The following is a 72,089-nucleotide window of genomic DNA, read 5'->3' on the forward strand; positions in this document are numbered from 1 at the left end:
CCGATGACAGATGACAGATGACAGATGACAGATGACAGATGATAGATGACAGATGACAGATGACAGTTGGCAAATGACAGATGACAAATGACAGATGACAGATGACAGATGATAGATGACATATGAAAGATGACAGATGACATATGACAGATGACAGATGACACATGACAGATTACAGATGACAGATGATAGATGACATATGAAAGATGACATATGACATATGACAGATGACAGATGACAGATGACAGATGACAGATGACAGATGACAGATGACAGATGACAGATGATAGCTGACAGATGACAAATGACAAATGGCAAATGACAGATGACAAATGACAGATGATAGATGGCCAATGGCAGATGACAGCTGACAGATGACAGATGACAGATAACAGATGACAGAAGACGAATGACAGAAGACAGATGACAGATGACAGATGACAAATGACAAATGACAGATGACAGATGACAGATGACAGATGACAAATGACAGATAACAGATGACAGATGACAGATGACAGATGATAGATGACAGATGACAGATGACATATGACATATGACAGATGACCGATTGCAAATGACAGATGACAGGTGACAGATGACAGATGACAAATGACAGATGACAGATGATAGATGACAGATGACAGATGACAGATGACAGATGACAGATGACAGATGACAGATGACAGATGACAGATGACAGATGACAGATGGCAGATGATAGATGACCGATTACATAAGACAGATGCAGATGCAGATGACAGATGACAGAAGACACGTGATAAATTACAGATGACGTATAAGATATGACATATGACAGTTGACAGATGACATATAACAGATGACAGGTGACAGATGACAAATGACAGATAACAGATGACAGATGACAGATGATAGATGATAGATGACAGATGACAGATGACAGATGAAAGACGACAAATGACAGTTGACATATTTCATATGGCAGATGCAGATGACAGATAACAAATGACAGATGACAGAAGACACGTGATAAATTACAGATGACCGGTGACAAATGACAGATGACATATGACACATGACAGATGACAGATGACAAATGACAGCTGAAAGATGACAGATGACAGATGACACATGACAGATTACAGATGACAGATGATACATGACATATGAAAGATGACAGATGACATATGACAGATGACAGATAACACATGACAGATTACAGATGACAGATGACAGATGACAGATGACAGATGATAGCTGACAGATGACAAATGACAAATGGCAAATGACAGATGACAAATGACAGATGACAGATGGCCAATTGCAGATGACAGCTGACAGATGACAGATGACAGATGACAGATAACAGATGACAGATGACAAATGACAGAAGACAGATGACAGATGACAGATGACAGATGACAGATGACAGATGACAGATGACAGATGACAGATGACAGATGATAGCTGACAGATGACAAATGACAAATGGCAAATGACAGATGACAAATGACAGATGACAGATGGCCAATTGCAGATGACAGCTGACAGATGACAGATGACAGATGACAGATAACAGATGACAGATGACAAATGACAGAAGACAGATGACAGATGACAGATGACAGATGACAGATGACAGATGACAGATGACAGATGATAGATGACAGATAACAGATGACAGATGACAAAAAACAGAAGACAGATGACAGATGACAAATGACAGAAGACAGATGACAGATGACAGATGACAGATGACAGATGACAGATGACAGATGACAGATGACAAATGACAGATGACAGATGATAGATGACAGATGACAGATGACAGATGACAGATAACAGATGACAGATGACAAATGACAGAAGACAGATGACAGATGACAGATGACAGATGACAGATGACAGATGACAGATGACAGATGATAGATGACAGATAACAGATGACAGATGACAAAAAACAGAAGACAGATGACAGATGACAAATGACAGATGACAGATGACAGATAACAGATGACAGATGACAAATGACAGAAGACAGATGACAGATGACAGATGACAGATGATAGATGACAGATAACAGATGACAGATGACAAAAAACAGAAGACAGAGGACAGATGACAAATGACAGAAGACAGATGACAGATGACAGATGACAGATGACAGATGACAGATGACAGATGACAGATGACAAATGACAGATGACAGATGATAGATGACAGATGACAGATGACAGATGACAGATGACAGATGACAGATGACAGATGACAGATGACAGATGACAGATGGCCAACGGCAGATGATAGATGACCGATTACATAAGACAGATGCAGATGCAGATGACAGATGACAGAAGACACGTGATAAATTACAGATGACGTATAAGATATGACATATGACAGTTGACAGATGACATATAACAGATGACAGGTGGCAGATGACAAATGACAGATAACAGATGACAGATGACAGATGACAGATGATAGATGACAGATGACAGATGACAGATGAAAGACGACAAATGACAGTTGACATATTTCATATGGCAGATGCAGATGACAGATAACAAATGACAGATGACAGAAGACACGTGATAAATTACAGATGACCGGTGACAAATGACAGATGACATATGACACATGACACATGACAGATGACACATGACAGATGACAGATGACAGATGACAAATGACAGATGACAGATGATAGATGACAGATGACAGATGACAGACGACAGATGACAGATGACAGATGACAGATGGCCAATGGCAGATGATAGATGACCGATTACATAAGACAGATGCAGATGCAGATGACAGATGACAGAAGACACGTGATAAATTACAGATGACGTATAAGTTATGACATATGAAAGTTGACAGATGACATATAACAGATGACAGGTGACAGATGACAAATGACAGATAACAGATGACAGATGACAGATGATAGATAACAGATGACAGATGACAGATGACAGATGACAGATGACAGATGACAGATGACAGATGACAGATGACAGATGACCGATGACAGATGACAGATGACAGATGACAGATGGCCAATGGCAGATGATAGATGACCGATTACATAAGACAGATGCAGATGCAGATGACAGATGACAGAAGACACGTGATAAATTACATATGACATATAAGATATGACATATGACAGTTGACAGATGACATATGACAGATGACAGGTGACAAATGACAAATGTTATATAACAGATGACAGATGACAGATGACAGATGATAGATGACAGATGACAGATGACAGATGACAGATGACAGATGACAGATGACAGATGACAAATGACAGATGACAGATGACAGATGACAGATGACAGATGACAGATGACAGATGGCCAATGGCAGATGATAGATGACCGATTACATAAGACAGATGCAGATGCAGATGACAGATGACAGAAGACACGTGATAAATTACAGATGACATATAAGATATGACATATGACAGTTGACAGATGACATATGACAGATGACACGTGACAAATGACAAATGACAGATGACAGATGACAGATGACAGATGACAGATGACAGATGACAGATGACAGATGACAGATGACAGATGACAGATGACAGATGACAGATGACAGATGACAGATGACAGATGACAGATGACAGATGACAGATGACAGATGACAGATGACAGATGACAGATGACAGATGACAGATGACAGATGACAGATGACAGATGACAGATGACAGGTGACAGATGACAGATGACAGATGACAGATAACAGATGACAGATGACAAAAGACAGAAGACAGATGACGGAAGACAGATGACAGATGACAGATGACAAATGACATATGACAGATGACAGATGATAGATGACAAATGACAGATGAAAGATGATAGATGACAGATGACACATGACAGATTACAGATGATAGAGGACATATGAAAGATGACAGATGAATATGACATATGACAGATGACCGATTTCAGATGACAGATGACAGATGACAGATGACAGATGACAGATGACAGATGACAGATCACAGATGACAGATGACAGATAACAGATGACAGATGACAGATGACAAAAAACAGAAGACAGATGACAGATGACAAATGACAGAAGACACATGACAGATGACAGATGACAGACCACAGATGACAGATGACAGATGACAGATAACAGATGACAGATGCCAGATGACAGATGACATTTGACAGATGACAGATGACAGATGATAGATGACAGATGACAGATGGCAAATGACAGATAACAAATGACAAATGAAAGATGACAGATGACACATGACATATTACAGATGACAGATGGTAGATGACATATGAAAGCTGACAGATGACATATGACAGATGACACATGACAGATTACAGATGACAGATGATAGATGACATATGAAATATGACCGATTACAGATGACAGATGACAGGCGTCAGATGACAGATGACAGATGACAGATGACAAATTACAGATGACAGATCACAGATGACAGATGACAGATGACAGATGACAGATGACAGATGACAGATACCAGATGACAAATGGCAAAAGACAGATGACAGATGACAAATGACAGATGATAGATGACAGATGACAGATGACACATGACAGATTACAGATGAGAGATGACAGACGACAGATGACAGACGACAGATGACACATGACAGATTACAGATGACAGATGATAGAGGACATATGAAAGATGACAGATGAATATGACATATGACAGATGACCGATTGCAGATGACAGATGACGGATGACAGATGACAGATGACAGATGACAGATGACAGATGACAGATGACAGATGACAGATGACAGATGACAGATGACAAAAAACAGAAGACAGATGACAGATGACAAATGACAGAAGACAGATGACAGATGACAGATGACAGATGACAGATTATAGCTGACAAATGACAAATGACAAATGGCAAATGACAGATGACAAATGACAGATGACAGATGGCCAATGGCAGATGACAGCTGACAGATGACAGATGACAGATAACAGATGACAGATGACAAATGACAGAAGACAGATGACAGATGGCAGATGACAGATGACAGATGACAAATGACAGATGACAGATCACAGATGACAGATGACAGATGACAGATGCCAGATGACAGATGACAGATGACATATGACAGATGACAGATGATAGATGACAGATGACAGATGGCAAATGACAGATGACAAATGACAGATGATAGATGACAGATGACACATGACAGATTACAGATGACAGATGATAGATAGCATATGAAATATGACCGATTACAGATGACAGATGACAGGCGGCAGATGACAGATGACACATGACAGATGACAGATGACAGATCACAGATGACAGATTACAGATTACAGATTACAGATGACAGATGACAGATGACAGATAACAGATGACAGATGACAGATGACAAATGACAGAAGACAGATGACAGATGACAGATGACAGATGACAGGTGACAGATGACAGGTAACAGATGACAGATGACAGATAACAGATCACAGATGACAGATGACAAAAGGCAGAAGACAGATGACGGATGACAGATGACAGATGACATATGACAGATGACAGATGACAGATGACAGATGCCAGATGACAGATGACAGATGACATATGACAGATGACAGATGATAGATGACAGATGACAGATGGCAAATGACAGATGACAAATGACAGATGATAGATGACAGATGACACATGACAGATTACAGATGACAGATGATAGATAGCATATGAAATATGACCGATTACAGATGACAGATGACAGGCGGCAGATGACAGATGACAGTTGACAGATGACAGATGACAGATGACAAATGACAGATGACAGATGACAGATCATAGATGACAGATGACAGATGACAGATGACAGATCACAGATGACAGATAACAGATGACAAATGACAGATGACACATGACAGATGACAGATGACAGATCACAGATGACAGATTACAGATTACAGATTACAGATGACAGATGACAGATGACAGATAACAGATGACAGATGACAGATGACAAATGACAGAAGACAGATGACAGATGACAGATGACAGATGACAGATGACAGGTGACAGATGACAGATAACAGATCACAGATGACAGATGACAAAAGGCAGAAGACAGATGACGGATGACAGATGACAGATGACATATGACAGATGACAGATGACAGATGACAGATGCCAGATGACAGATGACAGATGACATATGACAGATGACAGATGATAGATGACAGATGACAGATGGCAAATGACAGATGACAAATGACAGATGATAGATGACAGATGACACATGACAGATTACAGATGACAGATGATAGATAGCATATGAAATATGACCGATTACAGATGACAGATGACAGGCGGCAGATGACAGATGACAGTTGACAGATGACAGATGACAGATGACAAATGACAGATGACAGATGACAGATAAGATAAGACATATGACAGATGACCTATTGCAGATGACAGATGACAGGTGACAGATGATAGATGACAGATGACAGATGACAGATGACAGATGACACATGACAGATGACAGATGACAGATCACAGATGACAGATGACAGATGACAGATGACAGATGACAGGCGGCAGATGACAGATGACAGTTGACAGATGACAGATGACAGATGACAAATGACAGATGACAGATGACAGATCATAGATGACAGATGACAGATGACAGATGACAGATCACAGATGACAGATAACAGATGACAAATGACAAAAGACAGATGACAGATGACAAATGACAGATGACAGATGACAGATGATAGATGACAGATGACAGATGACAAATGACAGATGACAGATGACAGATGACAAATGACAGATGACAGATGACAGATGACACATGACAGATGACAGATGACAGAAGACAGATGACATATGACCGATTGCAGATGACAGATGACAGGCGACAGATGACAAATGACAGATGACAGATGACAGATGACAAATGACAGAAGACAGATGACAGATGACAGATCACAGATGACAGATCACAGATGACAGATAACAGATGACAAATGACAAAAGACAGATGACAAATGACAGATGACAGATGACAGATGACAGATGACAGATGACAGATGACAGATGACAGATGACAGATGACAGATGACAGATGACAGATGACAGATGACAGATGACAGATGACAGATGACAGATGACAGATGACAGATGACAGATGACAGATGACAGATGACAGATGACAGACGGCAGATGACAGATGACAGATTACAAATGACAGGTGGTAGATGACAGATGACAGATGACAGATGCCAGATGACAGATGACAAATGACAGAAGACAGATGACATATGACCGATTGCAGATGACAGATGACAGGCGACAGATGACAAATGACAGATGACAGATGACAGATGACAGATGACAGATGACAGATGACAGATGACAGATGACAGATGACAGATGACAGATGACAGATGACAGATGACAGATGACAGATGACAGATGACAGATGACAGATGATAGATGACAGATGACATATGACAGATGACAGATGACAGATGACAGATGACAGATGACAGATGACTGATGACAGATGACTGATGACTGATGACAGATGACAGATGACAGATGACAGATGACAGATGACAGATGACAGATGACAGATGACAGATGACAGATGACAGATGACAGATGACAGATGTCAGATGACAGATGACAGATGACAGATGACAGATGACAGATGACAGATGACAGATGACAGATGACAGATGACAGATGACAGATGACAGATGACAGATGACAGATGACAGATGACAGATGACAGATGACAGATGACAAATGACAGATGACAGATAACAGATCACAGATGACAGATGACAAAAGGCAGAAGACAGATGACGGATGACAGATGACAGATGACATATGACAGATGACAGATGACAGATGACAGATGACAGATGCCAGATGACAGATGACATATGACAGATGACAGATGACAGATGATAGATGACAGATGACAAAAGGCAGAAGACAGATGACGGATGACAGATGACAGATGACAGATGACAAATGCCAGATGACAGATGACATATGACAGATGACAGATGACAGATGATAGATGACAGATGACAGATGGCAAATGACAGATGACAAATGACAGATGATAGATGACAGATGACATATGACATATTACAGATGACAGATGATAGATGACATATGAAAAATGACAGATGACATATGACAGATGACAGATGACACATGACAGATTACAGATGACAGATGATAGATAACATATGAAATATGACCGATTACAGATGACAGATGACAGGCGGCAGATGACAGATGACAGTTGACAGATGACAGATGACAGATGACAAATGACAGATGACAGATGACAGATCACAGATGACAAATGACAGATGACAGATGACAGATGACAGATCACAGATGACAGATAACAGATGACAAATGACAAAAGACGGATGACAGATGACAAATGACAGATGACAGATGACAGATGATAGATGACAGATGACAGATGACAGATGACAGATGACAGATGACAAAAGACAGATGACAGATGACAAATGACAGATGACAGATGACAGATGACAGATGACAGATGACAGATGACAGATGACAGATGACAGATGACAGATGACAGATGACAGATGACAGATGACAGATGACAGATGACAGATGACAGATGACAGATGACAGATGACAGATGACAGATGACAGATGACAGATGACAGATGACAGATGACAGATGACAGATGACAGACGACAGATGACAGATGACAGATGACAGATGACAGATGACAGATGACAGATGACAGATGACAGATGACAGATGACAGATGACAGATGACAGATGACAGATGACAGATGACAGATGACAGATGACAGATGACAGATGACAGATGACAGATGACAGATGACAGATGACAAATGACAGATGACAGATGACAGATGACAGATGACAGATGACAGATGACAGATGACAGATGACAGATGACAGAAGACAGATGACAGATGACAGATGACAAAAGACAGATGACAGATGACAAATGACAGATGACAGATGACAGATGACAGATGACAGATGACAGATGACAGATGACAGATGACAGATGACAGATGACAGATGACAGATGACAGATGACAGATGACAGATGACAGATGACAGATGACAGATGACAGATGACAGATGACAGATGACAGATGACAGATGACAGATGACAGATGACAGATGACAGATGACAGACGACAGATGACAGATGACAGATGACAGATGACAGATGACAGATGGCAGATGACAGATGACAGATGACAGATGACAGATGACAGATGACAGATGACAGATGACAGATGACAGATGACAGATGACAGATGACAGATGACAGATGACAGATGACAGATGACATATGACAGATGACAGATGACAGATGATAGATGACAGATGACAGATGGCAAATGACAGATGACAAATGACAGATGATAGATGACAGATGACATATGACATATTACAGATGACAGATGATAGATGACATATGAAAAATGACAGATGACATATGACAGATGACAGATGACACATGACAGATTACAGATGACAGATGATAGATAACATATGAAATATGACCGATTACAGATGACAGATGACAGGCGGCAGATGACAGATGACAGTTGACAGATGACAGATGACAGATGACAAATGACAGATGACAGATGACAGATCACAGATGACAAATGACAGATGACAGATGACAGATGACAGATCACAGATGACAGATAACAGATGACAAATGACAAAAGACGGATGACAGATGACAAATGACAGATGACAGATGACAGATGATAGATGACAGATGACAGATGACAGATGACAGATGACAGATGACAAAAGACAGATGACAGATGACAAATGACAGATGACAGATGACAGATGACAGATGACAGATGACAGATGACAGATGACAGATGACAGATGACAGATGACAGATGACAGATGACAGATGACAGATGACAGATGACAGATGACAGATGACAGATGACAGATGACAGATGACAGATGACAGATGACAGATGACAGATGACAGATGACAGATGACAGATGACAGATGACAGACGACAGATGACAGATGACAGATGACAGATGACAGATGACAGATGACAGATGACAGATGACAGATGACAGATGACAGATGACAGATGACAGATGACAGATGACAGATGACAGATGACAGATGACAGATGACAGATGACAGATGACAGATGACAGATGACAAATGACAGATGACAGATGACAGATGACAGATGACAGATGACAGATGACAGATGACAGATGACAGATGACAGAAGACAGATGACAGATGACAGATGACAGATGACAGATGACAGATGACAGATGACAGATGACAGATGACAGATGACAGATGACAAATGACAGATGACAGATGATAGATGACAGATGACAGATGACAGATGACAGATGACAGATGACAGATGACAGATGGCCAATGGCAGATGATAGATGACAAATGACAGATGACAGATGATAGATGACAGATGACAGATGACAGATGACAGATGACAGATGACAGATGACAGATGACAGATGACAGATGACAAATGACAGATGACAGATGACAAATGACAGAAGACAGATGACAGATGACAGATCACAGATGACAGATGACAGATGACAGATCACAGATGACAGATAACAGATGACAAATGACAAAAGACAGATGACAGATGACAAATGACAGATGACAAATGACAGATGACAGATGATAGATGACAGATGACAGATGACAGATGACAGATGACAGATGACAGATGACAGAAGACAGATGACAGATGACAGATGACAGATGACAGATGACAGATGACAGATGACAGATGACAGATGACAGATGACAAATGACAGATGACAGATGATAGATGACAGATGACAGATGACAGATGACAGATGACAGATGACAGATGACAGATGACAAATGACAGATGATAGATGGCAAATGACAGAAGACAGATGACAAATGACAGATGACAGATGATAGATGACAGATGACAGATGACAGATGACAGATGACAGATGACAGATGACAGATGACAGATGGCCAATGGCAGATGATAGATGACAAATGACAGATGACAGATGATAGATGACAGATGACAGATGACAGATGACAGATGACAGATGACAGATGACAGATGACAGATGACAGATGACAGATGACAGATGACAGATGACAGATGACAGATGACAGATGACAGATGACAGATGACAGATGACAAATGACAGATGACAGATAACAGATCACAGATGACAGATGACAAAAGGCAGAAGACAGATGACGGATGACAGATGACAGATGACATATGACAGATGACAGATGACAGATGACAGATGACAGATGCCAGATGACAGATGACATATGACAGATGACAGATGACAGATGATAGATGACAGATGACAAAAGGCAGAAGACAGATGACGGATGACAGATGACAGATGACAGATGACAAATGCCAGATGACAGATGACATATGACAGATGACAGATGACAGATGATAGATGACAGATGACAGATGGCAAATGACAGATGACAAATGACAGATGATAGATGACAGATGACATATGACATATTACAGATGACAGATGATAGATGACATATGAAAAATGACAGATGACATATGACAGATGACAGATGACACATGACAGATTACAGATGACAGATGATAGATAACATATGAAATATGACCGATTACAGATGACAGATGACAGGCGGCAGATGACAGATGACAGTTGACAGATGACAGATGACAGATGACAAATGACAGATGACAGATGACAGATCACAGATGACAAATGACAGATGACAGATGACAGATGACAGATCACAGATGACAGATAACAGATGACAAATGACAAAAGACGGATGACAGATGACAAATGACAGATGACAGATGACAGATGATAGATGACAGATGACAGATGACAGATGACAGATGACAGATGACAAAAGACAGATGACAGATGACAAATGACAGATGACAGATGACAGATGACAGATGACAGATGACAGATGACAGATGACAGATGACAGATGACAGATGACAGATGACAGATGACAGATGACAGATGACAGATGACAGATGACAGATGACAGATGACAGATGACAGATGACAGATGACAGATGACAGATGACAGATGACAGATGACAGATGACAGACGACAGATGACAGATGACAGATGACAGATGACAGATGACAGATGACAGATGACAGATGACAGATGACAGATGACAGATGACAGATGACAGATGACAGATGACAGATGACAGATGACAGATGACAGATGACAGATGACAGATGACAGATGACAAATGACAGATGACAGATGACAGATGACAGATGACAGATGACAGATGACAGATGACAGATGACAGATGACAGAAGACAGATGACAGATGACAGATGACAGATGACAGATGACAGATGACAGATGACAGATGACAGATGACAGATGACAGATGACAAATGACAGATGACAGATGATAGATGACAGATGACAGATGACAGATGACAGATGACAGATGACAGATGACAGATGGCCAATGGCAGATGATAGATGACAAATGACAGATGACAGATGATAGATGACAGATGACAGATGACAGATGACAGATGACAGATGACAGATGACAGATGACAGATGACAGATGACAAATGACAGATGACAAATGACAGAAGACAGATGACAGATGACAGATCACAGATGACAGATGACAGATGACAGATCACAGATGACAGATAACAGATGACAAATGACAAAAGACAGATGACAGATGACAAATGACAGATGACAAATGACAGATGACAGATGATAGATGACAGATGACAGATGACAGATGACAGATGACAGATGACAGATGACAGAAGACAGATGACAGATGACAGATGACAGATGACAGATGACAGATGACAGATGACAGATGACAGATGACAGATGACAAATGACAGATGACAGATGATAGATGACAGATGACAGATGACAGATGACAGATGACAGATGACAGATGACAGATGACAAATGACAGATGATAGATGGCAAATGACAGAAGACAGATGACAAATGACAGATGACAGATGATAGATGACAGATGACAGATGACAGATGACAGATGACAGATGACAGATGACAGATGACAGATGGCCAATGGCAGATGATAGATGACAAATGACAGATGACAGATGATAGATGACAGATGACAGATGACAGATGACAGATGACAGATGACAGATGACAGATGACAGATGACCGATGACAGATGACAGATGACAGATGACAGATGACAGATGGCCAATGGCAGATGATAGATGACCGATTACATAAGACAGATGCAGATGCAGATGACAGATGACAGAAGACACGTGATAAATTACATATGACATATAAGATATGACATATGACAGTTGACAGATGACATATGACAGATGACAGGTGACAAATGACAAATGTTATATAACAGATGACAGATGACAGATGACAGATGATAGATGACAGATGACAGATGACAGATGACAGATGACAGATGACAGATGACAGATGACAAATGACAGATGACAGATGACAGATGACAGATGACAGATGACAGATGACAGATGGCCAATGGCAGATGATAGATGACCGATTACATAAGACAGATGCAGATGCAGATGACAGATGACAGAAGACACGTGATAAATTACAGATGACATATAAGATATGACATATGACAGTTGACAGATGACATATGACAGATGACACGTGACAAATGACAAATGACAGATGACAGATGACAGATGACAGATGACAGATGACAGATGACAGATGACAGATGACAGATGACAGATGACAGATGACAGATGACAGATGACAGATGACAGATGACAGATGACAGATGACAGATGACAGATGACAGATGACAGATGACAGATGACAGATGACAGATGACAGATGACAGATGACAGATGACAGATGACAGATGACAGATGACAGGTGACAGATGACAGATGACAGATGACAGATAACAGATGACAGATGACAAAAGACAGAAGACAGATGACGGAAGACAGATGACAGATGACAGATGACAGATGATAGATGACAAATGACAGATGAAAGATGATAGATGACAGATGACACATGACAGATTACAGATGATAGAGGACATATGAAAGATGACAGATGAATATGACATATGACAGATGACCGATTGCAGATGACAGATGACAGATGACAGATGACAGATGACAGATGACAGATGACAGATCACAGATGACAGATGACAGATAACAGATGACAGATGACAGATGACAAAAAACAGAAGACAGATGACAGATGACAAATGACAGAAGACACATGACAGATGACAGATGACAGATCACAGATGACAGATCACAGATGACAGATAACAGATGACAAATGACAAAAGACAGATGACAAATGACAGATGACAGATGACAGATGACAGATGACAGATGACAGATGACAGATGACAGATGACAGATGACAGATGACAGATGACAGATGACAGATGACAAATGACAGAAGACAGATGACATATGACCGATTGCAGATGACAGATGACAGGCGACAGATGACAAATGACAGATGACAGATGACAGATGACAGATGACAGATGACAGATGACAGATGACAGGCGACAGATGACAAATGACAGATGACAGATGACAGATGACAGATGACAGATGACAGATGACAGATGACAGATGACAGATGACAGATGACAGATGACAGATGACATATGACAGATGACAGATGACAGATGACAGATGACAGATGACAGATGACTGATGACAGATGACTGATGACTGATGACAGATGACAGATGACAGATGACAGATGACAGATGACAGATGACAGATGTCAGATGACAGATGACAGATGACAGATGACAGATGACAGATGACAGATGACAGATGACAGATGACAGATGACAGATGACAGATGACAGATGACAGATGACAGATGACAGATGACAGATGACAGATGACAGATGACAGATGACAGATGACAAATGACAGATGACAGATAACAGATCACAGATGACAGATGACAAAAGGCAGAAGACAGATGACGGATGACAGATGACAGATGACATATGACAGATGACAGATGACAGATGACAGATGACAGATGCCAGATGACAGATGACATATGACAGATGACAGATGACAGATGATAGATGACAGATGACAAAAGGCAGAAGACAGATGACGGATGACAGATGACAGATGACAGATGACAAATGCCAGATGACAGATGACATATGACAGATGACAGATGACAGATGATAGATGACAGATGACAGATGGCAAATGACAGATGACAAATGACAGATGATAGATGACAGATGACATATGACATATTACAGATGACAGATGATAGATGACATATGAAAAATGACAGATGACATATGACAGATGACAGATGACACATGACAGATTACAGATGACAGATGATAGATAACATATGAAATATGACCGATTACAGATGACAGATGACAGGCGGCAGATGACAGATGACAGTTGACAGATGACAGATGACAGATGACAAATGACAGATGACAGATGACAGATCACAGATGACAAATGACAGATGACAGATGACAGATGACAGATCACAGATGACAGATAACAGATGACAAATGACAAAAGACTGATGACAGATGACAAATGACAGATGACAGATGACAGATGATAGATGACAGATGACAGATGACAGATGACAGATGACAGATGACAAAAGACGGATGACAGATGACAAATGACAGATGACAGATGACAGATGACAGATGACAGATGACAGATGACAGATGACAGATGACAGATGACAGATGACAGATGACAGATGACAGATGACAGATGACAGATGACAGATGACAGATGACAGATGACAGATGACAGATGACAGATGACAGATGACAGATGACAGATGACAGATGACAGATGACAGATGACAGATGACAGATGACAGACGACAGATGACAGATGACAGATGACAGATGACAGATGACAGATGACAGATGACAGATGACAGATGACAGATGACAGATGACAGATGACAGATGACAGATGACAGATGACAGATGACAGATGACAGATGACAGATGACAGATGACAGATGACAGATGACAGATGACAGATGACAAATGACAGATGACAGATGACAGATGACAGATGACAGATGACAGATGACAGATGACAGATGACAGATGACAAATGACAGATGACAGATGATAGATGACAGATGACAGATGACAGATGACAGATGACAGATGACAGATGACAGATGACAGATGACAGATGGCCAATGGCAGATGATAGATGACAAATGACAGATGACAGATGATAGATGACAGATGACAGATGACAGATGACAGATGACAGATGACAGATGACAGATGACAGATGACAAATGACAGATGACAGATGACAAATGACAGAAGACAGATGACAGATGACAGATCACAGATGACAGATGACAGATGACAGATCACAGATGACAGATAACAGATGACAAATGACAAAAGACAGATGACAGATGACAAATGACAGATGACAAATGACAGATGACAGATGATAGATGACAGATGACAGATGACAGATGACAGATGACAGATGACAGATGACAGAAGACAGATGACAGATGACAGATGACAGATGACAGATGACAGATGACAGATGACAGATGACAGATGACAGATGACAGATGACAAATGACAGATGACAGATGATAGATGATAGATGACAGATGACAGATGACAGATGACAGATGACAGATGACAGATGACAGATGACAGATGACAAATGACAGATGATAGATGGCAAATGACAGAAGACAGATGACAGATGACAGATCACAGATGACAGATGACAGATCACAGATGACAGATAACAGATGACAAATGACAAAAGACAGATGACAGATGACAAATGACAGATGACAAATGACAGATGACAGATGATAGATGACAGATGACAGATGACAGATGACAGATGACAAATGACAGAAGACAGATGACAGATGACAGATGACAGATGACAGATGACAGATGACAGATGACAGATGACAGCTGACAGATGACAGATGACAAATGACAGATGATAGATGGCAAATGACAGAAGACAGATGACAGATGACAGATCACAGATGACAGATGACAGATGACAGATCACAGATGACAGATAACAGATGACAAATGACAAAAGACAGATGACAGATGACAAATGACAGATGACAAATGACAGATGACAGATGATAGATGACAGATGACAGATGACAGATGACAGATGACAGATGACAAATGACAGAAGACAGATGACAGATGACAGATGACAAATGACAAATGACAGATGACAGATGACACATGACAGATGACAGATGATAGATGACAGATGACAGATGTCATATGACATATGACAGATGACCGATTGCAAATGACAGATGACAGATGACAGATGACAGATGACAGATGACAGATGACAGATGACAGATGACAGATGACAGATGACAGATGACAGATGACAGATGACAGACGACAGATGACAGATGACAGATGACAGATGACAGATGACAGATGACAGATGACAGATGACAGATGACAGATGACAGATGACAGATGACAGATGACAGATGACAGATGACAGATGACAGATGACAGATGACAGATGACAGATGACAGATGACAGATGACAGATGACAAATGACAGATGACAGATGACAGATGACAGATGACAGATGACAGATGACAGATGACAGATGACAGATGACAAATGACAGATGACAGATGATAGATGACAGATGACAGATGACAGATGACAGATGACAGATGACAGATGACAGATGACAGATGACAGATGACAGATGGCCAATGGCAGATGATAGATGACAAATGACAGATGACAGATGATAGATGACAGATGACAGATGACAGATGACAGATGACAGATGACAGATGACAGATGACAAATGACAGATGACAGATGACAAATGACAGAAGACAGATGACAGATGACAGATCACAGATGACAGATGACAGATGACAGATCACAGATGACAGATAACAGATGACAAATGACAAAAGACAGATGACAGATGACAAATGACAGATGACAGATGACAAATGACAGATGACAGATGATAGATGACAGATGACAGATGACAGATGACAGATGACAGATGACAAATGACAGAAGACAGATGACAGATGACAGATGACAGATGACAGATGACAGATGACAGATGACAGATGACAGATGACAGATGACAGATGACAGATGACAAATGACAGATGACAGATGATAGATGACAGATGACAGATGACAGATGACAGATGACAGATGACAGATGACAGATGACAAATGACAGATGATAGATGGCAAATGACAGAAGACAGATGACAGATGACAGATCACAGATGACAGATGACAGATGACAGATCACAGATGACAGATAACAGATGACAAATGACAAAAGACAGATGACAGATGACAAATGACAGATGACAAATGACAGATGACAGATGATAGATGACAGATGACAGATGACAGATGACAGATGACAAATGACAGAAGACAGATGACAGATGACAGATGACAGATGACAGATGACAGATGACAGATGACAGCTGACAGATGACAGATGACAAATGACAGATGATAGATGGCAAATGACAGAAGACAGATGACAGATGACAGATCACAGATGACAGATGACAGATCACAGATGACAGATAACAGATGACAAATGACAAAAGACAGATGACAGATGACAAATGACAGATGACAAATGACAGATGACAGATGATAGATGACAGATGACAGATGACAGATGACAGATGACAGATGACAAATGACAGAAGACAGATGACAGATGACAGATGACAAATGACAAATGACAGATGACAGATGACACATGACAGATGACAGATGATAGATGACAGATGACAGATGTCATATGACATATGACAGATGACCGATTGCAAATGACAGATGACAGGTGACAGATGACAGATGACAGATGACAGATGACAGATGACACATGACAGATCACAAATGACAGACGACAGATTACAGATGACAGATGACAGATGACAGATGACAGATAACAGATTACAGATGACAGAAGACAGGTGACAGATGACAGATGACAGATGACAGATGACAGATGACAGATGACAGATGACAGATGACAGATGACAGATGACAGATGACAGATGACAGATGACAGATGACAGATGACAGATGACAGATGACAGATGACAGATGACAGATGACAGATGACAGATGACAGATGACAGATGACAGATGACAGATGACAGATGACAGATGACAGATGACAGATGACAGATGACAGATGACAGATGACAGATGACAGATCACAGATGACAGATAACAGATGACAAATGACAAAAGACAGATGACAGATGACAAATGACAGATGACAGATGACAGATGACAGATGACAGATGACAGATGACGGATGACAGATGACAGATCACAGATGACAGATGACAGATGACAGATGACAGGTGAGAGATGACAGGTAACAGATGACAGATGACAGATGACAGATGACAGATGACAGATGACAGATGACAGATGACAGATTACAGATGACAGATGACAGATAACAGATGACAAATGACCGAAGACAGATGACAGATGACAGATGACAGATGACAGATGACAGATGACAGATGACAGATGACAGGTGACAGATGACATGTAACCGATAACAGATGACAGATAACAGATCACAGATGACAGATGACAAAAGGCAGAAGACAGATGACGGATGACAGATGACAGATGACATATGACAGATGACAGATGACAGATGACAGATGCCAGATGACAGATGACAGATGACAGATGACATATGACAGATGACAGATGACAGATGATAGATGACAGATGACAAAAGGCAGAAGACAGATGACGGATGACAGATGACAGATGACAGATGACAAATGCCAGATGACAGATGACATATGACAGATGACAGATGATAGATGACAGATGACAGATGGCAAATGACAGATGACAAATGACAGATGATAGATGACAGATGACACATGACAGATTACAGATGACAGATGATAGATAACATATGAAATATGACAGATTACAGATGACAGATGACAGGCGGCAGATGACAGATGACAGTTGACAGATGACAGATGACAGATGACAAATGACAGATGACAGATGACAGATCACAGATGACAGATGACAGATCACAGATGACAGATAACAGATGACAAATGACAAAAGACAGATGACAGATGACAAAGGACAAATGACAGATGACAGATGATAGATGACAGATGACACATGACAGATGACAGATGACAGATGACAGATGACAGATGACAGATGACAAATGACAGATGACAGATGACAGATGACAGATGACAGATGACAGATGACAGATGACAGATGACAGATGACAGATGACAGACGACAGATGACCGAAGACAGATGACATATGACCGATTGCAGATGACAGATGACAGGCGACAGATGACAAATGACAGATGACAGATGACAGATGACAGATGACAAATGACAGAAGACAGATGACAGATGACAGATCACAGATGACAGATGACAGATCACAGATGACAGATAACAGATGACAAATGACAAAAGACAGATGACAGATGACAAAGGACAGATGACAGATGACAGATGACAGATGACAGATGACAGATGACAGATGACAGATGACAGATGACAGATGACAGATGACAGATGACAGATGACAGATGACAGATGACAGATGACAGATGACAGATGACAGATGACAGATGACAGATGACAGATGACAGATGACAGACGACAGATGACAGATGACAGATTACAAATGACAGGTGGTAGATGACAGATGACAGATGACAGATGCCAGATGACAGATGACAAATGACAGAAGACAGATGACATATGACCGATTGCAGATGACAGATGACAGGCGACAGATGACAAATGACAGATGACAGATGACAGATGACAGATGACAGATGACAGATGACAGATGACAGATGACAGATGACAGATGACAGATGACAGATGACAGATGATAGATGACAGATGACAGATGACATATGACAGATGACAGATCACAGATGACAGATGACAGATGACAGATGACAGATGACTGATGACAGATGATTGATGACAGATGACAGATGACATATGACAGATGACAGATGACAGATGACAGATGACAGATGACAGATGACAGATGACAGATGACAGATGACAGATGACAGATGACAGATGACAGATGACAGATGACAGATGACAGATGACAGATGACAGATGACAGATGACAGATGACAGATGACAGATGACAGATGACAGATGACAGATGACAGATGACAGATGACAGATGACAGATGACAGATGACAGATGACAGATGACAGATGACAGATGACAGATGACAGATGACAGATGACAGATGACAGATGACAGATGACAAATGACAGATGACAGATGACAGATGACAGATCACAGATGACAGATGGCAAAAGGCAGAAGACAGATGACGGATGACAGATGACAGATGACATATGACAGATGACAGATGACAGATGACAGATGACAAATGACAAAAGACAGATGACAGATGACAAATGACAGATGACAGATGACAGATGACAGATGACAGATGACAGATGACAGATGACAGATGACAGATGACAGATGACAGATGACAGATGACAGATGACAGATGACAGATGACAGATGACAGATGACAGATGACAGACGACAGATGACAGATGACAGATTACAAATGACAGGTGGTAGATGACAGATGACAGATGACAGATGACAGATGACAAATGACAGAAGACAGATGACAGATGACAGATCACAGATGACAGATGACAGATCACAGATGACAGATAACAGATGACAGATGATAGATAACATATGAAATATGACCGATTACAGATGACAGGCGGCAGATGACAGATGACAGTTGACAGATGACAGATGACAAATGACAGATGACAGATGACAGATCACAGATGACAGATGACAGATGACAGATGACAGATCACAGATGACAGATAACAGATGACAAATGACAAAAGACAGATGACAGATGACAAATGACAGATGACAGATGACAGATGATAGATGACAGATGACAGATGACAGATGACAGATGACAGATGACAGATGACAGATGACAGATGACAGATGACAGATGACAGATGACAGATGACAGATGACAGATGACAGATGACAGATGACAGATGACAGATGACAGATGACAGATGACAGATGACAGATGACAGATGACAGACGACAGATGACAGAAGACAGATGACATATGACCGATTGCAGATGACAGATGACAGGCGACAGATGACAAATGACAGATGACAGATGACAAATGACAGAAGACAGATGACAGATGACAGATCACAGATGACAGATGACAGATCACAGATGACAGATAACAGATGACAAATGACAAAACACAGATGACAGATGACAAATGACAGATGACAGATGACAGATGACAGATGACAGATGACAGATGACAGATGACAGATGACAGATGACAGATGACAGATGACAGATGACAGATGACAGATGACAGATGACAGATGACAGATGACAGATGACAGATGACAGATGACAGATGACAGATGACATATGACAGATGACAGATGACAGATGACAGATGACAGATGACAGATGACAGATGACAGATGACAGATAACAGATGACAGATGACAGATGACAGATGACAGATGACAAATGACAGATGACAGATGACAGATGACAGATGACAGATGACAGATGACAGATAACAGATCACAGATGACAGATGACAGATGACAGATGACAGATGACAGATGACAGATGACAGATGACAGATGACAGATGACAGATGACAGATGACAGATGACAGATGACAGATGACAGATGACAGATGACAGATGACATATGACAGATGACAGATGACAGATGACAGATGACAGATGACAGATGACAGATGACAGATGACAGATGACAGATGACAGATGACAGATGACAAATGACAGATGACAGATGACAGATAACAGATCACAGATGACAGATGACAAAAGGCAGAAGACAGATGACGGATGACAGATGACAGATGACATATGACAGATGACAGATGACAGATGACATATGACAGATGACAGATGACAGATGACAGATGACAGATGACAAATGACAAAAGACAGATGACAGATGACAAATGACAGATGACATATGACAGATGGCAGATGACAGATGATAGATGACAGATGACAAAAGGCAGAAGACAGATGACGGATGACAGATGACAGATGACAGATGACAGATGACAAATGCCAGATGACAGATGACATATGACAGATGACAGATGACAGATGATAGATGACAGATGACAGATGACAGATGACAGATGACAAATGACAGAAGACAGATGACAGATGACAGATGACAGATCACAGATGACAGATGACAGATGACAGATGACAGATGACAGATGACAGATGACAGATGACAGATGACAGATGACAGATGACCGATTGCAGATGACAGATGACAGGCGACAGATGACAAATGACAGATGACAGATGACAGATGACAGATGACAAATGACAGAAGACAGATGACAGATGACAGATCACAGATGACAGATGACAGATCACAGATGACAGATAACAGATGACAAATGACAAAAGACAGATGACAGATGACAAATGACAGATGACAGATGACAGATGACAGATGACAGATGACAGATGACAGATAACAGATGACAGATGACAGATGACAGATGACAGATGACAGATGACAGATGACAGATGACAGATGACAGATGACAGACGACAGATGACAAATGACAGATTACAAATGACAGGTGGTAGATGACAGATGACAGATGACAGATAACAGATGACAGATGACAGATGACAAATGACAGATGACAGATGACAGATGACAGATGACAGACGACAGATGACAGAAGACAGATGACATATGACCGATTGCAGATGACAGATGACAGGCGACAGATGACAAATGACAGATGACAAATGACAGATGACAGATGACAGATGACAGATGACAGATGACAGATGACAGATGACAGATGACAGATGACAGATGACAGATGACAGATGACAGATGACAGATGACAGATGACAGATGACAGATGACAGATGACAGATGACAGATGACAGATGACAGATGACAGATGACAGATGACCGATTGCAGATGACAGATGACAGGCGACAGATGACAAATGACAGATGACAGATGACAGATGACAGATGACAAATGACAGAAGACAGATGACAGATGACAGATCACAGATGACAGATGACAGATCACAGATGACAGATAACAGATGACAAATGACAAAAGACAGATGACAGATGACAAATGACAGATGACAGATGACAGATGACAGATGACAGATGACAGATAACAGATGACAGATAACAGATGACAGATGACAGATGACAGATGACAGATGACAGATGACAGATGACAGATGACAGATGACAGATGACAGACGACAGATGACAAATGACAGATTACAAATGACAGGTGGTAGATGACAGATGACAGATGACAGATGCCAGATGACAGATGACAAATGACAGAAGACAGATGACATATGACCGATTGCAGATGACAGATGACAGGCGACAGATGACAAATGACAGATGACAGATGACAGATGACAGATGACAGATGACAGATGACAGATGACAGATGACAGATGACAGATGACAGATGACAGATGACAGATGACAGATGACAGATGACAGATGACAGATGACAGATGACAGATGACATATGACAGATGACAGATGACAGATGACAGATGACAGATGACAGATGACAGATGACTGATGACAGATGACTGATGACAGATGACAGATGACAGATGACATATGACAGATGACAGATGACAGATGACAGATGACAGATGACAGATGACAGATGACAGATGACAGATGACAGATGACAGATGACAGATGACAGATGACAGATGACAGATGACAGATGACAGGTGACAGATGACATATGACAAATGACAGACGACATGTGACAGATGACAGATGACAGATGACAGATGACAGATGACAGATGACAGATGACAGATGACAGATGACAGATGACAGATGACAGATGACAGATGACAGATGACAGATGACAGATGACAAATGACAGATGACAGATGACAGATGACAGATGACAGATGACAGACGACAGATGACAGATGTCAGATGACAGATGACAGACGACAGATGACAGATGACAGATGACAGATGACAGATGACAGATGACAGATGACAGATGACAAATGACAGAAGACAGATGACATATGACCGATTGCAGATGACAGATGACAGGCGACAGATGACAAATGACAGATGACAGATGACAGATGACAGATGACAGATGACAGATGACAGATGACAGATGACAGATGACAGATGACAGATGACAGATGACAGATGACAGATGACAGATGACAGATGACAGATGACAGATGACATATGACAGATGACAGATGACAGATGACAGATGACAGATGACAGATGACAGATGACAGATGACAGATGACAGATGACTGATGACAGATGACAGATGACAGATGACAGATGACAGATGACAGATGACAGATGACAGATGACAGATGACATATGACAGATGACAGATGACAGATAACAGATGACAGATTACATAAAACAGATGCAGATGCAGATGACAGATGATAGACGACAGGTGACAGATTACATAAAACAGATGCAAATGCAGATGACAGATGACAGATGACAGGTGAAAGATGACAGATGACAGATGACATATGACCGATTGCAGATGACAGATGACAGGCGACAGATGACAAATGACAGATGACAGATGACAGATGACAGATGACAGATGACAGATGACAGATGACAGATGACAGATGACAGATGACAGATGACAGATGACAGATGACAGATGACAGATGACAAATGACAGAAGACAGATGACATATGACCGATTGCAGATGACAGATGACAGGCGACAGATGACAAATGACAGATGACAGATGACAGATGACAGATGACAGATGACAGATGACAGATGACAGATGACAGATGACAGATGACAGATGACAGATGACAGATGACAGATGACAGATGACAGATGACAGATGACAGATGACATATGACAGATGACAGATGACAGATGACAGATGACAGATGACAGATGACAGATGACAGATGACAGATGACTGATGACAGATGACAGATGACAGATGACAGATGACAGATGACAGATGACAGATGACAGATGACAGATGACATATGACAGATGACAGATGACAGATGACAGATGACAGATGACAGATGACAGATGACTGATGACAGATGACAGATGACAGATGACAAATGACAGATGACTAATGACAGATGACAGATGACAGATGACAGATAACAGATCACAGATGACAGATGACAGATGACAGATGACAGATGACAGATGACAGATGACAGATGACAGATGACAGATGACAGATGACAGATGACAGATGACAAATGACAGATGACAGATGACAGATGACAGATGACAGATGACATATGACAGATGACAGATGACAGATGACAGATGACAGATGACAGATGACAGATGACAGATGACAGATGACAGATGACAGATGACAGATGACAAATGACAGATGACAGATGACAGATAACAGATCACAGATGACAGATGACAAAAGGCAGAAGACAGATGACGGATGACAGATGACAGATGACATATGACAGATGACAGATGACAGATGACATATGACAGATGACAGATGACAGATGACAGATGACAGATGACAAATGACAAAAGACAGATGACAGATGACAAATGACAGATGACATATGACAGATGGCAGATGACAGATGATAGATGACAGATGACAAAAGGCAGAAGACAGATGACGGATGACAGATGACAGATGACAGATGACAGATGACAAATGCCAGATGACAGATGACATATGACAGATGACAGATGACAGATGATAGATGACAGATGACAGATGACAGATGACAGATGACAAATGACAGAAGACAGATGACAGATGACAGATGACAGATCACAGATGACAGATGACAGATCACAGATGACAGATAACAGATGACAAATGACAAAAGACAGATGACAGATGACAAATGACAGATGACAGATGACAGATGACAGATGACAGATGACAGATGACCGATTGCAGATGACAGATGACAGGCGACAGATGACAAATGACAGATGACAGATGACAGATGACGGATGACAAATGACAGAAGACAGATGACAGATGACAGATCACAGATGACAGATGACAGATCACAGATGACAGATAACAGATGACAAATGACAAAAGACAGATGACAGATGACAAATGACAGATGACAGATGACAGATGACAGATGACAGATGACAGATGACAGATAACAGATGACAGATGACAGATGACAGATGACAGATGACAGATGACAGATGACAGATGACAGATGACAGATGACAGACGACAGATGACAAATGACAGATTACAAATGACAGGTGGTAGATGACAGATGACAGATGACAGATGCCAGATGACAGATGACAAATGACAGAAGACAGATGACATATGACCGATTGCAGATGACAGATGACAGGCGACAGATGACAAATGACAGATGACAGATGACAGATGACAGATGACAGATGACAGATGACAGATGACAGATGACAGATGACAGATGACAGATGACAGATGACAGATGACAGATGACAGATGACAGATGACATATGACAGATGACAGATGACAGATGACAGATGACAGATGACAGATGACAGATGACTGATGACAGATGACTGATGACAGATGACAGATTACAGATGACATATGACAGATGACAGATGACAGATGACAGATGACAGATGACAGATGACAGATGACAGATGACAGATGACAGATGACAGATGACAGATGACAGATGCAGATGACAGATGACAGGTGACAGATGACATATGACAAATGTGAGACGACATGTGACAGATGACAGATGACAGATGACAGATGACAGATGACAGATGACAGATGACAGATGACAGATGACAGATGACAGATGACAGATGACAGATGACAGATGACAGATGACAAATGACAGATGACAGATGACAGATGACAGATGACAGATGACAGATGACAGACGACAGATGACAGATGTCAGATGACAGATGACAGACGACAGATGCAGATGCAGATGACAGCTGACAGATGACAGATGACAGATGACAGATGACAGATGACAAATGACAGATGAGAGATGAGAGAATACAGATGACAGATGACCAACGACAGCTGACAAATGACAGATGAAATGTGACACATGCCATATAAGATAACAGATGACAGATGACAGATAACAGATGACAGATTACATAAAACAGATGCAGATGCAGATGACAGATGATAGACGACAGGTGACAGATTACATAAAACAGATGCAAATGCAGATGACAGATGACAGATGACAGGTGAAAGATGACAGATGACAGATGACAGATGGCAAATGGCAGATGCCAGATGACAGATGACAGATAACAGATGACAGATGACAGATGACAGATGACAGATGACAGATGACAGATGACAGATGACAGATGACAGAGGAAAGATGACAGATGACAGATGACAGATGACAGATGACAGATGCAAGATGACTAGCGACAGATGACAGATGACTGATGACAGATGACAGATGACAGATGACAAATGACAGAAGACAGATGACAGATGACAGATGACAGATGACAGATGACAGATGAAAGATGACAGATGACAGATGACAGATGACAGATGACAGATGACAGATGACAGATGACAGATGACAGATGAGAGATGACAGATGACAGATGACAGATGACAGACGACAGACATCAGATGACAGATGACAGATGACAGATGACAGATGACAGATGACAGATGACAGATGACAGATGACAGATGATAGACGACAGGTGACAGATTACATAAAACAGATGCAAATGCAGATGACAGATGACAGATGACAGATGACAGATAACAGATGACAGATGACAAATGACAGAAGACAGATGACAGATGACAGATGAAAAATGACAGATGACAGATTCTAGATGACAGATGACAGATGGCCAATGACAGATGACAAATGACAGATGACAGATGACAAATGACAGATGACAAATGACAGCTGAAAGATGACAGATGACAGATGACACATGACAGATTACAAATGACAGATGATAGATGACATATGAAAGATGACATATGACAGATTACAGATGACAGATGACAGATGACAGATGACAGATGATAGGTGACAAATGACAAATGACAAATGGCAAATGACAGATGACAAATGACAGATGACAGATGGCCCATGGCAGATGAGAGCTAACAGATGACAGATGATAGCTGACAAATGATAAATGACAAATGGCAAATGACAGATAACAAATGACAGATGACAGAAGCATGTCATAAATTACAGACGACCGGCGACAGATGACAGATGACATATGACACATGACAAATTACAGTTGACAGATGACAGATGACAGACGAGAGCTGACAGATGACAGATGACATGTGACAGATGACACATGACAGATGACACATGACAGATGACAGATGACAGGTGATAGATGACATATGAAAGATGACAGATGAGATAAGACATATGACAGATGACCTATTGCAGATGACAGATGACAGGTGACAGATGATAGTTGACAGATGACAGATGCCAGATGACAGATGACAGATGACAGATGACAGATGACACATGACAGATGACAGACGACAGATTACAAATGACAGATGACAGATTTCATATGGTAGATGCAGATGACAGATAACAAACGACAGATGACAAAATACACGTGATAAATTACAGATGACCGGTGACAGATGACAGATGACATATGACACATAACAAATTACAGCTGACAGATGACAGACGACAGCTGACAGATGACAGATGACATGTTATAGATGACACATGACAGATGACACATGACAGAGAGACAGATAACAGATGACAGATGACAGATGACAGATGACTGATGACATGTGACAGATGACAGATGACAGATGACAGATGATAGATAACAGATGAGATATGACAGATGACGGATGACACATGACAGATGACAGACGACAAATTACAAATGATAGAAGACAGAAGACAGATGACAGATGACAGATGACAGATGACAGATGACAGATGACAGATTGCAAATGACAGATGACAGATTTCATATGGCAGATGCAGATGACAGATAACAAACGACAGATGACAGAATACACGTGATAAATTACAGATGACCGGTGACAGATGACATATGACAAATAACAAATTACAGCTGACAGATGACAGACGACAGCTGACAGATGACAGATGACATGTTATAGATGACACATGACAGATGACACATGACAGAGAGGCAGATAACAGATGACAGATGACAGATGACAGATGACTGATGACATGTGACAGATGACAGATGACAGATGATAGATAACAGATGAGATATGACAGATGACGGATGACACATGACAGATGACAGACGACAAATTACAAATGATAGAAGACAGAAGACAGATGACAGATGGCCAATGACAGATGACAAATGACAGATGACAGATGACAAATGACAGATGACAGATGACAAATGACAGCTGAAAGATGACAGATGACAGATTACAAATGACAGATGATAGATGACATATGAAAGATGACATATGACAGATGACGGATGACAGATGACAGATGACAGATGACAGATGATAGCTGACAAATGATAAATGACAAATGGCAAATGACAGATAACAAATGACAGATGACAGAAGCATGTCATAAATTACAGACGACCGGCGACAGATGACAGATGACATATGACACATGACAAATTACAGTTGACAGATGACAGATGACAGACGAGAGCTGACAGATGACAGATGACATGTGACAGATGACACATGACAGATGACACATGACAGATGACAGATGACAGGTGATAGATGACATATGAAAGATGACAGATGAGATAAGACATATGACAGATGACCTATTGCAGATGACAGATGTCAGGTGACAGATGATAGTTGACAGATGACAGATGCCAGATGACAGATGACAGATGACAGATGACACATGACAGACGACAGATTACAAATGACAGATGACAGATTTCATATGGCAGATGCAGATGACAGATAACAAACGACAGATGACAGAATACACGTGATAAATTACAGATGACCGGTGACAGATGACATATGGCACATAACAAATTACAGCTGACAGATGACAGACGACAGCTGACAGATGACAGATGACATGTTATAGATGACACATGACAGATGACACATGACAGAGAGACAGATAACAGATGACAGATGACAGATGACAGATGACTGATGACATGTGACAGATGACAGATGACAGATGATAGATAACAGATGAGATATGACAGATGACGGAAGACACATGACAGATGACAGACGACAAATTACAAATGATAGAAGACAGAAGACAGATGACAGATGACAGATGACAGATGACAGATGACAGATTACAAATGACAGATGACAGATTTCATATGGCAGATGCAGATGACAGATAACAAACGACAGATGACAGAATACACGTGATAAATTACAGATGACCGGTGACAGATGACAGATGACATATGACAAATAACAAATTACAGCTGACAGATGACAGACGACAGCTGACAGATAACAGATGACATGTTATAGATGACACATGACAGATGACACATGACAGAGAGACAGCTAACAGATGACAGATGACAGATGACAGATGACTGATTACATGTGACAGATGACAGATGACAGATGACAGATGATAGATAACAGATGAGATATGACAGATGACAGATGACGGATGACACATGACAGATGACAGACGACAAATTACAAATGATAGAAGACAGAAGACAGATGACAGATGACAGATGACAGATGACAGATGACAGATGACAGATGACAGGTGGCAGATGACAGATGACAGATGAAAGATTACAAATGACAGTTGACATATTTCATATGGCAGATGCAGATGACAGATAACAAATGACAGATGACAGAAGACACGTGATAAATTACAGATGACCGGTGACAGATGACAGATGACATATGACACATAACAAATTACAGCTGACAGATGACAGACGACAGCTGACAGATGACAGATGACATGTTATAGATGACACATGACAGATGACACATGACAGAGAGACAGATAACAGATGACAGATGACAGATGACAGATGACTGATGACATGTGACAGATGACAGATGACAGATGACAGATGACTGATGACATGTGACAGATGACAGATGACAGATGACAGATGATAGATAACAGATGAGATATGACAGATGACGAATGACACATGACAGATGACAGACGACAAATTACAAATGATAGAAGACAGAAGACAGATGACAGATGACAGATGACAGATGACAGATGACAGTTGACAGGTGGCAGATGACAGATGACAGATGAAAGATGACAAATGACAGTTGACATATTTCATATGGCAGATGCAGATGACAGATAACAAATGACAGATGACAGAAGACACGTGATAAATTACAGATGACCGGTGACAAATGACAGCTGACATATGACACATGACACATGACAGATGACACATGACAGATGACAGATGACAGATGACAAATGACAGATGACAGATGATAGATGACAGATGACAGATGACAGATGACAGATGACAGATGACAGATGACAGATGACAGATGACAGATGGCCAATGGCAGATGATAGATGACCGATTACATAAGACAGATGCAGATGCAGATGACAGATGACAGAAGACACGTGATAAATTACAGATGACGTATAAGATATGACATATGACAGTTGACAGATGGCATATAACAGATGACAGGTGACAGATGACAAATGACAGATAACAGATGACAGATGACAGATGACAGATGATGGATGACAGATGACAGATGACAGATGACAGATGACAGATGACAGATGACAGATGACAGATGACAGATGACAGATGACAGATGACAGATGACAGATGACAGATGACAGATGCAGATGCAGATGACAGATGACAGATGACAGATGACAGGTGACAGATGACAGATGACAGATGACAAATGACAGATGAGAGATGAGAGAATACAGATGACAGATGACCAACGACAGCTGACAAATGACAGATGAAATGTAACACATGCCATATAAGATAACAGATGACAGATGACAGATAACAGATGACAGATTACATAAAACAGATGCAGATGCAGATGAAAGATGATAGACGACAGGTGACAGATTACATAAAACAGATGCAAATGCAGATGACAAATGACAGATGACAGGTGAAAGATGACAGATGACAGATGACAGATGACAGATGACAGATGACAGATGACAGATGACAGATGACAGATGACAGATGACAGATGACAGATGACAGATGACAGATGACAGATGACAGATGACAGATGACAGATGACAGATGACAGATGACAGATGACAGATGCAAGATGACTAGCGACAGATGACAGATGACTGATGACAGATGACAGATGACAGATGACAAATGACAGAAGACAGATGACAGATGACAGATGACAGATGACAGATGAAAGATGACAGATGACAGATGACAGATGACAGATGACAGATGCAAGATGACTAGCGACAGATGACAGATGACTGATGACAGATGACAGATGACAGATGACAAATGACAGAAGACAGATGACAGATGACAGATGACAGATGACAGATGACAGATGAAAGATGACAGATGACAGATGACAGATGACAGATGACAGATGACAGATGACAGATGACAGATGACAGATGACAGATGACAGATGACAGATGACAGATGACAGATGACAGATGCAAGATGACTAGCGACAGATGACAGATGACTGATGACAGATGACAGATGACAGATGACAGATGACAAATGACAGAAGACAGATGACAGATGACAGATGACAGATGACAGATGACAGATGACAGATGACAGATGACAGATGAAAGATGACAGATGACAGATGACAGATGACAGATGCAAGATGACTAGCGACAGATGACAGATGGCAGATGCCAGATGACAGATGACAGATAACAGATGACAGATGACAGATGACAGATGACAGATGACAGATGACAGATGACAGATGACAGATGACAGATGACAGATGACAGATGACAGATGACAGATGACAGATGACAGATGACAGATGACAGATGACAGATGACAGATGACAGATGACAGATGACAGATGACAGATGACAGATGCAAGATGACTAGCGACAGATGACAGATGACTGATGACAGATGACAGATGACAGATGACAAATGACAGAAGACAGATGACAGATGACAGATGACAGATGACAGATGACAGATGAAAGATGACAGATGACAGATGACAGATGACAGATGACAGATGACAGATGACAGATGACAGATGAGAGATGACAGATGACAGATGACAGATGACAGATGACAGACGACAGACATCAGATGACAGATGACACATGACAGATGACAGATGACAGATGACAAATGACAGATGACAGATGACAGATAACAGATCACAGATGACAGATGACAAAAGGCAGAAGACAGATGACGGATGACAGATGACAGATGACATATGACAGATGACAGATGACAGATGACAGATGACAGATGCCAGATGACAGATGACATATGACAGATGACAGATGACAGATGATAGATGACAGATGACAAAAGGCAGAAGACAGATGACGGATGACAGATGACAGATGACAGATGACAGATGACAAATGCCAGATGACAGATGACATATGACAGATGACAGATGACAGATGATAGATGACAGATGACAGATGGCAAATGACAGATGACAAATGACAGATGATAGATGACAGATGACACATGACATATTACAGATGACAGATGATAGATGACATATGAAAGATGACAGATGACATATGACAGATGACAGATGACACATGACAGATTACAGATGAAAGATGATAGATAACATATGAAATATGACCGATTACAGATGACAGATGACAGTTGACAGATGACAGATGACAGATGACAAATGACAGATGACAGATGACAGATCACAGATGACAGATGACGGATGACAGATGACAGATCACAGATGACAGATAACAGATGACAAATGACAAAAGACAGATGACAGATGACAAATGACAGATGACAGATGATAGATGACAGATGACAGATGACAGATGACAGATGACAGATGACAGATGACAGATGACAGATGACAGAAGACAGATGACAGATGACAGACGACAGATGACAGAAGACAGATGACAGATGACAGATGACAGATGACAGATGACAGATGACAGATGACAGATGACAGATGACAAATGACAGATGACAGATGACAGATGACAGACGACAGATGACAGATGTCAGATGACAGATGACAGACGACAGATGCAGATGCAGATGACAGATGATAGACGACAGGTGACAGATTACATAAAACAGATGCAAATGCAGATGACAGATGACAGATGACAGGTGAAAGATGACAGATGACAGATGGCAAATGGCAGATGCCAGATGACAGATGACAGATAACAGATGACAGATGACAGATGACAGATGACAGATGACAGATGACAGATGACAGATGACAGATGACAGATGACAGATGCAAGATGACTAGCGACAGATGACAGATGTCTGATGACAGATGACAGATGACAGATGACAAATGACAGAAGACAGATGACAGATGACAGATGACAGACGACAGATGAAAGATGACAGATGACAGATGACAGATGACAGATGACAGATGACAGATGACAGATGAGAGATGACAGATGACAGATGACAGATGACAGATGACAGACATCAGATGACAGATGACAGATGACAGATGACAGATGACAGATGACAGATGACAGATGACAGATGACAGATGACAGATGACAGATGACAGATGACAGATGACAGATGACAGATGACAGATGATAGATGACAGATGACAGATGACAGATGACAGATGACAAATGACAGATGACAGATGAAAGATGACAGATGCCAGATGACAGATGACAGATGACAGATGACAGATGACAGATGACAGATGACAGATGACAGATGACAGATGACAGATGACAGATGACAGATGACAAATGACAGACGACAGATGACAGAAGACAGATGACAGATGACAGATGACAGATGACAGATGACAGATGACAGATGACAGATGACAGATGACAAATAACAGATGACAGATGACAGATGACAGATGACAGATGACAGATGACAGATGACAGATGACAGATGACAGATGACAGATGACAGATGACAGATGACAGATGACAGGTGACAGATGACATATGACAAATCACAGACGACATGTGACAGATGGCAGATGACAGATGACAGATGACAGATGACAGATGACAGATGACAGATGACAGATGACAGATGACAGATGACAGATGACAGATGACAAATGACAGATGACAGATGACAGATGACAGATGACAGACGACAGATGACAGATGTCAGATGACAGATGACAGACGACAGATGCAGATGCAGATGACAGATGACAGATGACAGGTGACAGATGACAGATGACAGATGACTGATGACAGATGACAAATGACAGATGAGAGATGAGAGAATACAGATGACAGATGACCAACGACAGCTGACAAATGACAGATGAAATGTGACACATGCCATATAAGATAACAGATGACAGATGACAGATAACAGATGACAGATTACATAAAACAGATGCAGATGCAGATGACAGATGATAGACGACAGGTGACAGATTACATAAAACAGATGCAAATGCAGATGACAGATGACAGATGACAGGTGAAAGATGACAGATGACAGATGACAGATGGCAAATGGCAGATGCCAGATGACAGATGACAGATAACAGATGACAGATGACAGATGACAGATGACAGATGACAGATGACAGATGACAGATGACAGATGACAGATGACAGATGACAGATGACAGATGACAGATGACAGATGCAAGATGACTAGCGACAGATGACAGATGACTGATGACAGATGACAGATGACAGATGACAAATGACAGAAGACAGATGACAGATGACAGATGACAGATGACAGATGACAGATGAAAGATGACAGATGACAGATGACAGATGACAGATGACAGATGACAGATGAGAGATGACAGATGACAGATGACAGAGGACAGATGACAGATGACAGATGACAGATGACAGACATCAGATGACAGATGACAGATGACAGATGACAGATGACAGATGACAGATGACAGATGACAGATGACAGATGACAGATGACAGATGACAAATGACAGATAACAGATGACAGATGACAAATGACAGAAGAAAGATGACAGATGGAAAATGACAGATGACAGATGATAGATGACAGATGACAGATGGCCAATGACAGATGACAAATGACAGATGACAGATGACAAATGACAGATGACAGATGACAAATGACAGCTGAAAGATGACAGATGACAGATGACACATGACAGATTACAAATGACAGATGATAGATGACATATGAAAGATGACATATGACAGATGACAGATGACAGATGACAGATGACAGATGACAGATGACAGATGACAGATGATAGCTGACAAATGACAAATGACAAATGGCAAATGACAGATGACAAGTGACAGATGACAGATGGCCCATGGCAGATGAGAGCTAACAGATGACAGATGATAGCTGACAAATGATAAATGACAAATGGCAAATGACAGATAACAAATGACAGATGACAGAAGCATGTCATAAATTACAGACGACCGGCGACAGATGACAGATGACATATGACACATGACAAATTACAGTTGACAGATGACAGATGACAGACGAGAGCTGACAGATGACAGATGACATGTGACAGAGGACACATGACAGATGACACATGACAGATGACAGATGACAGGTGATAGATGACATATGAAAGATGACAGATGAGATAAGACATATGACAGATGACCTATTGCAGATGACAGATGACAGGTGACAGATGATAGTTGACAGATGACAGATGCCAGATGACAGATGACAGATGACAGATGACAGGTGATAGATGACATATGAAAGATGACAGATGAGATAAGACTTATGACAGATGACTTGTTGCAGATGACAGATGACAGATGACAGGTGACAGATGATAGATGACAGATGACAGATGACAGATGACACATGACAGATGACAGAAGACAGATTACAAATGACAGATAACAGATTTCATATGGCAGATGCAGATGACAGATAACAAACGACAGATGACAGAATACACGTGATAAATTACAGATGACCGGTGACAGATGACAGATGACATATGACACATAACAAATTACAGCTGACAGATGACAGACGACAGCTGACAGATGACAGATGACATGTTATAGATGACACATGACAGATGACACATGACAGAGAGACAGATAACAGATGACAGATGACAGATGACTGATGACATGTGACAGATGACAGATGACAGATGACAGATGATAGATAACAGATGAGATATGACAGATGACGGATGACACATGACAGATGACAGACGACAAATTACAAATGATAGAAGACAGAAGACAGATGACAGATGACAGATGACAGATGACAGATGACAGATGACAGATGACAGATGACAGGTGGCAGATGACAGATGACAGATGAAAGATGACAAATTACAGTTGACATATTTCATATGGCAGATGCAGATGACAGATAACAAATGACAGATGACAGAAGACACGTGATAAATTACAGATGACCGGTGACAAATGACAGCTGACATATGACACATGACACATGACAGATGACACATGACAGATGACAGATGACAGATGACAAATGACAGATGACAGATGATAGATGACAGATGACAGATGACAGATGACAGATGACAGATGGCCAATGGCAGATGATAGATGACCGATTACATAAGACAGATGCAGATGACAGATGACAGAAGACACGTGATAAATTACAGATGACGTATAAGATATGACATATGACAGTTGACAGATGACATATGATAGATGACATATGACAGATGACAGGTGACAAATGACAAATGACAGATGACAGATGACAGATGACAGATGACAGATGACATGTAACAGATGACAGGTGACAGATGACAAATGACAGATAACAGATGACAGATGACAGATGACAGATGACAGATGACAGATGACAAATGACAGATGACAGATGACAGATGACAGATGACAGATGACAGATGACAGATGACAGACGACAGATGACAGATGACAAATGACAGATGACAGATGACAGATGACAGATGGCCAATGGCAGATGATAGATGACCGATTACATAAGACAGATGCAGATGCAGATGACAGATGACAGAAGACACGTGATAAGTTACAGATGACATATAAGATATGACATATGACAGTTGACAGATGACATATGACAGATGACAGGTGACAAATGACAAATGACAGATGACAGATGACAGACGACAGATGACAGATGGTAGATGACATATGAAAGCTGACAGATGACATATGACAGATGACACATGACAGATTACAGATGACAGATGATAGATGACATATGAAATATGACCGATTACAGATGACAGATGACAGGCGTCAGATGACAGATGACAGATGACAGATGACAGATGACAAATCACAGATGACAGATCACAGATGACAGATGACAGATGACAGATTACAGATGACAGATGACAGATAACAGATGACAAATGACAAAAGACAGATGACAGATGACAAATGACAGATGACAGATGATAGATGAAGGATGACAGATGACACATGACAGATTACAGATGAGAGATGACAGATGACAGATGGCCAATGGCAGATGATAGATGACCGATTACATAAGACAGATGCAGATGCAGATGACAGATGACAGAAGACACGTGATAAGTTACAGATGACATATAAGATATGACATATGACAGTTGACAGATGACATATGACAGATGACAGGTGACAAATGACAAATGACAGATGACAGATGACAGACGACAGATGACAGATGACAGATGACAGATGACAGATGACAGATGACAGGTGACAGATGACAGATGACAGATGACAGATGACAGATGACAGATGACAGATGACAGATGACAGATGATAGATGACAGATGACAGATGACAGATGACAGATGACAGATGACAGATGACAGATGACAGATGACCGATGACAGATGACAGATGACAGATGACAAATGACAGATGACAGATGACAGATGACAGATGACAGATGACAGATGGCCAATGGCAGATGATAGATGACCGATTACATAAGACAGATGCAGATGCAGATGACAGATGACAGAAGACACGTGATAAGTTACAGATGACATATAAGATATGACATATGACAGTTGACAGATGACATATGACAGATGACAGGTGACAAATGACAAATGACAGATGACAGATGACAGACGACAGATGACAGATGACAGATGACAGATGACAGATGACAGATGACAGATGACAGGTGACAGATGACAGATGACAGATGACAGATGACAGATGACAGATGACAGATGACAGATGATATATGACATATGACAGATGGCCAATGGCAGATGACAGATGACAGATGATAGATGACAGATGACAGATGACAGATGACAGATGACAGATGACAGATGACAGATGACAGATGACAGATGGCAGATGACAGATGACAGATGACAGATGACAGATGACAAATGACAGATGACAGATGACAGATGACAGATGGCCAATGGCAGATGATAGATGACCGATTACATAAGACAGATGCAGATGCAGATGACAGATGACAGAAGACACGTGATAAATTACAGATGACATATAAGATATTACATATGACAGTTGACAGATGACATATGACAGATGACAGGTGACAAATGACAAATGACAGATGACAGATGACAGATGACAGATGACAGATGACAGATGACAGATGACAGATAACAGATGACAGATGACAGATGACAGATGACAGATGACAGATGACAGATGACAGATGGCCAATGGCAGATGATAGATAACCGATTAGATAAGACAGATGCAGATGCAGATGACAGATGACAGAAGACACGTCATAAATTACAGATGACATATAAGATATGACAGATGACAGATGACAGATGACAGATGACAGATGACAGATGACGGATGACAGATGACAGATGACAGATGACAAATGACAGATGACAGATGACAGATGACAGATGACAGATGGCCAATGGCAGATGATAGATGACCGATTACATAAGACAGATGCAGATGCAGATGACAGATGACAGAAGACACGTGATAAATTACAGATGACATATAAGATATGACATATGACAGTTGACAGATGACAAATGACAGATGACAGGTGACAAATGACAAATGACAGATGACAGATGACAGATGACAGATGACAGATGACAGATGACAGATGGCCAATGACAGATGATAGATGACCGATTACATAAGACAGATGCAGATGCAGATGACAGATGACAGAAGACACGTGATAAATTACAGATGACGTATAAGATATGACATATGACAGTTGACAGATGACATATAACAGATGACAGGTGACAGATGACAAATGGCAGTAACAGATGACAGATGACAGATGACAGATGACAGATGATAGATGACAGATGACAATGACAGATGACAGATGACAGATGACAGATGACAGATGACAGATGACAGATGACAGATGACAGATGACAGATGACAGATGACCGATGACAGATGACAGATGACAGATGACAAATGACAGATGACAGATGACAGATGACAGATGACAGATGACAGATGACAGATGACAGATGACAGATGACAGATGACAGATGACAGATGACAGATGACAGATGGCCAATGGCAGATGATAGATGACCGATTACATAAGACAGATGCAGATGACGTATAGGATATGACATATGACAGTTGACAGATGACATATAACAGAAAACAAGTGACAGATGACAAATGGCAGTAACAGATGACAGATGACAGATGATAGATGACAGATGACAATGACAGATGACAGATGACAGATGACAGATGACAGATGACAGATGACAGATGACAGATGACAGATGACAGATGACAGATGACCGATGACAGATGACAGATGACAGATGACAGATGACAAATGACAAATGACAAATGACAGATGACAGATAACAGATGACAGATGACAGATGGCCAATGGCAGATGATAGATGACCGATTACATAAGACAGATGCAGATGCAGATGACAGATGACAGAAGACACGTGATAAATTACAGATGACGTAATAGATATGACATATGACAGTTGACAGATGACATATAACAGATGACAGGTTACAGATGACAAATGACAGATAACAGATGACAGATGACAGATGACAGATGATAGATGACAGATGACAGATGACAGATGACAGATGACAGATGACATATGACAGATGACAGATGACAGATGACAGATGACCGATGACAGATGACAGATGACAGATGACAAATGACAGATGACAGATGATATATGACAGATGATAGATGACAGATGACAGATGACAGATGACAGATGACAGATGACAAATGACAAATGGCCAATGTCAGATGATAGATGACCGATTACATAAGACAGATGCAGATGCAGATGACAGATGACAGAAGACACGTGATAAATTACAGATGACGTATAAGATATGACATATGACAGTTGACAGATGACATATAACAGATGACAGGTGACAGATGACAAATGACAGATAACAGATGACAGATGACAGATGACAGATGATAGATGACAGATGACAGATGACAGATGACAGATGACAGATGACAGATGACAGATGACAAATGACAGATGACAGATGATAGATGACAGATGACAGATGACAGATGATAGATGACAGATGACAGATGGCCAATGGCAGATGATAGATGACCGATTACATAAGACAGATGCAGATGCAGATGACAGATGACAGAAGACACGTGATAAATTACAGATGACGTATAAGATATGACATATGACAGTTGACAGATGACATATAACAGATGACAGTTGACAGATGACAAATGACAGATAACTGATGACAGATGACAGATGACAGATGACAGATGATAGATGACAGATGACAGATGACAGATGAAAGATGACAAATGACAGTTAACATATTTCATATGGCAGATGCAGATGACAGATAACAAATGACAGATGACAGAAGACACGTGATAAATTACAGATGACCGGTGACAAATGACAGATGACATATGACACATGACACATGACAGATGACACATGACAGATGACAGATGACAAATGACAAATGACAAATGACAGATGACAGATGAAAGATGACAGATGACTGATAACAGATGACAGATGACAGTTGACAGATGACAGATGACAGATGACAGATGGCCAATGGCAGATGATAGATGACCGATTACATAAGACAGATGCAGATGCAGATGACAGATGACAGAAGACACGTGATAAATTACAGATGACATATAAGATATGACATATGACAGTTGACAGATGACATATGATAGATGACATATGACAGATGACAGGTGACAAATGACAAATGACAGATGACAGATGACAGATGAAAGATGACAGATGACAGATGACAGATGACAGATGACAGATGACAAATGACAGATGACAGATGACAGATGACAGATGACAGATGGCCAATGGCAGATGATAGATGACCGATTACATAAGACAGATGCAGATGCAGATGACAGATGACAGAAGACACGTGATAAATTACAGATGACATATAAGATATGACATATGACAGTTGACAGATGACATATGACAGATGACAGGTGACAAATGACAAATGACAGATGACAGATGACAGATGACAGATGACAGATGACAGATGACATATGACAGATGACAGATGACAGATGACAGATGACAGATGACAGATGACAGATGACAGATGGCCAATGGCAGATGATAGATGACCGATTACATAAGACAGATGCAGATGCAGATGACAGATGACAGAAGACACGTGATAAATTACAGATGACATATAAGATATGACATATGACAGTTGACAGATGACATATGATAGATGACATATGACAGATGACAGGTGACAAATGACAAATGACAGATGACAGATGACAGATGACAGATGACAGATGACAGATGACAGATGACAGATGACAGATGACAAATGACAGATGACAGATGACAGATGACAGATGAAAGATGGCCAATGGCAGATGATAGATGACCGATTACATAAGACAGATGCAGATGCAGATGACAGATGACAGAAGACACGTGATAAATTACAGATGACATATAAGATATGACATATGACAGTTGACAGATGACATATGACAGATGACAGGTGACAAATGACAAATGACAGATGACAGATGACAGATGACAGATGACAGATGACAGATGACAGATGGCCAATGGCAGATGATAGATGACCGATTACATAAGACAGATGCAGATGCAGATGACAGATGACAGAAGACACGTGATAAATTACAGATGACGTATAAGATATGACATATGACAGTTGCCAGATGACATATAACAGATGACAGGTGACAGATGACAAATGACAGATAACAGATGACAGGTGACAGATGACAAATGACAGTAACAGATGACAGATGACAGATGACAGATGATAGATGACAGATGACAATGACAGATGACAGATGACAGATGACAGATGACAGATGACAGATGACAGATGACAGATGACAGATGACCGATGACAGATGACAGATGACAGATGACAGATGACAAATGACAAATGACAAATGACAGATGAGAGATGACAGATGACAGATGACAGATGGCCAATGGCAGATGATAGATGACCGATTACATAAGACAGATGCAGATGCAGATGACAGATGACAGAAGACACGTGATAAATTACAGATGACGTATAAGATATGACATATGACAGTTGACAGATGACATATAACAGATGACAGGTGACAGATGACAAATGACAGATAACCGATGACAGATGACAGATGACAGATGATAGATGACAGATGACAGATGACAGATGACAGATGACAGATGACAGATGACAGATGACCGATGACAGATGACAGATGACCGATGTCAGATGACAGATGACAGATGACAGATGACAAATGACAGATGACAGATGATATATGACAGATGACACATGACAGATGACAGATGACAGATGACAGATGACAGATGACAAATGGCCAATGGCAGATGATAAATGACCGATTACATAAGACAGATGCAGATGCAGATGACAGATGACAGAAGACACGTGATAAATTACAGATGACGTATAAGATATGACATATGACAGTTGACAGATGACATATAACAGATGACAGGTGACAGATGACAAATGACAGATAACAGATGACAGATGACAGATGATAGATGACAGATGACAGATGACAGATGACAGATGACAGATGACAGATGACAGATGACAGATGACAGATGACAAATGACAGATGACAGATGATAGATGACAGATGACAGATGACAGATGATAGATGACAGATGACAGATGACAGATGACAGATGGCCAATGGCAGATGACAGATGACAGATGATAGCTGACAAATGACAAATGACAAATGGCAAATGACAGATGACAAATGACAGATGACAGATGGCCAATGGCAGATGACAGCTGACGGATGACAGATGACAGATGACAGATAACAGACGACAGATGACAAATGACAGAAGACAGATGACAGATGGCAGATGACAGATGACAAATGACAGATGACAGATGACAGATGACAGATGACAGATGATAGATGACAGATGACAGATGACAGATGACATATGACAGATGACAGATGACGGATGACAGATGACAGATGACAGATGGCAGATGACAGATGCCAGATGACAGATGACATATGACAGATGACAGATGACAGATGATAGATGACAGATGACAGATGGCAAATGACAGATGACAGATGACAGATGAAAGATGACAGATGACAGATGACACATGACAGATTACAGATGACAGATGATAGAGGACATATGACAGATGACAGATGAATATGACATATGACAGATGACCGATTGCAGATGACAGATGACAGATGACAGATGACAGATGACAGATGACAGATGACAGATGACAGATGACAGATAACAGATGACAGATGACAAAAAACAGAAGAAAGATGACAGATGACAAATGACAGAAGACACATGACAGATGACAGATGACAGATGACAGATGACAGATGACAGATGACAGATTACAGATGACAAAAGACAGAAGACAGATGACAGATGACAGATGACAGATGACAAATGACAGATGCCAGATGACAGATGACATATGACAGATGACAGATGACGGATGACAGATGACAGATGACAGATGGCAGATGACAGATGCCAGATGACAGATGACATATGACAGATGACAGATGACAGATGATAGATGACAGATGACAGATGGCAAATGACAGATGACAGATGACAGATGAAAGATGACAGATGACAAATGACACATGACAGATTACAGATGACAGATGATAGAGGACATATGAAAAATGTAAGATGAATATGACATATGACAGATGACCGATTGCAGATGACAGATGACAGATGACAGATGACAGATGACAGATGACAGATGACAGATGACAGATGACAGATGACAGATAACAGATGACAGATGACAAAAAACAGAAGACAGATGACAGATGACAAATGACAGAAGACACATAACAGATGACAGATGACAGATGACAGATCACAGATGACAGATGACAGATAACAGATGACAGATGACAAATGACAGAAGACAGATGACAGATGACAGATGACAGATGACAGATGACAGATGACAGATGACAGATGACAGATGACAGATGACAGGTGACAGATGACAGATGACAGGTGACAGATGACAGATGACAGATAACAGATGACAGATGACAAAAGGCAGAAGACAGATGACGGATGACAGATGACAGATGACAGATGACAGTTGCCAGATGACAGATGACATATGACAGATGACAGATGACAGATGATAGATGACAGATGACAGATGGCAAATGACAGATAAAAAATGACAGATGAAAGATGACAGATGACACATGACATATTACAGATGACAAATGAAAGATGACATATGAAAGCTGACAGATGACATATGACAGATGACACATGACAGATTACAGATGGCAGATGATAGATGACATATGAAATATGACCGATTACAGATGACAGATGACAGGCGTCAGATGACAGATGACAGATGACAGATGACAGATGACAGATGACAAATTACAGATGACAGATCACAGATGACAGATGACAGATGACAGGTGACAGATGACAGATAATAGATGACAAATGACAAAAGACAGATGACAGATGACAAATGACAGATGACAGATGACAGATGACAGATGACAGATGACAGATGACAGATGACAGATGACAGATGGCAGATGACAGATGACAGATAACAGATGACAGGTGACAGATGACAGATGACAGATGACAGATGACAGATGACAGATGACAGATGACAGATGACAGATGACAGATGACAGATGCCAGATGACAAATGACAGGCGACAGATGACAGATGACAGATGACAGATGCCAGATGACATATGACAAATGACAGAAGACAGATGACATATGACCGATTGCAGATGACAGATGACAGGCGACAGATGACAGATGACAGATGACAGACGAGAGCTGACAAATGACAGATGACAGATGACATGTGACAGATGACGGATGACAGATGACACATGACAGATGACAGATGACAGGTGATAGATGACATATGAAAGATGACAGATGAAATAAGACATATGACAGACGACCTATTGCAGATGACAGATGACAGGTGACAGATGATAGATGACAGATGACAGATGACAGATGACACATGACAGATGACAGATGACAGGTGATAGATGACATATGAAAGATGACAGATGAGATAGGACATATGACAGATGACCTGTTGCAGATGACAGATGACAGATGATAGGTGACAGATGATAGATGACAGATGACAGATGACACATGACAGATGACAGACGACAGATGACAGATGACAGATGACAGACGACAGATGACAGATGACAGATGACAGATGACAGATGACAGATGAAAGATGATAGATAACAGATGACAGATGACAGATGACAAATGACAGAAGACAGATGACAGATGACAGATGACAGATGACACATGACAGATGATAGATGACAGATGACAGTTGGCATATGACAGATGACAAATGACAGATGACAGATGACAAAAGACAGATGACAGATGACAAATGACAGCTGAAAGATGACAGATGACAGATGACACATGACAGATTACAGATGACAGATGATAGATGACATATGAAAGATGACAGATGACATATGACAGATGACAGATGACACATGACAGATTACAGATGACAGATGATAGATGACATATGAAGAATGACATATGACATATGACAGATGATAGATGACAGATGACAGATGACAGATGACAGATGACAGATGATAGATGACAGATGACAGATGGCAAATGACAGATGATAAATGACAGATAACTGATGACAAATGACAGATGACAGATGACACATGGCCAATGGCAGATGACAGATGACAGATTACAGATGACATATGATAGATTACAGATGAGAGATGACAGATTACAGGTGACAGATGACAGATGACAGATGACAGATGACAAATGACAGAAGACAGATGACAGATGACAGATGACAGATGACAGATGACAGATGATAGATGACAGATGACAGATGATAGATGACAGATGACAGATGGCAAATGACAGATGATAAATGACAGATGACTGATGACAAATGACAGATGACAGATGACAAATGGCCAATGGCAGATGACAGATGATAGATTACAGATGACACATGATAGATTACAGATGAGAGATGACAGATTACAGGTGACAGATGACAGATGACAGATGACATATGGCAAATGACAGATGATAAATGACAGATGACTGATGACAAATGACAGATGACAAATGGCCAATGGCATATGACAGATGACAGATTACAGATGACACATTATAGATTACAGGTGACACATGATAGATTACAGATGAGAGATGACAGATGACAGATGACAGACGACAGATGACAGATGACAGATGACAGATGACAGATGACAGATGACAGATAACAGATGACAGATGACAGATGACAGATGACAGATGATAGATGACAGATGACATATGGCAAATGACAGATGATAAATGACAGATGACTGATGACAAATGACAGATGACAAATGGCCAATGGCAGATGACAGATGACAGATTACAGATGACACATGATAGATTACAGATGACACATGATAGATTACAGATGAGAGATGACAGATTACAGGTGACAGATGACAGATGACAAATGACAGATGACAGATGACAGATGACAGACGACAGATGACAGATGACAGATGACAGATGACAGATGACAGATGACAGATAACAGATGACAGATGACAGATGACAAATGACAGAAGACAGATGACAGATGACAGATGACAGATGACAGATGACAGATGATAGATGACCGATGACAGATGATAGATGACAGATGAAGGATGACATATGACATATGACAGATGACAGATGACAGATGACAGATGACAGATGACAGATGACAGATGACAGATGACAGATGACAGATGACAGATGATAGATGACAGATGACAGATGGCAAATGACAGATGATAAATGACAGATGACTGATGACAAATGACAGATGACAGATGACAAATGGCCAATGGCAAATGACAGATGATAAATGACAGATAACTGATGACAAATGACAGATGACAGATGACAAATGGCCAATGGCAGATGACAGATTACAGATGACATATGATAGATTACAGATGAGAGATGACAGATGACAGATGACAGATGACATATGACATATGACAGATGACAGATGACAGATGACAGATGACAGATGACAGGTGACAGATGACAGATGACAGATGACAGATGACAGATGACAGATGACAGATGACAGACGACAGATGACAGATGACAGATGACAGATGACAGATGACAGATGACAGATAACAGATGACAGATGACAGATGACAAATGACAGAAGACAGATGACAGATGACAGATGACAGATGACAGATGACAGATGACAGATGACAGATGATAGATGACAGATGACAGATGATAGATGACAGATGACAGATGACAGATGACCTATTGCAGATGACAGATGACAGGTGACAGATGATAGATGACAGATGACAGATGACAGATGACACATGACACATGACAGATGACAGATGACAGGTGATAGATGGCATATGAAAGATGACAGATGAAATAAGACATATGACAGATGACCTATTGCAGATGACAGATGACAGGTGACAGATGATAGATGACAGATGACAGATGACAGATGACAGATGACAGATGACAGATGACAGATGACAGATGATAGATGACAGATGACAGATGGCAAATGACAGATGATAAATGACAGATGACTGATGACAAATGACAGATGACAGATGGCAAATGACAGATGATAAATGACAGATGACTGATGACAGATTACAGATGACACATGATAGATTACAGATGAGAGATGACAGATTACAGGTGACAGATGACAGATGACAGATGACAGATGACAGATGACAGACGACAGATGACAGATGACAGATGACAGATGACAGATGACAGATGACAGATGACAGATAACAGATGACAGATGACAGATGACAAATGACAGAAGACAGATGACAGATGACAGATGACAGATGACAGATGATAGACGACAGATGACAGTTGGCAAATGACAGATGACAAATGACAGATGACAGATGACAAATGACAGATGACAGATGACAGATGACAGATGACAGATGACAGATAACAGATGACAGATGACAAAAAACAGAAGACAGATGACAGATGACAAATGACAGAAGACACATAACAGATGACAGATGACAGATGACAGATCACAGATGACAGATGACAGATAACAGATGACAGATGACAAATGACAGAAGACAGATGACAGATGACAGATGACAGATGACAGATGACAGATGACAGATGACAGATGACAGATGACAGATGACAGGTGACAGATGACAGATGACAGGTGACAGATGACAGATGACAGATAACAGATGACAGATGACAAAAGGCAGAAGACAGATGACGGATGACAGATGACAGATGACAGATGACAGTTGCCAGATGACAGATGACATATGACAGATGACAGATGACAGATGATAGATAACAGATGACAGATGACAGATGACAGATGACAGATGACAGATGACAGATGACAGATAACAGATGACAGATGACAGATGACAAATGACAGAAGACAGATGACAGATGACAGATGACAGATGACAGATGACAGATGATAGACGACAGATGACAGTTGGCAAATGACAGATGACAAATGACAGATGACAGATGACAAATGACAGATGACAGATGACAGATGACAGATGACAGATGACAGATAACAGATGACAGATGACAAAAAACAGAAGACAGATGACAGATGACAAATGACAGAAGACACATAACAGATGACAGATGACAGATGACAGATCACAGATGACAGATGACAGATAACAGATGACAGATGACAAATGACAGAAGACAGATGACAGATGACAGGTGACAGATGACAGATGACAGGTGACAGATGACAGATGACAGATAACAGATGACAGATGACAAAAGGCAGAAGACAGATGACGGATGACAGATGACAGATGACAGATGACAGTTGCCAGATGACAGATGACAGATGACAGATGACAGATGACAGATGACAGATAACAGATGACAGATGACAGATGACAAATGACAGAAGACAGATGACAGATGACAGATGACAGATGACAGATGATAGACGACAGATGACAGTTGGCAAATGACAGATGACAAATGACAGATGACAGATGACAAATGACAGATGACAGATGACAGATGACAGATGACAGATAACAGATGACAGATGACAAAAAACAGAAGACAGATGACAGATGACAAATGACAGAAGACACATAACAGATGACAGATGACAGATGACAGATCACAGATGACAGATGACAGATAACAGATGACAGATGACAAATGACAGAAGACAGATGACAGATGACAGATGACAGATGACAGATGACAGATGACAGATGACAGATGACAGATGACAGATGACAGGTGACAGATGACAGATGACAGGTGACAGATGACAGATGACAGATAACAGATGACAGATGACAAAAGGCAGAAGACAGATGACGGATGACAGATGACAGATGACAGATGACAGTTGCCAGATGACAGATGACATATGACAGATGACAGATGACAGATGATAGATGACAGATGACAGATGGCAAATGACAGATAAAAAATGACAGATGAAAGATGACAGATGACACATGACATATTACAGATGACAAATGATAGATGACATATGAAAGCTGACAGATGACATATGACAGATGACACATGACAGATTACAGATGACAGATGATAGATGACATATGAAATATAACCGATTACAGATGACAGATGACAGGCGTCAGATGACAGATGACAGATGACAGATGACAGATGACAAATTACAGATGACAGATCACAGATGACAGATGACAGATGACAGGTGACAGATGACAGATAATAGATGACAAATGACAAAAGACAGATGACAGATGACAAATGACAGATGACAGATGACAGATGACAGATGACAGATGACAGATGACAGATGGCAGATGACAGATGACAGATAACAGATGACAGATGACAGATGACAGATGACAGATGACAGATGACAGATGACAGATGACAGATGACAGATGACAGATGACAGATGACAGATGCCAGATGACAAATGACAGGCGACAGATGACAGATGACAGATGCCAGATGACATATGACAAATGACAGAAGACAGATGACATATGACCGATTGCAGATGACAGATGACAGGCGACAGATGACAGATGACAGATGACAGATGACAGACGAGAGCTGACAAATGACAGATGACAGATGACATGTGACAGATGACGGATGACAGATGACACATGACAGATGACAGATGACAGGTGATAGATGACATATGAAAGATGACAGATGAAATAAGACATATGACAGATGACCTATTGCAGATGACAGATGACAGGTGACAGATGATAGATGACAGATGACAGATGACAGATGACACATGACAGATGACAGATGACAGGTGATAGATGACATATGAAAGATGACAGATGAGATAGGACATATGACAGATGACCTGTTGCAGATGACAGATGACAGATGATAGGTGACAGATGATAGATGACAGATGACAGATGACACATGACAGATGACAGACGACAGATGACAGATGACAGATGACAGACGACAGATGACAGATGACAGATGACAGATGACAGATGACAGATGAAAGATGACAGATAACAGATGACAGATGACAGATGACAAATGACAGAAGACAGATGACAGATGACAGATGACAGATGACAGATGACACATGACAGATGATAGATGACAGATGACAGTTGGCATATGACAGATGACAAATGACAGATGACAGATGACAAATGACAGATGACAGATGACAAATGACAGCTGAAAGATGACAGATGACAGATGACACATGACAGATTACAGATGACAGATGATAGATGACATATGAAAGATGACAGATGACATATGACAGATGACAGATGACACATGACAGATTACAGATGACAGATGATAGATGACATATGAAGAATGACATATGACATATGACAGATGATAGATGACAGATGACAGATGACAGATGACAGATGACAGATGATAGATGACAGATGACAGATGGCAAATGACAGATGATAAATGACAGATAACTGATGACAAATGACAGATGACAGATGACACATGGCCAATGGCAGATGACAGATGACAGATTACAGATGACATATGATAGATTACAGATGAGAGATGACAGATTACAGGTGACAGATGACAGATGACAGATGACAGATGACAGATGACAGATGACAGATGACAGATGACAGATGACAGATGACAGATGACAGATGACAGATAACAGATGACAGATGACAGATGACAAATGACAGAAGACAGATGACAGATGACAGATGACAGATGACAGATGACAGATGATAGATGACAGATGACAGATGATAGATGACAGATGACAGATGGCAAATGACAGATGATAAATGACAGATGACAGATGACAGATGACAGATGACAGATGATAGATGACAGATGACAGATGGCAAATGACAGATGATAAATGACAGATGACTGATGACAAATGACAGATGACAGATGACAAATGGCCAATGGCAGATGACAGATGATAGATTACAGATGACACATGATAGATTACAGATGAGAGATGACAGATTACAGGTGACAGATGACAGATGACAGATGACATATGGCAAATGACAAATGATAAATGACAGATGACTGATGACAAATGACAGATGACAAATGGCCAATGGCAGATGACAGATGACAGATTACAGATGACACATTATAGATTACAGGTGACACATGATAGATTACAGATGAGAGATGACAGATGACAGATGACAGACGACAGATGACAGATGACAGATGACAGATGACAGATGACAGATGACAGATGACAGATAACAGATGACAGATGACAGATGACAGATGACAGATGATAGATGACAGATGACATATGGCAAATGACAGATGATAAATGACAGATGACTGATGACAAATGACAGATGACAAATGGCCAATGGCAGATGACAGATGACAGATTACAGATGACACATGATAGATTACAGATGACACATGATAGATTAGAGATGAGAGATGACAGATTACAGGTGACAGATGACAGATGACAAATGACAGATGACAGATGACAGATGACAGACGACAGATGACAGATGACAGATGACAGATGACAGATGACAGATGACAGATAACAGATGACAGATGACAGATGACAAATGACAGAAGACAGATGACAGATGACAGATGACAGATGACAGATGACAGATGATAGATGACTGATGACAGATGATAGATGACAGATGAAGGATGACATATGACATATGACAGATGACAGATGACAGATGACAGATGACAGATGACAGATGACAGATGACAGATGACAGATGACAGATGACAGATGACAGATGACAGATGACAGATGACAGATGATAGATGACAGATGACAGATGGCAAATGACAGATGATAAATGACAGATGACTGATGACAAATGACAGATGACAGATGACAAATGGCCAATGGCAAATGACAGATGATAAATGACAGATAACTGATGACAAATGACAGATGACAGATGACAAATGACAGAAGACAGATGACAGATGACAGATGACAGATGACAGATGACAGATGTCAGATGACAGATGATAGATGACAGATTACAGGTGACAGATGACAGATGACAAATGACAGATGACAGATGACAGATGACAGACGACAGATGACAGATGACAGATGACAGATGACAGATGACAGATGACAGATGACAGATGACAGATGACAGATGACAGATGACAGATGACAGATGACAGATGACAGATGACAGATGACAGATGACAGATGACAGATGATAGATGACTGATGACAGATGATAGATGACAGATGAAGGATGACATATGACATATGACAGATGACAGATGACAGATGACAGACGACAGATGACAGATGACAGATGACAGATGACAGATGACAGATAACAGATGACAGATGACAGATGACAAATGACAGAAGACAGATGACAGATGACAGATGACAGATGACAGATGACAGATGACAGATGTCAGATGACAGATGATAGATGACAGATGACAGATGATAGATGACAGATGACAGATGACAGATGACCTATTGCAGATGACAGATGACAGGTGACAGATGATAGATGACAGATGACAGATGACAGATGACACATGACACATGACAGATGACAGATGACAGGTGATAGATGGCATATGAAAGATGACAGATGAAGTAAGACATATGACAGATGACCTATTGCAGATGACAGATGACAGGTGACAGATGATAGATGACAGATGACAGATGACAGATGACAGATGACAGATGACAGATGACAGATGATAGATGACAGATGACAGATGGCAAATGACAGATGATAAATGACAGATGACTGATGACAAATGACAGATGACAGATGACAAATGGCCAATGGCAGATGACAGATGACAGATTACAGATGACACATGATAGATTACAGATGAAAGATGACAGATTACAGGTGACAGATGACAGATGACAGATGACAGATGACAGATGACAGACGACAGATGACAGATGACAGATGACAGATGACAGATGACAGATGACAGATGACAGATAACAGATGACAGATGACAGATGACAAATGACAGAAGACAGATGACAGATGACAGATGACAGATGACAGATGACAGATGATAGACGACAGATGACAGTTGGCAAATGACAGATGACAAATGACAGATGACAGATGACAAATGACAGATGACAAATGACAGCTGAAAGATGACAGATGACAGATGACACATGACAGATTACAGATGACAGATGATAGATGACATATGAAAGATGACAGATGACATATGACAGATGACAATGACCCATGACAGATTACAGATGACAGATGATAGATGACATATGAAGGATGACATGTGACATATGACAGATGACAGATGACAGATGACAGATGACAGATGACAGATGACAGATGACAGATGACAGATGACAGATGACAGATGATAGCTGACAGATGACAAATGACAAATGGCAAATGACAGATGACAAATGACAGATGATAGATGGCCAATGGCAGATGACAGCTGACAGATGACAGATGACAGATGACAGATGACAGATGACAGATGACAGATGACAGATGACAGATGACAGATGACAGATGACAGATGATAGATGACAGATGACAGATGACAGATGACATATGACATATGACAGATGACCGATTGCAAATGACAGATGACAGATGACAGATTACAGATGACACATGATAGATTACAGATGAGAGATGACAGATTACAGGTGACAGATGACAGATGACAGATGACAGATGACAGATGACAGATGACAGATGACAGACCACAAATGACAGACGACAGATTACAGATGACAGATGACAGATGACAGATGACAGATAACAGATTACAGATGACAGAAGACAGGTGACAGATGACAGATGACAGATGACAGATGACAGATGATAGATGACAGATGACAGATGACAGATGACAGATGACAGATGACAGATGACAGATGACAGATGACAGATGACAGATGACAGATGACAGATGACAGATGACAGATGACAGATGACAAATGACAAATGGCAAATGACAGATGACAAATGACAGATGATAGATGGCCAATGGCAGATGACAGCTGACAGATGACAGATGACAAATGACAAATGACAGATGACAGATGACAGATGACAGATGACAGATGACAGATGACAGATGACAGATGATAGATGACAGATGACAGATGACATATGACATATGACAGATGACCGATTGCAAATGACAGATGACAGATGACAGATTACAGATGACACATGATAGATTACAGATGAGAGATGACAGATTACAGGTGACAGATGACAGATGACAGATGACAGATGACAGATGACAGATGACAGATGACAGATGACAGATGACAGATGACAGATGACAGACCACAAATGACAGACGACAGATTACAGATGACAGATGACAGATGACAGATGACAGATAACAGATTACAGATGACAGAAGACAGGTGACAGATGACAGATGACAGATGACAGATGATAGATGACAGATGACAGATGACAGATGACAGATGACAGATGACAGATGACAGATGACAGATGACAGATGACAGATGACAGATGACAGATGACAGATGACAGATGACAGATGACAGATGACAGATAGCAGATGACAAAAGACAGAAGACAGATGACAGATGACAGATGAAAAATGACAGATGCCAGATGACAGATGACATATGACAGATGACAGATGATAGATGACAGATGACAGATGGCAAATGACAGATGACAAATGACAGATGAAAGATGACAGATGACACATGACAGATTACAGATGACAGGTGATAGAGGACATATGAAAGATGACAGATGAATATGACATATGACAGATGACCGATTGCAGATGACAGATGACAGATGACAGATGACAGATGACAGATGACAGATGACAGATGACAGATGACAGATGACAGATGACAGATGACAGATGACAGATGACAGATGACAGATGACAGATGACAGATGACAGATGACAGATGACAGATGACAGATGACAGATGACAGATGACAGATGACAGATGACAAAAAACAGAAGACAGATGACAGATGACAGATGACAGATGACAGATGACAGATGACAGATGACAGATGACAGATCACAGATCACAGATGACAGATGACAGATGACAGATGACAGATGACAGATAACAGATGACAGATGACAAATGACCGAAGACAGATGACAGATGACAGATGACAGATGACAGATGACAGATGACAGGTGACAGATGACAGGTAACAGATGACAGATGACAGATAACAGATCACAGATGACAGATGACAAAAGGCAGAAGACAGATGACGGATGACAGATGACAGATGACAGATGACATATGACAGATGACAGATGACAGATGATAGATGACAGATGACAAAAGGCAGAAGACAGATGACGGATGACAGATGATAGATGACAGATGACAGATGACAAATGCCAGATGACAGATGACATATGACAGATGACAGATGACAGATGATAGATGACAGATGGCAAATGACAGATGACAAATGACAGATGAAAGATGACAGATGACACATGACATATTACAGATGACAAATGATAGATGACATATGAAAGATGACAGATGACATATGACAGATGACAGATGACATATCACAGATGACAGATGACACATGACAGATTACAGATGACACATGATAGATGACATATGAAAGATGACATATGACATATGACAGATGACAGATGACAGATGACAGATGACAGATGACAGATGACAGATGACAGATGACAGATGATAGCTGACAAATGACAAATGACAAATGGCAGATGACAAATGACAGATGACAGATGGCCAATGACAGATGACAGCTGACGGATGACAGATGACAGATGACAGATAACAGACGACAGATGACAAATGACAGAAGACAGATGACAGATGATAGCTGACAAATGACAAATGACAAATGGCACATGACAAATGACAGATGACAGATGGCCAATGACAGATGACAGCTGACGGATGACAGATGACAGATGACAGATAACAGACGACAGATGACAAATGACAGAAGACAGATGACATATGACATATGACAGATGACAGATGACAGATGACAGATGACAGATAACAGACGACAGATGACAAATGACAGAAGACAGATGACAAAAGGCAGAAGACAGATGACGGATGACAGATGACAGATGACAGACGACAGATGACAGATGACAGATGACAGATGACAGATGACAGATGACAGATAACAGATCACAGATGACAGATGACAAAAGGCAGAAGACAGATGACGGATGACAGATGACAGATGACAGATGACAGACGACAGATGACAGATGACAGATGACAGATGACAGATGACAGATGACAGATGACAGATGACAGATGACAAATGACAGAAGACAGATGACGGATGACAGATGACACATGACAGATTACAGATGACAGATGATAGATGACATATGAAAGATGACAGATGACATATCACAGATGACAGATGACACATGACAGATTACAGATGACACATGATAGATGACATATGAAAGATGACATATGACATATGACAGATGACAGATGACAGATGGCAGATGACAGATGACAGATGATAGCTGACAAATGACAAATGACAAATGGCAAATGACAGATGACAAATGACAGATGACAGATGGCCAATGGCAGATGACAGCTGACGGATGACAGATGACAGATGACAGATAACAGACGACAGATGACAAATGACAGAAGACAGATGACAGATGGCAGATGGCAGATGACAGATGACAAATGACAGATGACAGATGACAGATGACAGATGACAGATGATAGATGACAGACGACAGATGACAGATAAGATAAGACATATGACAGATGACCTATTGCAGATGACAGATGACAGGTGACAGATGATAGATGACAGATGACAGATGACAGATGACAGATGACACATGACACATGACAGATGACAGATGACAGATCACAGATGACAGATTACAGATTACAGATTACAGATGACAGATGACAGATGACAGATGACAGATAACAGATGACAGATGACAAATGACAGAAGACAGACGACAGATGACAGATGACAGATGACAGATGACAGATGACAGATGACAGATAACAGATCACAGATGACAGATGACAAAAGGCAGAAGACAGATGACGGATGACAGATGACAGATGACAGATGACAGACGACAGATGACAGATGACAGATGACAGATGACAGATGACAGATAACAGATGACAGATGACAGATGACAAAAGGCAGAAGACAGATGACGGATGACAGATGACAGATGACAGATGACAGACGACAGATGACAGATGACAGATGACAGATGACAGATAACAGATGACAGATGACAGATGACAAATGACAGAAGACAGATGACAGATGACAGATGACAGATGACAGATGACAGATGACAGATGACACATGACAGATTACAGATGACAGATGATAGATGACATATGAAAGATGACAGATGACAGATGACAGATGACAGATGAAAGAGGACAGATGACAGATGACACATGACAGATTACAGATGACAGATGATAGAGGACATATGAAAGATGACAGATGAATATGACATATGACAGATGACCGATTGCAGATGACAGATGACAGATGACAGATGACAGATGACAGATGACAGATGACAGATGACAGATGACAGATGACAGATGACAGATAACAGATGACAGATGACAAAAAACAGAAGACAGATGACAGATGACAAATGACAGAAGACACATGACAGATGACAGATGACAGATGACAGATCACAGATGACAGATGACAGATGACAGATGACAGATGACAGATAACAGATGACAGATGACAAATGACAGAAGACAGATGACAGATGACAGATGACGGATGACAGATGACAGATGACAGATGACAGATGACAGATGACAGGTGACAGATGACAGGTGACAGATGACAGATGACAGATAACAGATCACAGATGACAGATGACAAAAGGCAGAAGACAGATGACGGATGACAGATGACAGATGACAGATGACAGTTGCCAGATGACAGATGACATATGACAGATGACAGATGACAGATGATAGATGACAGATGACAGATGGCAAATGACAGATAAAAAATGACAGATGAAAGATGACAGATGACACATGACATATTACAGATGACAAATGATAGATGACATATGAAAGCTGAAAGATGACATATGACAGATGACACATGACAGATTACAGATGACAGATGATAGATGACATATGAAAGATGACAGATGACATATCACAGATGACAGATGACACATGACAGATTACAGATGACACATGATAGATGACATATGAAAGATGACATATGACATATGACAGATGACAGATGACAGATGACAGATAACAGATGACAGATGACAGATGACAAATGACAGAAGACAGATGACAGATGACAGATGACAGATGACAGATGACAGATGACACATGACAGATTACAGATGACAGATGATAGCTGACAAATGACAAATGACAAATGGCAGATGTCAAATGACAGATGACAGATGGCCAATGGCAGATGACAGCTGACGGATGACAGATGACAGATGACAGATAACAGACGACAGATGGCAAATGACAGAAGACAGATGACAGATGGCAGATGACAGATGACAAATGACAGATGACAGATGACAGATGACAGATGACAGATGACAGATGACAGATAACAGATCACAGATGACAGATGACAAAAGGCAGAAGACAGATGACGGATGACAGATGACAGATGACAGATGACAGACGACAGATGACAGATGACTGATGACAGATGACAGATGACAGATAACAGATGACAGATGACAGATGACAAATGACAGAAGACAGATGACAGATGACAGATGACAGATGACAGATGACAGATGACAGATGACACATGACAGATTACAGATGACAGATGATAGATGACATATGAAAGATGACAGATGACATATCACAGATGACAGATGACACATGACAGATTACAGATGACACATGATAGATGACATATGAAAGATGACATATGACATATGACAGATGACAGATGACAGATGACAGATGGCAGATGACAGATGACAGATGATAGCTGACAAATGACAAATGACAAATGGCAAATGACAGATGACAAATGACAGATGACAGATGGCCAATGGCAGATGACAGCTGACGGATGACAGATGACAGATGACAGATAACAGACGACAGATGACAAATGACAGAAGACAGATGACAGATGACAGATAACAGATCACAGATGACAGATGACAAAAGGCAGAAGACAGATGACGGATGACAGATGACAGATGACAGATGACAGACGACAGATGACAGATGACAGATGACAGATGACATATGAAAGATGACAGATGACATATCACAGATGACAGATGACACATGACAGATGACATATGAAAGATGACATATGACATATGACAGATGACAGATGACAGATGACAGATAACAGATGACAGATGATAGCTGACAAATGACAAATGACAAATGGCAAATGACAGATGACAAATGACAGATGACAGATGGCCAATGGCAGATGACAGCTGACGGATGACAGATGACAGATGACAGATAACAGACGACAGATGACAGATGACAGATGACATATGAAAGATGACAGATGATATATCACAGATGACACATGACAGATTACAGATGACACATGATAGATGACATATGAAAGATGACATATGACATATGACAGATGACAGATAACAGATCACAGATGACAGATGACAAAAGGCAGAAGACAGATGACGGATGACAGATGACAGATGACACATGACAGATTACAGATGACAGATGATAGATGACATATGAAAGATGACAGATGACATATCACAGATGACAGATGACACATGACAGATTACAGATGACACATGATAGATAACATATGAAAGATGACATATGACATATGACAGATGACAGATGACAGATGACAGATGGCAGATAACAGATCAGAGATGACAGATGACAAAAGGCAGAAGACAGATGACGGATGACAGATGACAGATGAAAGATGACAGACGACAGATGACAGATGACAGATGACAGATGACATATGAAAGATGACAGATGACATATCACAGATGACAGATGACACATGACAGATTACAGATGACACATGATAGATGACATATGAAAGATGACATATGACATATGACAGATGACAGATGACAGATAACAGATCACAGATGACAGATGACAAAAGGCAGAAGACAGCTGACGGATGACAGATGACACATGACAGTTTACAGATGACAGATGATAGATGACATATGAAAGATGACAGATGACATATCACAGATGACAGATGACACATGACAGATTACAGATGACACATGATAGATGACATATGAAAGATGACATATGACATATGACAGATGACAGATGACAGAAAACAGATCACAGATGACAGATGACAAAAGGCAGAAGACAGATGACGGATGACAGATGACAGATGACACATGACAGATTACAGATGACAGATGATAGATGACATATGAAAGATGACAGATGACATATCACAGATGACAGATGACACATGACAAATTACAGATGACACATGATAGATGACATATGAAAGATGACATATGACATATGACAGATGACAGATGACAGATGACAGATGGCAGATGACAGATGACAGATGATAGCTGACAAATGACAAATGACAAATGGCAAATGACAGATGACAAATGACAGATGACAGATGACATATCACAGATGACAGATGACACATGACAGATTACAGATGACATATGATAGATGACATATGAAAGATGACATATGACATATGACAGATGACAGATGACAGATGACAGATGACAGATAACAGATCACAGATGACAGATGACAAAAGGCAGAAGACAGATGACGGATGACAGATGACAGATGACAGATGACAGACGACAGATGACAGATGACAGATGACAGATGACATATGAAAGATGACAGATGACATTTCACAGATGACAGATGACACATGACAGATTACAGATGACACATGATAGATGACATATGAAAGATGACAGATGACATATCACAGATGACAGATGACACATGACAGATTACAGATGACACATGATAGATGACATATGAAAGATGACATATGACATATGACAGATGACAGATGACAGATAACAGATCACAGATGACAGATGACAAAAGGCAGAAGACAGATGACGGATGACAGATGACAGATGACACATGGCAGATTACAGATGACAGATGATAGATGACATATGAAAGATGACAGATGACATATCACAGATGACAGATGACACATGACAGATTACAGATGACACATGATAGATGACATATGAAAGATGACATATGACATATGAAAGATGACATATGACATATGACAGATGACAGATGACAGATGACAGATGGCAGATGACAGATGACAGATGATAGCTGACAAATGACAAATGACAAATGGCAAATGACAGATGACAAATGACAGATGACAGATGGCCAATGGCAGATGACAGCTGACGGATGACAGATGACAGATGACAGATAACAGACGACAGATGACAAATGACAGAAGACAGATGACAGATGACAGATAACAGATCACAGATGACAGATGACAAAAGGCAGAAGACAGATGACGGATAACACATCACAGATTACAGATGACAGATGATAGATGACATATGAAAGATGACAGATGACATATCACAGATGACAGATGACACATGACAGATTACAGATGACACATGATAGATGACATATGAAAGATGACATATGACAGATGACAGATGACAGATGACAGATAACAGATCACAGATGACAGATGACAAAAGGCAGAAGACAGATGACGGATGACAGATGACAGATGACAGATGACAGATGACAAAAGGCAGAAGACAGATGACGGATGACAGATGACAGATGACAGATGACAGACGACAGATGACAGATGACAGATGACAGATGACATATGAAAGATGACAGATGACATATCACAGATGACAGATGACACATGACAGATTACAGATGACACATGATAGATGACATAGGAAAGATGACATATGACATATGAAAGATGACATATGACATATGACAGATGATAGATGACAGATGACAGATGGCAGATGACAGATGACAGATGATAGCTGACAAATGACAAATGACAAATGGCAAATGACAGATGACAAATGACAGATGACAGATGGCCAATGGCAAATGACAGCTGACGGATGACAGATGACAGATGACAGATAACAGACGACAGATGACAAATGACAGAAGACAGATGACAGATGACAGATAACAGATCACAGATGACAGATGACAAAAGGCAGAAGACAGATGACGGATGACACATCACAGATTACAGGTGACAGAAGATAGATGACATATGAAAGATGACAGATGACATATCACAGATGACAGATGACACATGACAGATTACAGATGACACATGATAGATGACATATGAAAGATGACATATGACAGATGACAGATGACAGATGACAGATAACAGATCACAGATGACAGATGACAAAAGGCAGAAGACAGATGACGGATGACAGATGACAGATGACAGATGACAGATGACAGACGACAGATGACAGATGACAGATGACAGATGACATATGAAAGATGACAGATGACATATCACAGATGACAGATGACACATGACAGATTACAGATGACACATGATAGATGACATATGAAAGATGACATATGACATATGACAGATGACAGATGACAGATGACAGATAACAGATGACAGATGACAGATGACAAATGACAGAAGACAGATGACAGATGACAGATGACAGATGACAGATGACAGATGACAGATGACACATGACAGATTACAGATGACAGATGATAGCTGACAAATGACAAATGACAAATGGCAGATGACAAATGACAGATGAGAGATGGCCAATGGCAGATGACAGCTGACGGATGACAGATGACAGATGACAGATAACAGACGACAGATGACAAATGACAGAAGACAGATGACAGATGGCAGATGACAGAAGACAGATGACAGATGACAGATGACAGATGACAGATGACAGATGACAGATGACAGATGACAGATGACAGACGACAGATGACAGATAACAGATGACAGATGACAGATAACAGATGACAGATGACAGATGACAAATGACAGAAGACAGATGACAGATGACAGATGACAGATGACAGATGACAGATAACAGATCACAGATGACAGATGACAAAAGGCAGAAGACAGATGACGGATGACAGATGACAGATGACAGATGACAGATGACAGACGACAGATGACAGATGACAGATGACAGATAACAGATGACAGATGACAGATGACAAATGACAGAAGACAGATGACAGATGACAGATGACAGATGACAGATGACAGATGACAGATGACAGATGACAGATGACACATGACAGATGACAGATAACAGATCACAGATGACAGATGACAAAAGGCAGAAGACAGATGACGGATGACAGATGACAGATGACAGATGACAGACGACAGATGACAGATGACAGATGACAGATGACATATGAAAGATGACAGATGACATATCACAGATGACAGATGACACATGACAGATTACAGATGACACATGATAGATGACATATGAAAGATGACATATGACATATGACAGATGACAAATGACAGATGACAGATAACAGATGACAGATGATAGCTGACAAATGACAAATGACAAATGGCAAATGACAGATGACAAATGACAGATGACAGATGGCCAATGGCAGATGACAGCTGACGGATGACAGATGACAGATGACAGATAACAGACGACAGATGACAGATGACAGATGACATATGAAAGATGACAGATGACATATCACAGATGACAGATGACACATGACAGATTACAGATGACACATGATAGATGACATATGAAAGATGACATATGACATATGACAGATGACAGATGACAGATAACAGATCACAGATGACAGATGACAAAAGGCAGAAGACAGATGACGGATGACAGATGACAGATGACACATGACAGATTACAGATGAGAGATGATAGATGACATATGAAAGATGACAGATGACATATCACAGATGACAGATGACACATGACAGATTACAGATGACACATGATAGATGACATATGAAAGATGACATATGACATATGACAGATGACAGATGACAGATGACAGATGGCAGATAACAGATCACAGATGACAGATGACAAAAGGCAGAAGACAGATGACGGATGACAGATGACAGATGACAGATGACAGACGACAGATGACAGATGACAGATGACAGATGACATATGAAAGATGACAGATGACATATCACAGATGACAGATGACACATGACAGATTACAGATGACACATGATAGTTGACATATGAAAGATGACATATGACATATGACAGATGACAGATGACAGATAACAGATCACAGATGACAGATGACAAAAGGCAGAAGACAGATGACGGATGACAGATGACAGATGACACATGACAGATTACAGATGACAGATGATAGATGACATATGAAAGATGACAGATGACATATCACAGATGACAGATGACACATGACAGATTACAGATGACACCTGATAGATGACATATGACATATGACAGATGACAGATGACAGATAACAGATCACAGATGACAGATGACAAAAGGCAGAAGACGGATGACGGATGACAGATGACAGATGACACATGACAGATTACAGATGACAGATGATAGATGACATATGAAAGATGACAGATGACATATCACAGATGACAGATGACACATGACAGATTACAGATGACACATGATAGATGACATATGAAAGATGACATATGACATATGACAGATGACAGATGACAGATGACAGATGGCAGATGACAGATGACAGATGATAGCTGACAAATGACAAATGACAAATGGCAAATGACAGATGACAAATGACATATGACAGATGACATATCACAGATGACAGATGACACATGACAGATTACAGATGACACATGATAGATGACATATGAAAGATGACATATGACATATGACAGATGACAGATGACAGATGACAGATGACAGATGACAGATAACAGATCACAGATGACAGATGACAAAAGGCAGAAGACAGATGACGGATGACAGATGACAGATGACAGATGACAGACGACAGATGACAGATGACAGATGACAGATGACATATGAAAGATGACAGATGACATATCACAGATGACAAATGACACATGACAGATTACAGATGACACATGATAGATGACATATGAAAGATGACATATGACATATGACAGATGACAGATGACAGATAACAGATCACAGATGACAGATGACAAAAGGCAGAAGACAGATGACGGATGACAGATGACACACGACAGATTACAGATGACAGATGATAGATGACATATGAAAGATGACAGATGACATATCACAGATGACAGATGACACATGACAGATTACAGATGACACATGATAGATGACATATGAAAGATGACATATGACATATGAAAGATGACATATGACATATGACAGATGACAGATGACAGATGACAGATGGCAGATGACAGATGACAGATGATAGCTGACAAATGACAAATGACAAATGGCAAATGACAGATGACAAATGACAGATGACAGATGGCCAATGGCAGATGACAGCTAACGGATGACAGATGACAGATGACAGATAACAGACGACAGATGACAAATGACAGAAGACAGATGACAGATGACAGATAACAGATCACAGATGACAGATGACAAAAGGCAGAAGACAGATGACGGATGACACATCACAGATTACAGATGACAGATGATAGATGACATATGAAAGATGACAGATGACACATCACAGATGACAGATGACACATGACAGATTACAGATGACACATGATAGATGACATATGAAAGATGACATATGACAGATGACAGATGACAGATGACAGATGACAGATAACAGATCACAGATGACAGATGACAAAAGGCAGAAGACAGATGACGGATGACAGATGACAGATGACAGATGACAGATGACAAAAGGCAGAAGACAGATGACGGATGACAGATGACAGATGACAGATGACAGACGACAGATGACAGATGACAGATGACAGATGACATATGAAAGATGACAGATGACATATCACAGATGACAGATGACACATGACAGATTACAGATGACACATGATAGATGACATATGAAAGATGACATATGACATATGAAAGATGACATATGACATATGACAGATGACAGATGACAGATGACAGATGACAGATGGCAGATGACAGATGACAGATGATAGCTGACAAATGACAAATGACAAATGGCAAATGACAGATGACAAATGACAGATGACAGATGGCCAATGGCAGATGAAAGCTGACGGATGACAGATGACAGATGTCAGATAACAGACGACAGATGACAAATGACAGAAGACAGATGACAGATGACAGATAACAGATCACAGATGACAGATGACAAAAGGCAGAAGACAGATGACGGATGACACATCACAGATTACAGATGACAGATGATAGATGACATATGAAAGATGACAGATGACATATCACAGATGACAGATGACACATGACAGATTACAGATGACACATGATAGATGACATATGAAAGATGACATGTGACAGATGACAGATGACAGATGACAGATAACAGATCACAGATGACAGATGACAAAAGGCAGAAGACAGATGACGGATGACAGATGACAGATGACAGATGACAGACGACAGATGACAGATGACAGATGACAGATGACAGATGACAGATGACAGATAACAGATCACAGATGACAGATGACAAAAGGCAGAAGACAGATGACGGATGACAGATGACAGATGACAGATGACAGATGACAGACGACAGATGACAGATGACAGATGACAGATGACAGATAACAGATGACAGATGACAGATGACAAATGACAGAAGACAGATGACAGATGAAAGATGACAGATGACAGATGACAGATGACACATGGCAGATTACAGATGACAGATGATAGATGACAGATGACTGATGACAAATGACAGATGACAGATGACAGATGACAGATGACAGATGACAGATGACAGATGACAGATGACAGATGACAGATGACAGATGACAGATAACATATGACAGATGACAAATGACAAATGACAAATGACAAATGACAAATGGCAAATGACAGATGACAAATGACAGATGACAGATGGCCTATGGCAGATGACAGCTGACGGATGACAGATGACAGATGACAGATAACAGACGGCAGATGACAAATGACAGAAGACAGATGACAGATGGCAGATGACAGATGACAAATGACAGATGACAGATGACAGATGACAGATGACAGATGATAGATGACAGATGACAGATGACAGATAAGATAAGACATATGACAGATGACCTATTGCAGATGACAGATGACAGGTGACAGATGATAGATGACAGATGACAGATGACAGATGACAGATGACAGATGACACATGACACATGACAGATGACAGATGACAGATCACAGATGACAGATTACAGATTACAGATGACAGATGACAGATGACAGATAACAGATGACAGATGACAAATGACAGAAGACAGATGACAGATGACAGATGGCAGATGACAGATGACAGATGACAGATGACAGATGACAGATGACAGATGATAGATGACAGATGACTGATGACAGATGACAGATGACAGATGACAGATGACAGATGACAGATGACAGATGACAGATGACAGATGACAGATGACAGATGACAGATGACAGATGACAGATAACTTATGACAAAAGACAGAAGACAGATGACAGATGACAAATGACAGATGCCAGATGACATATGACAGTTGACAGATGACGGATGACAGATGACAGATGACAGATGGCAGATGACAGATGCCAGATGACAGATGACATATGACAGATGACAGATGACAGATGATAGATGACAGATGACAGATGGCAAATGACAGATGACAGATGACAGATGAAAGAGGACAGATGACAGATGACACATGACAGATTACAGATGACAGATGATAGAGGACATATGAAAGATGACAGATGAATATGACATATGACAGATGACCGATTGCAGATGACAGATGACAGATGACAGATGACAGATGACAGATGACAGATGACAGATGACAGATGACAGATAACAGATGACAGATGACAAAAAACAGAAGACAGATGACAGATGACAAATGACAGAAGACACATGACAGATGACAGATGACAGATGACAGATCACAGATGACAGATGACAGATGACAGATAACAGATGACAGATGACAAATGACAGAAGACAGATGACAGATGACAGATGACGGATGACAGATGACAGATGACAGATGAC

This window comes from Condylostylus longicornis, unplaced genomic scaffold (assembly GCF_029603195.1).
Source record: "Condylostylus longicornis isolate FDR11 unplaced genomic scaffold, ASM2960319v2 ptg000220l, whole genome shotgun sequence".
Lineage (NCBI taxonomy): Eukaryota > Metazoa > Arthropoda > Insecta > Diptera > Dolichopodidae > Condylostylus > Condylostylus longicornis.